General features: G+C 37.0%; 1 protein-coding gene across 2 annotated transcripts; it reads right to left on the bottom strand.

The window, feature by feature from the left end:
* Positions 1 to 23,193: 23,193 nt before the first annotated feature.
* ARHGAP5 (Rho GTPase activating protein 5) lies at positions 23,194 to 71,730 on the bottom strand. Of its 2 annotated transcripts, XM_052693396.1 has the most exons (8): positions 71,451 to 71,730; positions 64,659 to 64,766; positions 56,742 to 60,638; positions 47,294 to 47,441; positions 37,756 to 37,833; positions 36,305 to 36,436; positions 34,349 to 34,454; positions 23,194 to 27,291 (listed from the first exon to the last, which is right to left on the bottom strand). In XM_052693396.1, exons 3-8 carry the CDS (start codon positions 60,462 to 60,464, stop codon positions 26,961 to 26,963), a joined length of 4,518 nt encoding a protein of 1,505 aa, XP_052549356.1. In that variant the 5' UTR covers positions 60,465 to 60,638; positions 64,659 to 64,766; positions 71,451 to 71,730; the 3' UTR covers positions 23,194 to 26,960. The 2 variants fall into 2 exon arrangements, with proteins under 2 accessions (XP_052549356.1, XP_052549355.1); XM_052693395.1 differs by lacking the exon at positions 64,659 to 64,766.
* Positions 71,731 to 72,089: the final 359 nt, after the last annotated feature.

The following is a 72,089-nucleotide window of genomic DNA, read 5'->3' as shown; positions in this document are numbered from 1 at the left end:
CAGAGAACAGGCCACAAGTACAGGTGTCACACAGGATTTAACTTCTCTCAAATACATCCCACCCTGTAAAACAAACCTGACCAGCTGCCTGGTTGGCTATGTCAAAGATTAGAGGAGGGGGATGTGAAACTACAGCAAATGAGCCTTTATATTAGGACACAGCTGGTGAACAGAAAGATGTATAATTAAAATCACACCCTGGCTGTGCTGCACATTACTGACTTCTGATTAGGGCAACCATTTAAAAAGAGAAGCGTGAAGTAAGGAAGGTGGCAATCAGAATGACTCCAGGAAAGGAGAAGCATTTGCCACCTTTTCCCTACCAAAACTCACCTAATGTGCCAGCCCACATCATTGTGCAGCTCTTGGAAATCAGATGTCCAAAGGAAACCATTACAGGTTCTGTCATCCTCATCATCTACCTGCCACAAAGATGATTGTAAGTCAGGACTTGCCACAGACAGTACCTGTTTTACAATTGTAAGACTGTCACACAGAAATTCAGTGTATCCTCCCACTTCTATATGTATTGTTGTTCCAGATAAACAAACCAAGCTATCCACAACTGGTGGTTTTGTTGTGGTGGTTTTTTTTTTGTTTTTTTTTTTTTAAGACAACAGTGTATATAAGGATTCCTTACCTTAATAATAATCACTAGTTATAATGGTAATTAGGAACTTGAAGTGCTAATAAATAGCTGCCAGATGTGTTCTAATTTCCTAGCACTCACAGTAGATAATGCATATTGCTTATTGATACCCAGTACCATAACTGTGCTAATTTACTAGTATTTAAGGAAACCATAAAAAACTCAGTGTAATACACAAAAATGACTCGAATCTTATAGTCTCATTTTTCACAGGAAAAGCATCTGAAATCTGTTAAGAATTTGAACTTTAGTTGTGTCTTAATGAGACAGTCTTCATCCTTTTAGAAAGTAAGGCAGCAAATTCAAATGTTTCTAAAAATATAGATATTGCAATTTATTGTGGACAAACACTTTATTGGCACTCAGTTCAAAACAACAATACTAACAAAGCATGATAATTCCTTGATGGTACAGGATGGTTAATGATCTAATTAATATTAACAAGCAAAGAGTAATCAAGTGTTATAAAGTGTTATAAGCTTGTTTAAGAAAGTTGAATTATATAACACTTGCTTAAAAACAAATGCTATTGTGATTGGATTCTAATAGAATCACAGAATTGTAGGGCTTGGAAGGGACCTCCAGAGATCATCGAGTCCAACCCCGCTGCCAAAGCAGGTTCCCTACACCAGGTCACACAGTTAGGCATCCAGGAAGGTCTTGAACATCTCCAGAGAAGGAGATTCCACCACCTCCCTGGGCAGCCTGTTCCAGTGCTCCATCACCCACACCGCAAACAAGTTCTTGCACACATATATGCAGAACTTCCTATGCTGCAGTTTCCAGCCCTTGTTTCCCCTTGTCCTGTCTCCACACACTGCAGAAAAGAGTCTGGCCTTGTCACTTTGCCCCTGACACCTTAGATATTTATAGGCCTGGATCAGGTCCCCTCTCAGTCTTCTTTTCTCAAGACTAAAATAGATTCAGTTCACTCAGCCTTTCCTCATAGGAGAGATGCTCCAGGCCCTTCACCATCTTTGTGGCCCTCCGCTGGACTCTTTCCAAGAGATCCCTGTCTTTTTTATACTTGGGAGCCCAGAACTGGAAACAGTACTCCAGATGAGGCCTTACCAGGGCTGAGTAGAGGGGAAGGATCACTCCCCTCGACCTGCTGGCCACGCTCTTTTTAATGCACCCCAGAATGCCATTGATGCTCTTGGCCACAAGGGCACACTGCTGGCTCATGGCCAACCTGTTGTCCACCAGGACACCGAGGTCCCTCTCCACAGAGCTCCTTTCTCATCCCCCAACCTGTACCGGTGCATGCAATTATTCCTCCCTAGAGGCAACACTCTACACTTGCTTTTGTTAAACCCCATCCGGTTTCTTGCTGCCCAGCTCTCCAGCCTGTCCAGGTCTTGCTGAATGGCAGCACAGCCTTCAGGCGTGTCAGCCAATCCTCCCAACTTTGTATCATCAGCAAACTTGCTGAGGGTGGCCACTATCCCCTCATCAAGGTCATTGATGAAAATATTGAACAAGACCTGACCCAGCACAGACCCCTGAGGAACACCGCTGCTTACAGGTCTCCAATCGGACTCTGCACCGCCAACAACGACCCTCTGCGCTTTGCCAGTCAGCCAGTTCTCAACCCACCTCACTGTCCACTCATCTATCCCACACTTCCTCAGCTTTGTTATAAGGATGTCGTGGGAGAGAGTATCAAATGCCTTGCTGAAATCAAGGTAGACTACATCCACTGCTCTCCCCTCACCCACCCACCCAGTGACAACATTGTAGAAGGCTACCATGTTGGTCAAGCATGACCTCCCCCTGGTGAGACCATGCTAACTGCTCCTGATAACCTTCTTCCAGTTATCTGGAGATTGCATCAAGCACAAGCTGTTCCATCACCTTTCCAGGCACAGAGGCTGACTGGCCTAATAGGTAGGATCTAGTGTATCTAGACAGATTTTAGAGTGCAACTGAGTACAGAGAGTTAAGAAGTGACAAGTGAACTTCTCTCAACATCAAAACATTCTCAAGGAAAAACTTCAGTTTTGTAAAAATTTTAGGCAGTAAAAAACAAAACATCCTTATTATTTTAAAACATCCTGCAAAGCAAGGTAAAATAAGCTAATCTATTATTGAAGATTACAAAAGAAAATGTCCTCTAAAAAGCAGGCACACAGCAAAGCAGTAATCCTTAATGGGACATTGAATTGTTGTCCAGTCAAATAGGAAAAGAAAAAGGTGTTTGACAGCCTTTAATGACGTGCTAGATATAAAAGAAAGAAGAAAATAAAGCCCCAGTATAAGCCCGGAGGTGAATAGACAGCACTGAAATTCACTGAAAAAATAATTACCAGAAGTTGTATCATAACTGACAAGGATTGTAATTGTACTCACACCTCTGAAGATCTGTTTATCACTGGATGGCACAGTTGCCTTTACAGACTAACAAATAGTCACTTCTTTCAATAAGAGAAAGGAGACCGATCATAGAAAATGATTTTAAACTAAACAACCACGAGTTTATTCACAACACTGAATATAATTCACGAACTACCAGTATTTGAAATATTCTGATTTCACAGGGCACATATAGGACATACTTAGGTAAACTTACTGGACAAGGAATTTTATAGGCTTAAATAAATGTGACACTTGCTATTTTTCCATATCAAAGACGAGAGTGGTTCCCACATGCTGTGTATGAGTCAAGGAAAAGAAAAATCTTCTGTGGGATTAAGCATATCAAATCCAGCTACCTGAAGTGACTATTGCTAGGTTGGGAAGGAAAGAGAGGCCTGGGAAAAATGATGGCCAGTCTGTCAGTCTCCAATACTTTGTCAATATAGCTCAGAAAGCAAAATTGACAGGAACCTTGCCAGTAAATAACGTGGAGGCAAATTTTCATTTTCAGAGTGCTTCAAATTGAGGTTTTGTCTGAAAAACTCCTGTCAGTAAGATTTCATGTGATGGAATTTCCTTTTCTGCTCTTCTGTTTCCACCTTTGATCTGAATCTGTTATTGAGCCCCTCTGCCACATCCTCCATATTGTTCATCAAAATAGTTAAATCAGTTACCATTTTATTTTATTAAGATAATTCAGTTTCTTTTTTTTTTTTTTTCCTCCTCTCTGTAGAGAGTAATGGGAAGATATTTGCTTATCTCCTCCTGATTTTCTCTTTCAGACAGCTCCAGGCAATTTATCTTTTGTGTGCCATTCTGCTTTAAAGGACCTTGGAAAATGGAGTCCAGACCTCCTTGCATTATTTGAGGTGAATAATACAATGTTTGAATTTTGGAGAATTCCAGCATCAGTATCAAGTTACACACTGGGTCTAGTACATGATTGAGGACCAGCTAAAACCTGTTTATTGGAATGATCACTCTGGGTATTTAGCAGCAAGGATGAAGAATGGTACTCCATTCTACCTGGTACTCCAAATGAGCTTGTGATGATTGTAGTTGATTCTCAGATGACTTCCAGTACGTGGTCAGTGATTACTTTGCAATTTCCCTCAACTGCATCTCAGGGGAGGAAGACAATCTCTACTCATACAAAGAAAATGCTTTAATTTATGGATTCCTGAGGATTTCACAGGTATTGGTTCAAGACTATTGACAAACAGTGAATAATCCATACAACATTAAACATTAAAAATCTTCTATTAAAAAAAAAAATCCTGTTATAACACATTATTTCCATTCAATATTTTTTCAATCCTAAAAGATCTCTATCTAAATAAATGCTAACATTGTCTAGCTAGAATTAATGAGCACTTCGACAGATCATGTAAAACTATCATAAATTTTGAAATACAAACTGATACTTTAGTTCATATTTTAAAAGTTCTGGCATCTCTGAAAAAAGAAAAAAAAGAGACAAGAAAAAAAAAAACTGTTTAGTACTTCCATGTGAAGAGAAATTCAGAAAAATAATGAACTACTCCTGAAAATCATATAATGAAACCATACACCAAAAAAAAAAAAAAAAAGTTAACATAAAGTTAAAACTTTTTCAAGAAGTAAGCAGTAACCTTCCATTAACTTCTGATATTTTTCTTAGTTGTTACTGCTAAGAATTATTATGTGTACTCATAGACATGAGATAAATAACATTGACATTTCAGATGTCTGTTTAGATCTTATGATACAGCAAGTTGTAAAGCACAGCTCCAAAAATGCAGGAAATATTAGTACTCATGTTTCAGGATAACCACTTCCATGCATCTAAAAGGTCGAAACGACATTTCCTGCACAGTACAGGATTGCTCCATTGATTAAAACAGAGATTTCCCCTTTAAAAATCCTTTGTGACAACTACATTCTTACAGTACAGAAAATCTAGATTTTCCTTTGGAAAATTAGAAGCCTCATATTTCTGAGAAATCTAGTTTAGTTTTTTTTACTTACTTACTAAAAAGTTCTTTTAGTAAGTAAGTAAAGTAAGTAAGTAAAAAGTTATTTTTTTTACTACTGCAGATTTATTTTTTTTTCTAAGACTTACACAATCCTTTCTGGTTCAGAACAAATTTATCCAAAGATTCATTAATTTAATTAATTCAAATGTTTAAAAAAACACAAAGGTAGAAAAAAAAAGGAGGAAAATATTGTGGCCTAGACAAGACTATACTCACTCAGCTTTCATGTGTGAAATATATCTACAGCAGGAAAAAAAAGTTAATAAAATGGGGGCATTTCAATAGTCCCCCCAAAAATGTTGTGAGTGTTCAGCAATGGAGACGGAAAATTAAACAGCCACACTCAGCAGTGGGCAAAAACAAAAACAAAGCAAAACATGAGGACAAAAAGATGTAAAGCTCCATTTTGTGGTTACACGAGAAGAAGAAATTCGTGAGCCTTGCATATTCAAATGACAAGGACAGCAGCAAAAGTATTCAAGCTCTTTTTCTATTTCTTTGAAATACTGCATGTGTCCCTTTCATTTAAACATCCTGGGCCCTTGTTAAAATGCACACAGAAACATAGTAACTCAGCGTGAATCTAGGAGTCTTCCTTGATTAGCATTTCTGACTGACTTCGGAAGTTCAGCTGCAACATCCTGTTCAGAAATGCAAAAATCTTATCTGTATGCTGATGGAATGAACAGACACCATATGGATGATGCTCAGAATAAAAATTCAGGCAAGGGTGAGACAGGCTTCCAGCTCATGTTTTCTGGAGAACAGGGACAGGTTACAAATGACCAGCAGATTATGCAAGGTATGTGAGCATTCGAGAGGAAAGCTGCTTTTGTGGATTGATCACAGTGGCTTCTTCTGGCCAAATTAGATCTGATCATTAAGTTTCATGTGCTTTGCTTTTGAGTTTTTTGATGTTTAACTTTCTCCTTCAATGGCAATATTAGATGTGATTGAATTTGATCACACATCAGATGTGTGATTAGGAAAGTCAGCCATCCACGTTAACTAGCAAGCTCAGAAAGGGTAGATTTAGGTTAGATATAAGGAAAAACTCTTTTACAGTGAGGGTGGTGAACACTGGAAGAGGTTGCATAGTGATGTGGATGCCCCATCCCTGGCAACTTTCAAGGTGAAGTTGGATCTAGTAGCGTCCCTATTAATTGCAGGGAAATTATACTAGATCATCTTCAGAGGTTCCTTCCAACTCTAAGGATTCTATGATTCTAACATGTCATTCTGCCAAATTTTTCAGTATCATCATGGCAGACACCGTGAGACACTGTCCCAACATTAGTAGTAGTGGTGGTAGTAGTAGTAGTATAAGCAACTTTTCTGCAAAAAGTCTTGTTGATTTCAGTGGATAAGTCAATTTTATTCTCACGGACAGATCTGACTGCAATTTTTATTATAGCACAAATTGTTCTCCAGCTTCTGTTCACTATCATTACCCATCAACAAAAGATCTTTCTCTGAAAGCGGTTTCTGTTGCTGGCAATGCAATTCAATGCTTACATCAGAAAGAAAGAGGTTCCCACAAGCACCTGTGTTATACTGTGGAACAGATCAGATCAGAAAGAATTTTAAAAGTGGTGAAAAATGGTCAGTTTCTCCAATAGTTTTCTCTTTTGGAAACAAACATCTCCCCTGCCTTGTTACAGATGTGCAAGCAGTCTTGTAAACAAAGTAGAAACAGGATGCAGGATTGACTGTTTTGAGGTAATTTTCTAAATCTTTTTCAGGAAAAAAGTAATCTACTGGAATATTTAACTTACCACATGTTCTTTCTAAAATGTGTTGCCAGGTTTTCAGCCTTTTAAAAAAATATATATGTATATATATAAGTGAAGGAGGATTCACCAAGTTCTTCTGAAACTCACTTGAGTCATACCCATGTATTGAATGATGTTTCATGTGACATTTCAAGCTTAGAGGTTTTGCATTTCAATTGTAAGTGAGAAGATGCAGTAGCAAGAAAGTGAGAGTGATACCACCGGATTTGGACAGAATGAAAATAAGGCTTACAGCTGAAGTATAAGACAGGGGGCAAAGGTGGTCAAGGTTCTTATTGAGCTCAGTGCTCCTGGATCACGCTATACACAATATACCTGCAAGGCCACAGCACAGTTACCTGAAAGATTCCTTTCCTTATATTGACATAAAAGGCAAATGGAGGAAAAATTACAGTTATATGGCAAGTGAGTTCAGAAGGATTACCTGAATGTGAAGAAATTGCTCACAACATCAATTTTCATTTTTCTTCTAAACATTTGTTTCTCATTACATTAGAAGCACATAATCTCATTTCTTTCACTAAGTTTCAGTTGTTTGTTGCAGCATTTGCATTCTGCAAATTTTTATCATCCAATAGTGAAACAAATTAAGAATTCATTCTCTGACAAAGAAAAGTTTAAGCCGTCTCAGGAGCCTAAGCCTGACTTCAAGCCATAATCATGCAAACAAAAGTCTAGCCCAAGGGCAAGGATCACGTGTTCAGAGGACATTTTGCTTATCATTTTCTTGAAACCACTCATTTACGATCTACAGTCCAAAGAAAGCAGATGCACCAAGTGTCAAAGGCTTTACTCAGGCAGAAGATAAGAGGTGATTCGGCTGCAATGACAGAGCTGCCTGTGATGCACTCCTAGCATTCACTGCTTTGGGAGCACTGCACTTCTCTGTGCCCCTCCAGCCACACAACTGGAGAGCAGGGCAGACAGAAAAGCCAAGCCCCAAGAAAGAGCCTGAGAGAAGCTGCAATTAAAATGGGCCTGGCCAAATGCCAGCCCTGAATACCTCTAGATACAATGGGTCCTAAACCTAAGTTAGGCCAACTGCCAGACTTGGGGATGCATGCACAACCATAATCTCCCAAGAACAGACAGAGGAAGCAAAGTGCAATTAAGTATTCTCAGTTCAACAGTCAGCCACAGCAACACTTGACTAACATTTCTGTATACAACACGGATAACAAAAAATAAAAGATTTTTATCCTATCACTTTTGGGAAAAAGGAGAAAATCTGAAATCCAGGAAGGGAAATAATAAAGCAGAGCTAGGTAAAAAACATGTATCATAAAAGGAGGATTTTAAAGCTATTATTATTATTATTATTATTATTATTATTATTTTTCTTTTTTTGCCATGGACACGTAACCACACATGAATTGCATTGCTTTACCTTCAGTACTGAGGACAGTTGCAAAAATGTTGGCAAACAGACAACATGAAACAACTTGAGTAAGAAAACCATCCAGCAATATACTTTGGCTGCAATTTATGTTTGTTGCATTCTCAGCTTATACAAGACAGACTTCCAGTAATCCCCCTTCGACATTACCACCATGCTCCAACTTATTCCCCTCATTAGGCTCAGTTATTCACCATCTGTCTGTGCAAAAAAAAAAAAAAAAAGTCAGTCTGAATATTTTTTCTTCATCGTGACGCGGAAGCAATAATGAAACACATTACACAAACATCAAGCTGGATTAGGATACTTAGCAGCCCAAACGAAAAAGAGCTGGAGCCCAAACTCCAGCCACCGGAGTCCAAGTCCTGCCACAGCCTGGTGCTGGGAGCCAACAGCAGGAGCTGCCAGCAAGAGGGAAAACACTAACACACAGCCAGACCTGGCTGGGGACTGGAGTCAGAGGAAAAGAGAGGTTTAATTATGAATAATGCCACTGCAAGAAAACAAATCCTGCAAACATACACACAGGCAAAAACCAAAGCCAGAGATTATGCAGAACTGAGATCTTTCTCTCTTTTACATTCAGCAGAGTTAAGATGCAATCTCAAGTTTTGAGTATTTTGAGTATATTTTACAGGAAGACTTTAATAAATAAACCTAAGGATATGGAATCTTACCACTTAATAGCTGATAAATTAATCATTATGCAAAGTTGTTCAGCTACAAATCACTAACCCCCTTAGGAAGTCATAGACACTAAAGAAAGCAAAAAATACTCAAAGATTTCCATGTACTCTTTCTTCCCATCCTGCTAAAGAGAGAATCACAAGGTATTCATTGTCTGTATTTTTCTTATGTGATTGGCAGGAGTGAAGAAAGTCTCCCAAAGGAGAACATAAATAATTTAAATGACACACACGGTGGTTGCCAGTACCCAGCAAAATTGATCCCGGCTGTAATTCAGCTTCGCTCTTTAGCACTCCTTCTCCAAAGCAGAAAAACCAAAAGTATATAAGAAAATAAAGAAAGAATAAAAAAATACCAGCAGACCTCTGTAGCAGCAGTTAAATATGTCTTGCCATAGGATTAAAATCTAAACCTTATTTTCAGAAAGGTCATAAAGGAAGTTATGCACCAAATTGGTCTGGGATCTTTGGATGGAAACGTGTATATTCAAAATCATCATTAACACAACTTGCATGTCATTGCTTTGAACACAGCCAGGCAAAATATGTCTAAAAGATGTTATAGGAGTATTTTAAATCAGGGCACCAATCCAGAGCATATTAAAGTATATAACTGCCTTCTTGTCTCTAGAGCTTCTAATATGATGAATGCCTGAACTCCTGTCAGCCTGAGTTATGATACAGTGATTGTTCAGCTGAGCACCACCAGCTCATTGTAAACCTGAGGCAAAAGGATACTACTCTTCAGTGCAAATTAAGCCTCAGTTTTCCTGCATTTTTACATGGAGTGTTTTTTCCTTAAAAAAAACAAAACATTTGAGTTAAAGTTTTTATTTCATCACGGCAAAGTTGAACAATCTTTGTAGACACTGTACACTACAGATTACTGTAGATATGTGAGAGTAAATTATTCAAGATGGCACAGTTTTTATACTATTAGGAAGTTAAGGGATTCTTTTTCCTGTAAACATTTTAGACAACTAAATATCTACACAGATAACTTTGAAAACTGAAATAAATTTATTTACTCTGTGAAAAACACGGCTTGCTATTGAAGCTGAAGGAAAGTCTATTTTATTTATTTTTGCCTTTGAACATCATCATTGTACTATTTGAAATATCTCTATGCTGAGGGAGGGGAGAAAACACACAGCTTTGTCTGTCAAAATCAAGGCACAGAGCACATGATTAAACTTTTCAAAACTTTTGTCAGAGGTAGATATGTTGTCTATGCAGGGGAAAAAAAAAAAAACTACTCCTGCTTAAATTTCTTCTATGGCATTTTACCTTTAAAGTCTTCCTAATTTACAAAGATATAGTCATTTCAAACAACACTAAATGTTTTGTGACTCATTTTACACACGGAATCAGTTATTTAAAAACAAAATCACTTTTGATATTAAGAAATTTTTGTATGGTTTCTTAGCACTAAACGGGTATCAAGAAACATATACTTTTCCAATGAAAAAATACTGCAGCTCATAGTACAGTCCACTGCAGCAGGTCTTACGAAGTTAGATTTAAATGTTGTTCCTGAACTTGAATTTTCTGTCCATAAAGAAAGTAATGGGGCAGTCCGTAGCCATGTTATCTACAGGAGGAGAAAACAACCTTTCAGATTACTCCAAAGTATGCAGCTGCCTCTCAATCACCCACTGCTAATGGTCCTGCTCCCTAGGGTTATTCGGGGAAAAGTGCCTTCTCACTGTGATACACCCGCATCACTCCATTAGAAATCATCTTCACTGGTTCTGCAGCTCAGCGAGACTAAGCTTATCCAAATCTTAATTGTCACATTATTATTTCTGTCATGCATACTGCCTCAGAGTTCACTTGTTGCTCAAGCTCTTCCCATAAACGCATGTGTGTGCAAAAGAAAAGGGATCAAAGGAGTGACACTCACCTTCTTTAAATGCAGTATGGAACCAAACATGGGCCTGGTATGTGCGTGTGGCAGAAGCTTACAGTTATGTACCCAACATTGCAAAAAGTCAAATCTAGCACTAATAGAAATCACCAAGTACTTCAGCAGGAATTGCAACACAGAAAACTCTACAGAATGTGCATCATCTGTAAACCTTATAAAACAAATACTAGATGAAACAAAAGTGATTTTTATAGAACACATAGAACCTGCTTTACAAGTATAAAGAATGTGTGTTCTTTATCTGCATAAGAAGGTAATTAAAATTCAAAACATTAAAGTGAATACTAAGAATAACAAGAACTTTAATGGGTCCCCATGGAGCACAGACTAAGATGGTTTATTTGGCTAAACTCCCCTTCATAAATATAGCTGCAGTGGAACGGTGCACACAAGAACAATAAAGCAGAGCAATTATCTTAAAAAGAGAACCACATAAAGGTTAACAAAGTAAAAAAGTATGAATAAAGGTAAACCCAACGTACCAAATATAAATGAGAAATGAAGGCCATTGTATCAGCATGGTGAGGAAGGCAGCTAACCAAGTACTGCTGTCTCTGCCTCTACCTTTATCTCATGCTTCCTCCCTGTTTCATTTCACAAAACCAAGACAAAAGCAATAAAGTAACTTTTCAAAAAACATAAGATATGTACCACAACGTTGTACTGAAATGACAGCATGTACAACTAGCTTTTTCCAGATGACAACTAGACAGTAGAAAGAAGTTTCCCTAAAGTCCATCTCTCCCATCACAGTAAACAGACCAGAGCTGGCTGCTGGCTGGACAATGGGTTGGCTTCAAAGCAAGCAGTCCCACCTAAGAGGAGTACCTTTTCACAATTTATTTAACGGATGGTTTTCCAAAACTGTTGCAAAAGGACATAAAAGCAGTCAGTCACTGCAACCCCTGCTTTAACACAAGGATTTGATTAATCATCCAGAAAGAATTACCTTGGGAAAAGATGAGGTCTATATCTTCACATGGATTTTCAAACGTGTATGAAATATCTCCCAAAGGGTTGTACCACAAGATGTGTTTAAAGCATATGGATATGAGTGACAGCTCTCTGTAAAATGCCACATTTTAACCTAAAGCATAAGCTCCTGAATTGTAAACAGCTCAGATATGTGGATGGAGCAGGTCAGGAAACAGGGCGAACTTACTACAAAAGCTTTTCCACTGTCTTTCTTGGTTATTTTCAGAGACTTGAAAATACCCTTTGTTAATCAGGTTGGCTTTAGAAGAACCTATTTTTAGTCTAGTACAACACAAAGCCACTAACTGGGATTTAAACATCCATTGTAATTTGAGGAAAAATTTGATAATTAAAAGTGCATCTACAAAAATCACAATCATGGTATGAGAGACATGGAAGAGTGAGGGATTGTGTCTACCAGGAACTGGGTCTCGAGCCTGCTCTGGGACACTGGTATCTACAAAAAGCATTGCCCATAAAACACAATCAAGAGACCATGTGGTGGTTTTACTTTTCATTCTGTGGCTAAATGGTTGCAACGCTCCTTTAAGACAGAGGAGATGTGATCAGATCCAGTCCCCTCTTGAAACATTCTGAATTACTTCGTATTACCTCCAGTGAGGATGTGGGCTACTTGAATTACTATTTTCATAACAAGGCTTTGTATCTTTGTTTCTATTAATATTTATGTACATAGCAGAGGAACAGGAGGGAAGAGTGGAAGTAACTTGGTATTTTTTTAAATATTAGATATTTTAACCTGTTGCAAATCAAAACAGTCAAATCTTTTCAACATACAGTAAAAGCGCACACATACAGACAGAGCAGTAATAACAGTGTCAGCACCACCAAAACAAAATTCAATAATATTAATATAAATTATCCCTGGTGAATTGCACTTAGGCAACACTGGAAATCTTCTAAATGGAAACAGTGTGCTCAGGCATCAGTTTGTTTTCTTTATAAACATCTTTTTACAGTATTTACTATCTTCTGCCTGTCTCCTTAAACTTCTGAATCTCAGCAGGTTCCTGAAGTGTAGGAACCCTAAGAATAAGAAAACAAAAGGCTTTTCTACTCAAGAGATTAGCCTCTAGCACACACAACCATTTCTCTCACTATAATAGAATTCACAACTGGTTAAAAGAGCTGTAATGTACAGAGATGAGGTGTGTCCATCATGCAGACTGGATGCATTAAGTCTTTATATTTCTGATTGTATAAAATTTGCTGTGCTCCAAAGTTCAAGTGAACTTGAATGTATTTCTCACAGCAATTTTTTTTTTTTTAGCAAGAAGGTCAAGCATCACACTGTATGAACTATAGAAAATAAAACCTCTTCTAAGAGTAACTTGTGGTGAAGATCATTAGTTTTTATGCACTCTAATAAACAGCGACAGTCAGTGTTCACATGAGTTGTTACTCAACATAGCATACAAAAAAGCCAGATATTTTAGTGAAGCATTTGCCTCTTATAAGTACTCATTTTCTCACTGTGAACAGACTCAAGCAAAGGCTTTTTTTTTTTTTTTTTTAGACTATAAATTAGAGGACCTGATTTAGAGACATGAAAATAATTAATTCTCTGGTTTTCCATCCAGCTTGATTCATATATGCACACCTAAGACAAACTACAGGGTAGAACTTGGGAGAGGATAAATCTGGATGATTTTCTGTGCACAATTTCAAGAAAACAGTATAGAAATGATACCACACTGAGAACTCAATGAACAGCACTGTCTTCTTTGTCTGAGAAATTATGCTATGCCTACTTATGTTAATGGAAAGAAAATTTATTTACCCATCCATCCATAAAACTGAATGAATTAAACTCTACATTCTAGGCAGTCTAGAGTAGCTAAATGGAACCTCACAAAAGCAAGAATCTCATTAAAAATGAAAATGTAACCGGTGAAATATGAGACTCAAAGAAATGAACACTCCACCAAAATGATTCATAAATTTCTATCTAATCAGTGTTTTACTGGGTTTGTTGGTGGTAGAAGGGGAAATCAGCACAACAGGGCTCTGCACACCAGGCTGAACAAAAATTGGCCTTACTGGAAAACAGTGTTGATCAACAGCAGTTCTGAGATGATTTGACATGTAACTATCTTCTGTGAAAATGAACATAACAGATTAAGAGAACACTATAAATATCCCCTATTTAAATTTTCATAAACTATTCAATATAGTTATTCTGCAGCCTCTAACTGAGGGATGGTCTAGCTGTGCAAGTTTCAAAAATGAAATCTGAACAACCATAAACAAAGATGACGGCACATTGCATAACACCAAACTGAAACTTTTATCACCACATCGTATCCCAGAGTCATATTTAGCCTCATTCTCTTTAACAGCTACACTGATTGATTAAAACAGCATGCAAAGAAGTGATCAGTGTGTTGGTCAAATTCTGAGGCGATAATACATCTGCTGAACACCACCATTAGCTGAGAGAAGAGATTCAGAAAGGTTACAGTATTGGCAGAATAGAGATGCTTAGCCTGACAAAAATAGAAGCTAATCCATCTGCAAGAGGAAAAAACACAGTGATAAAACATGAGTGAGCATTCAGGGGAGTGATGCAGTAAGGGGTGCAGCGGTAGACAGTGAGGGAAGGAACAGCAGAGGCCAACTCCCAGGTGTTTACCAGGGGGCTTGAGCCATGATATCAAATGTTCAAGCCAGGCATCCTGTCCTTCTTCCTGCACAACAACTATGCACTGGGGCTGCATGACCTACTGGCCTCTGGCAGCCTATTGTGAACATGCCTGCTGCCTTACCACTGCACATTTCTCTGCTGCAGCACTGACTCAGGTGTATCTTGTCCCCCAGCAAATACTTTGTGGCTGGAGGCCAGTAGCCAATAGAAACCATTACTTCAAAAGCGTGCTGTTTGAGTTCCAGAGAGAGAAGGAATTTGCATGGCACTACTCAACAGCTTCTCTGTGCAAAAGGTTTTCAAGAGTTCTCCTTAGTTTGCTGTCTGAGCTGCAAATTAGCATTGCTGAGTGGAAGAACCACACAGCACTTATTCCCTTCCCAAAACCAGAACCCAAAAAAGGGAAACAAAGGAGGTAGGCATTCAGATACTGAAGAGATAACATGAGAATCACTCCAATGTATACTTCAGACTGAAGAGGCTGAAGCTGTTGGTAGGGAATGCTGTGCAAAAGATTTATATAAATGAGAATTTGCAAACATAACAGCCTGTTCCATGCCCACCTCCCTCCAACGCAGAATCTCTCCCCCTGCCCTGCTACTGTCACCAAAGAGCAGAGCTCAGTGCTGCCCTCTGCTCCCCGTAAGGAACTGCAGGCCTCCAAGAGGCCTCCTCTCATCTTCTTTGCTCTGTGCTCAACAAACCAAGGAGCCTTAGCTGCTCTTCATTTGTGGACTTCCTTTGGGCACTCTCTAATAGCTGTGTATACTTATATATATATCTTCACATACTGTGGCTCTCAAGGCTGCATACGGTGCTTGAGGTGAGGCTGCACAGCACAGAGCAGGACACTTGCAGAGCATGACCTCGCCCACTGCCAGTGCTGGGCCTGATGCACCTCTGAGTACGGTTTGGGGCCCTTTCGGTTTTGAAAAGGAACACTCTTAGGGTAGATTTTTACTTGCCCAGGTGTTTGCCTTCTTTTGTCTTCATCATTATTGCAGAGACACTCATCCACTGAGCCGTGAAGCCCAGCTGTGAAGCTCAGCTGAAGTACCAGCTTACCTGTGGCCCACAGCTCTGGCTATTGGCGGGAAGCCCCAGGCTACGGCAAGCCCCTACCCTGTTATCAGAGAGCATGTGAACACACTACAGCCCAACACAGATCTGCTGCTGAGAATAAAATAACTATTTGCTGGCCAAATGGATAATATTCTATCCTGCAAAGCACTGAAACAATCATGACAGAAGGGGGAGCCATTAAGAGTTTAGTTTATCCAAACTACACAGACAGCAAGGCTTTTGCAAGTCAGAAGTCAGCTGCTGTGATAAAGCATGCTTATTTGGGTGGCTATTCAAAGTGGTGTGATAAAAAGCCAGTGATGAGTGCACCAGTGAATCTTCTTTTCCACCCTTACCTCAGAAATAGTCTTTGATACACGATCAGCACTCTAGCAAACCCTTTCTTGTTTCATGGACATACCTTAATAATGTTTCAGATGAATACTGATGGCATAATTGAGGTGGAGAAGAAACTCATCTTGTGTTAGTATCTCAAGAATAGACATACCTGCTAGATGGGGAAAAATTATAAATTTAATATAAATATACTTTATATAAATATAAAAAATTATATACAGATATTTTATTGTACTTTATATATACGCACTATACTATATATTATATACTATATGTATTATCAATTTCAGCAGTGGTTTCACAAACAATAGGTCGTGTGGTTACCCCAGACTTCTGTAAATAAAGTCCTCACATTCACATAATGCATTTCTAGAATGACATACAATGCATTGTACAGCATGTATGCATAACTCTGTATCACCAAGAGCATTAGAGAAATATGGTTCCTAACAGAATTTCTTTAAAAAAAGTGTTCTATCACACTATTACCTTTCACAGATGTACTGTAAGTTAATTGCTTTGTCATTTAAGAAACTGCTGCTTCTGTATTTTGGAGTGCAGTGTCAACAGTAAAGGCTGAAGGCAGGGATATTGATACTGCAGCACAAAACCAGCATAACCTGATTAATGGCCTCTGTTGCTAAGAATTGCAATGAGAAGTCACATAGCAGTGCTATGGATTTAGCTTCTTATGAATGTAAAGGAAGTGAGAAAATGAGAGGACAGCTGCATTCAAAAACACAAATCATAGACTTTGCTTTCAAAATTAAACGGGGGGGGAGGGAGGAAGAAGAGGGCTTAGTTGTTTTTTTGTTGTTGTTCTTGATTTTATCTAGCCTAGGAACTGACGAAGGGAGCCATAAATTTAATAGCCAACAAACTTTATAAAAACATGGCATTAAATCTTCAATTAGCATGAGATCTCTATTATGGAATTCAGTGCCAAAGATATTTGCATTATTTATGCAATACCACATTATCTCTTCGCAAACAAAGCTAAAAATGCTGCAAGAAAATTCTTATTCTAAAATTGAAAGAAGTGAAGAGTTATAATGTATTAACTAGATATGCTGAGGTACAGGAAATGCTTTCACATTTTGACTACAGCAAAGTAATACAGAAGTGAAGGCATCTAGCTTACATCACCTACTATATTTCTCTCAAATGTAAGTATTCTTTAAAGAAAAATCATTAATTCTAAAAACTTCAATGAGTGATTTTAATATTTTTAAAACAAGCCAGCTGTGATGATTGAAAACAGAACAGCTGAATTAAGTATATGTGCTACATCACATCTTCTGTTCCAGACCACTTAATTCAGCAGCCCATTTGAAAGTCTGCCTTTGCTTTTATCCAAGGATGACTGTCTCTTTTATGATTTCTGTCATCCTTCTCCATGACAGTGCTGGATCACAGAGTTGCAGCATGACTGAACAGCTATCTCAGGAGTGACAAATAATGAAAACTCCTGCCTCTTGACTTCTTGGAAAGGCAGAACTTCAGCAGCCCCACGGCAACACGTTCTCCCTGACACTCAGGCACATTCTGAGAAGGCACTTGCAGCCAAACAGCTCTCAGTTCAGAGCAGACAGAAACAAACTGAACAAGGCAAGAGAAGAACCCAGGCCTCACGAGTCTCAGCTAAAGACAATCCCTCTCCCTTTGCACAATACTATTTTAAAAGCATATGCTGACAACAAAATTTAGGGTTTGTAGAAAATAAACTCGGGGCTAAATAGCTGTATACATTGTTTGCAAGATGCAAGAGATACTATACTGCTGTGCTCAGAACTATGCGCAGTTTGGACCACCAACACAAAGTTATATAGCTCTTAAGAGGCCTCAAAAAGTAGCAAAAATACTACAGGCTTATAAATATACCCTGTAAAAAAGCTTACAGGAATGTGTTGTTTAGAAAAAGAAAAAAAAACAAACATGGAATGCAGTGGAAGTAGCAGTCTTTCAGCATCTAAAGGTCACCACAAAGCTGACAGTGATAAATACTCACTGCGTCCACTTGAATGAAGAAGAAATGAGTTTATCCTGCAGTAAAGAATATTTAGCTTGGCTACGGGAGTTTTTGAAACTACTCAGTACAATTTTAGTAGTTTAAAAACATCTTTAGTATGCCTTTAAGTGAAATATATTTACACAATGCCATAAAAAAACCCTCAGAAAATGGGAACACCAGTAGGAAACTAAAAACAGGGGGGTATCCCTTTCAACGTGGATACTTCATTGATATTTCCGGAGGAATACTTAGCTAATTCTAAACTTTTCTTTGAATACTGAATTCTCATTATTTGTTTTCTATTGAGAAAAAGGTAAAATGTTTGCAATTCAACAACAAAAATGTGCATTAGGATTTTTCTTTTTTTTTTAATTAAACTTTGGAAATTGCAGATTTGGCTAAATCAAGTATATTTCTGAGAATCTTTGTCTGGGTAGGCAACTTACTTCTCTAACATGAAAACAGAGAAGACCAGCTATTTCTTTTAAAGCTCTTGGTTCTTACACTGAAAAGGCCAGATTGGTGCAAACTGTCTTCAGCACCAACTCGCTCCTCACCAAGCTTTACTTGGTGGCAACTATGACCACTGCAGTGTTAGAAAAAGTTGAAACATCCTCATAATAAAAAAATGCATTCAGAAGATACTGCAGACACTCTAGAGAGAAAATATACCCACCATAAATATTTCCTCCAATTCAGTTTAAAATTTCAGCTCTCTTGAAATTCCCACTCCTCAGCTTCCCACTGATGAGCTAAACCAGTTGCATGGCCAGTTAGGTCACACTCAGCACACCCTCTAGTAGTCCTTCACTTCATTTAATAGCCATATCAGTTAACTCCAAGAAAGCACTTACTTCTCCATCCCCTGTCTCTCAGGTTAATTCAGCACAAAGAGCCATTTACCCTCTAAACGAGTTCTGAACACACTTTTTTTTTTTTTTTTCCAACTGTCATTCAGTGCAAGAACTGCACAGAACCAAATAACTGAAAAACTAGTTAAGCTAGTTAAGTTTCTTCAACTAGTATCTCAGAAGTGGAAGGAGGCAAATTCAGGCTCCTGGAGTCTACAAGTAATTTTTTTCTTTACATTTCTGAAGATCTGCCAGCCTAGGGCTCTGGGCACCCATCCCAAAGTTAATTATGAATAACTGCATGTAGACATTCCCCTCAGCCCACTCCTTCTCAGCAAATTTAGGGAGGAAAAAAATAGGTTTTGTAGCAAGCCCAGCAGTTTGCAAACCTACGCTCTTGTAGTGCAAAGGAGGAGAAGATATAACACCAAGCACACTCAAATGAAAATGCCCTGCAGCAGAACCTCTTCACTCACATGGAGGAAACTCCAGATCCCCAGATCTGCAGCTGCCCTGTTCTCTGGGGAGGGGGTTGGGGAATAAAGAAAAAAAAAAAAAAGGAGTATCTCAGGAAACCAAACTCAATCTACTTGTAGAGTAGTAGCTTACAAACACCCAGGAAAGTGTTTAGAGTGAAATACTAGAAGTGGGGCAGTGGTCAAAATTCAAATAGAGCTGCAAGACCCTGCTCTGCAGCATATGAGAAGCACTTTGTCTCAGAGAAAAACAGAAGAAACTGGATCCTCCCCATACTTTGAATACTAGGACAGGGATTTAGGTATCTGCAGTCTCCTAGGGTGTCTCTAATGCTCGTTTCCCCTCTGGGTCAGAGCTCAGCTTTGACAAACACATCGCATGCACACCAGTTCTCCTGCCTCTTAGAGGGGAAAAAAAAGCCCCACAAAACATTAGCTTCCTTGAAAGAGGAAAAACAGCTATGATTGAGAGGATAATTTGTTCTACAAATCACTTACTATTCCTTGTACAGTCTTCCAAATGATTCCAGCAGGATTCATGTCTTCATACACTACTTCCATGTCCTCATTCAATGATTGAGGTATTTAATGCACTGTGTCAATACCATGCTATGAAAATACATCTCTGGTAGATAACAGCACAGCCCTCCCATTTCTCTTACAAACTGCCTTCTTTGAATAGAAGAGAAAAAAAAATAATGTTTGGCAGTGTCACATACAAGCTAAAGGAGAACTGAGTTTGATTTCTACTTCTCTGGAAGCATCTCAGCCCAGGGAAGCTTTACATTGTGGCACATACATCTGGCCAGCTCCAAACAGGTGTAAAGGTGCGTTAGAACCACAGATCATAGCAGCATTACCAATCAACATTATTTTCTATTGAAAAAATATCAACAGAAGACTCTCATGGCAGTACGGTTCAGGAACGGGGATGCCAATGAACAAAGAAAAATTGCTATTTTAGTTCCCATTTCAGTTGTTTAGATTTTTGCTGATGGTCACCTGCTAATCAGTGACTTCCCATCAGATGCCGGGAACTCGGTGCCCCAAACTCTGCAACATAAACTGGCCCTTGAGCTTAATGAGAGTATAGGCAAGAGTTTTTCCATCTACTCCTCCCTTTACAATATCATTAAAGCTTGAAAGCACCCTCAAAACAAACCTGTAGCACAAAAAAGACACCCAGTGAAGGCAAGCATCTTTACCTACCTGATAAGCTCAGAATTTGTAACATTTATCCTTTCCTCTTTAGGGGAATAGGATAGGGTCCCTATCTGTTTAAGCACTCGTTCTTTAAGGACCTTTTCTACCTCCTAGCATACAGAACCTCCAGACACAGCCAAGAGTCACACTACCCTAGGTCTTGCATAGCAAAAATCATTCAAAATCAGAGGAGTGCATTGAAACAAGTGGACAGAAGGGTACACAAGAGTACTGATAGACTTTTATGTGGGAACAAGGATGTTTTAGAGGAAACAAATACTATGATCATGTTACTAAAAAGGACTAACTTAATTAGTCTTAAGGTAAAAAAATACACGTATGACAAGAAGAAACAAAGTCACCTGTGATAAAGCTACTTTTCAGCTCTAGTACGGTTAAATAAAGGACATAAGATCAGGCTTATTTGTGTGACCACTGAGGATGACAAAGTTAAACTAGCTAGAGAATTACAGAGGATAACAAAATTAGACATAGAGCAGCCCAGACATGGACACAGTACTCCAGATGCGGCCTCATCAGGGCAGAGTAGAGGAGGACCACCTCCCTTGACCTGCTGGCCATGCTCTCTTTAATGCGACCCAGGATACAGTTGGCCTTCTTGGCCACAAGGGCACACTGCTGGCTCATGGCCAACCTGTTGTCCCCCAGAAAACGCAGGTCTTTCTCTGCAGAGCTCCTCTTTAGCAGGTCAGCACCTCTACTGATACATGGAGTTATTTCTTCCAGGTAGGATCCTACGTTTGCCCTTGTTGAACACCACCAGGTTTCCCTCTGTCCAACTCATGCCTGTTTACATTTGGTTTTCAAAACTTAATAGCAGAATTGTAACCAATAACTATCTGTAACAGACTGGCCATCTGTTACTATTTTAGAACTGCTGCTATCAACATCAACTTCATTACTAAGTTTTTTTTAAAAAAAGCATGTGTATACACATACATATTTCAGTAATGAACCACAGACATTTATGTCTTGATAATCTTTTTTGTTATGTTCTGTATTTAATATCTTCATCTAAGCATTTTAAGAAGCAGCTGTTCAAAACACAGGATATTTCAAGGGACTTTTCTTGATCTCTTCATCCCCCACTGTTGCATAGGGTCAATAGGACCAAGTGGACACTGCAAAGTCAGGTCACAGTGTCTAAAATTTAATAGCAGCTTGTATGGTGAAATGGTGAGCTGGTGAAGCATCTGTAAGATCTGTAAGAACAGGCAGACTGTGATACAGTGATGCAGGGGAAAACATAAACTGCAGCTACAGTACTTGGACCAGCTGGTCACATGAGCAGCTGGAGGTACTCTCCAATTAAGCCTGTCTGCCCCTGAAGCAGTGACAAGGCCCATCTTAGCAATGCTTCCCAACCATCTTGTTCACCCTTTGCTTGTCACAAGCCACCAATAAAGACAGGTAAAACACAGGTAAGATAAACCAGAACAAGCATTAACATGACAAGATTTGCAGAGATTTACATCTCAAAGATCTATGTGGAGCATCCTAGAGATCAAATACAGACTACTTTAAAATGTCATGCAGTCATAGCTGGAAATACCACCAGGAGATTGCCTTCCCTTCTCCTAATTCAAACGGTCTGAAACAACAGCCTTTCATTATCATACTCAGAGACTGAAAAAAGCAAAAGTTACTACACTGTAGGCTTTCAGGGAAAATATTTAATTCTCTGTATTTTCTAAATCACACCAAATGAAAGAGTAAGGGACAAATTATTATTAATGTTATCAGGTATATTAAACACTACTCCATGATATAAAAGCACCAGAATGTTGGCTGTGCACCAGTAACATTCAATTTAGCAACAGAAATACGAGGTACAAGTACATACGCATTGTACCTTAAAAGACGAGAAACACATGGGTTACAGCCATAACAAGCACCATCTACATACTTGGGGGAAAAAATAAGTCAATTAAAAAAAAAGTGGTTATTTTTCATTAGTCATGATGACAGATCAAATTAATTCTTTCTGATTCCACAGAAATTCTGTAAAATAGTTGAAGGGAAAAAAATGAAACAAATACTAACTTTACACATTGGTTCTGTAGGACAGCCACGCTTCAGAAAACCGTGGTCTGTCTCAGAGCCTGAACACAGCGTTACGCTTCAGATTCCACAGAGATGATGATCTTTGATACAGCAATCTGAGATTTTCACACTGAGGTACAGAAAAGATGCATCCAATTTCAGATTAAAACACACCTGTATCTCGAAGTGTTAAAATTAAACAAACAAACAAAAACAACAAAAAAACCCAGCCCTGAGCAGTGTTCAGACAGAAAGCTATAAAGCTGTCAGGAAGTTTTTGCAGTTACTTCCAAATTAGCCACATTAGTCAAGATGCTTTAAAGAAACAGAGTAAGCAAGCATATATGTTGCACATACAAAGGACTAAAAACAGTAACAAGTTTTCAATTAAAAGGTGGATTTATGCTATACAGCTAGGAAAATTGTGGCAAATAATATGAAATTCAGAGAATTTAAAGTTGACTTGACAATGCAGTTTTTTATTGGTTTACTGGTTTAAAAAAGGAAAAGAGCAATTGTAAAATAGTGTTTTCATTTTTCAACCATTCATCTAGCTTGGTAGAAATCTGAAAAACTGATTTCCATAATCACAGCCTTTCTTGCTGAGCAGATCAATCAAGAGAAAAATGTGAAAGATCACACGAGCCACAGAATAAAACATGCATTACGCAGCTAAACAGAACATCTTCCATCCTGTTTCTTTTGAGGGAGGTCTGCATGTATTCAGCATGAAAGAGGGGTACATTACCTACAGAAAGAGGCACAGCACATTAATCACTGGGTAAATAACTTGCAAAATTCTGCAGTTTAAAAGAAGAGACTCAAAAAGGCAAACTCCTTCCCCATCCCACCTCCCTCCCTCAAGGAATTCCTTAAACATTTGATGCATTCAGTTTTGCACAATTTAATGCTACATTTCATCTCTGTGTATGTGAAGGAGATAATTGGGTGATTTGCCTTCAAAAATTTAGTAGGCAACTAAACTGAACATTATACACAGTAAGCATCTTAGTATTTTATTCATTGCATCTTTTATACAGAATAAGCTTCACTGATATTAAATCCACTGCAGTATTCTGTAGATGTAGCAACAAAAGATTACATTATAAACAAAGAACAAAATTTGTACTTAAAAAAATTTTTTTTTTCTTTTTCAGTTGACAAACATGAACACATTACTGAGGAAAACTGAGATAAGCATGGAAGGTAAGGCCAAATTTTTCTTTTTGGTCTCCAATTGATAACTTGTCTGTATTTACCATAAATATTAGAAGCTAACTGCCAGCAACTAAAAATAAGCGTATCTATAATTTCCTAGCAACCAGTACTCAAATAATGGAGAAAACATACAATAAAAGAAGTTTCTTTTCACTCAGATTGACATCTGCAATCTATGTACACTATGTTAAAATTCCACAATATTCTGGAGGGCAAGGAATTTTAAAATAACCTGCTAAACATTACTTAGAATGGCACTTTTTAAACTCACGTGTCGTACTTCAAAACTGCTAAAATATTGAAAAACAATACACTGCAAAATGCCTATGCCAAAGTTACATAAAAAAGACAAAATACTCCATAAAGTGTCACTGAGATGCTCAACAAAAAATAATATACATTTGTATTTTTTTCCAAGATAGATATTACTGTAAAAATGCTCACATTAAAAAATATAATTATTATTGTTTGTATTTCCATTAAAACTAGAAGGGACTACACAGAGCCAAAGTATGAGGAATTTGTATATAATGACATGCTTCCTCATTTTATAGCACTAACAAAAATAACAGAGAAAGCTCTATTTAGTGTATTTAATCACGATGGTATTATTTTGTAGTATCTTCTCCAAACTTTGTTAAGACAGTGTATGTGCATGCAAGTCTGTGCACATGTCCTTGTGTACATAAACACACAAGCACATCAAAAATATCAGTGTATATATTATCCAGATACACGCACATCCACATTCCTGCATATGATACTTGTATAATGCAAATAATATGCAGGAACTCTGCCATGTGACAATCCAGAGTCACATGCCGTGCTCTTTTTTTTTTTTTTTTTTTTAATAATGGTTTATCAAGTAAGTGTAGGAGCACTTTCATATCTGGCCAAAAGTACATGTTAATTTTCAGGAAATTATGAAATAAGTGATTTATACGTAACTTCATATACAATAAAAATGATCAAGAATTTGGTGTGAAAGTCGATGGAAAGGAATGTAGACTACTCTAAAAATTAGTATTCAAAGATTAGATAAACAGTATGGCAAATACCTTGGAATTCGTAGAAAGTTTAAAATGCAAATCACATTACAAAGCCTGGAGATATTTTTATAGATTGAACTTTTAAATATGGATATGACTGGCACTTACTTTTAAGCTTACTTCTATTAGAAATAGACTTGTTTCCTGTACAGGTGATGCATTGTCTATACCATACATAGTAGAAAAATAAATTCTTTAGCAACTTAGAAATAGTTTATAAAACACTTGAAGTTGCATTTTCTCTGCTAAACATGCCAATGTTAGACTGACAACTATAAATAAAAGCAACAGATGTAATGTAGAACAAGTTAAGAATACTACACTTTACAGGACAGACTTTATTGTACTATTAATTCCTGTGTGCTTTGCAATAGGAATAAGGTTGACTTTTTTTTTTTTTTCTTAAAAAAGATAATTAATTGCAAGAATATAACACAATATCAAGATAATTTATAATATACATGTACTTGAAACAGCAGCCGAGTTTATGGTATCATAGTAATCTAGAATGATAATCCAAGTCATAATTAGAAGTACAATACCTAGGACATAAGTGGGAAAGGCAATTTTTATTTTATGCAAATGGAGCAAATCAAACTCTTAAGAACCTTAATACTCAAAATCAGCTATTTACTATAATACATACAAGACGATCTTAAATCTTGTCATAAGTGAAGATTACAGCAGTGACCATCATAAAGCTTCTTTTTTAAAACTACACAAAACATTCTAGCAGCTGAATGAGCCAAAACTGTTTTTTTCTTTGCAGATCTAAAAAGGTGTATTTTGAACATGAAAGAAAAAAAGCTGCTATGAAAAGTCTCACAAATAGTGATTAATTATGGTCTCCCCTTTGCTACAACTTGTAACCTTCTGAAATTTTTACCACTAACAAAATATTTAACCAGAAGTTTAAATTAAGCAGCACTCTTTTACAGCAAAATCGGTACCAATGTAATGGAAAATAAACGAGGAAAAAAAAAAAGAGAACATTTTTTTTTAAATGGTGCAAAACCAAAAAAAAATCAGTCACTCAAATTTTAAGTACAACATACCACAGGAAAAAAAAATGAATACAAGTTTATATGATTTTATATATACATACTCCAAAGAAGTTAATTGTCAGTACCCAAAGTATTTATTGCTATTTATTAGCAATGCATTTTTGTATATCTTTGAAGGGTCACATAAAAATAGATTTAAAGAATAGATTAAATTGAAGTCCCAGATTAAAACATTGTTTGGTTTAGAGAATTTTACTACAACAAAGTTCATGTTTATGTATGAAAAGTTATATAACCTTGTATGAAAATGTCATGAACTATTTTCTAAACACTAAATGTATTCCCAAGTGGGAAAAATTAAAATATCTAAAATATATTAGATTGAGTTTACAAGACCATCAATGATCTTTTAAACATGCAGCTGTTTACAGAATTAACAGTTTTACAAAATGTTTAGTTAAGGAATGGAACATAAAGAAATAAGTAGGCAACATCAAAATTTTTGTACAATATTTGAAACTCACTTTTACAACAAGCATGTCCTTGGTATTGTGCTGTAAGAAATAATAAGCAAGTTCACCCACCCTTAACAAACTGTCCACAGGTTTACTTACAAATAAAGATGGAAGGTGAGGCATTGTAAAATTCTCAACAGTGCATTTTGCATTCTTCCATAAACCATCCTAAGCCTACAGTCATGTAAGTAGCCGGAGATTATAAAATAAACTATAGCTGGGCTTTAGTCGTTTATACAGAATGCTTGAATGTGAATAAAATTGCCAAAAATAGCATGTTAAATAACAAAAACAGCCATAAAGCAGGCTGTAAGCACTGAATGTTTCATAAATGTAATTTTTTTAATCATTAAATTTCTATAGAAAAATTTTATTCACAATATATTGTGACAAACTGTCACAGGAATGATATAGTGATTGCAATAAAGTATCATGCAGCAGCAGCTTTGTACTTTATAGCTATTTTTGCTTTTAAAAATTAAACCTCTCCAGTCATGCTTACCACATAGTTTTTATCTGCAGCGTGTACAAATGAGGAACACAGTACGGGATATAACAAAAAAAATGTCCAACCAGCTGGATGAGAATTATTTTTCATAAATATGAAGTACATTACTGTATCCTGAAACATGCATGTCTATAGCTTTTCTTTACTGTCCAGTGCCAGGCTGCCTGCAATCATCTTCTATTTATATAATACCAAGAGGGTCTGCTGGTAATTGCGGCTGTATCAGCTGAGGCTGCAGTGGTGGTGGTAACTGCAGAGGTACCATTGGCTCCACCATCTGCACTGTGTTGGAAGGCGGTGGCTGACATGCCCCTGGGTTCGGTGCTTCTACAATCTCTCCATTGTAAAAGAAAAACTGACACTGCTGAATGAAAGTCTCTATAATCGACTGGTGGATTTTGGTGGTAGAAAGGAACTCTCTGTTTTCAAAATCAGGTCTCATCAGAGTAGGCCAGAAACAAATTGATAAGTTATCAGCAGTCATAAAGTTGGTTTTATATTGCTGACTAACCCTGAAATGAGAATGACAGGCACAGAATGAATTAAAAATGGTACGCAATCAACCAGAAGACTTTAAACACATGCCAACATTTTTAAGTGATAATAATAAACAGCCTTTAAATTCATCAACCAGACACAGAATTTCATGTATTAGAAAATCGATTAAAATGTCTAGACAAATGACAGAACTGGCTTCTTACTGCAGTACAGTCAGACACTGAACAACATTTATGGTACTCAAACAAAAACGGAACAGATTAGATCATATGTTAAAAACAAATGAAAAATATCAAGTGTTGATTAAAGCACATCTCTGTGGGCTTTTTCATATTAGCCAGCAAAAGCATTTGGCTCTGCTGTAAAAATGGGGTGCTTTAATGGCTGTGGATATTCAAATGTTCAGCACATAAGAACAACTACTAAATAAGAATAATTGTATAAAATTGTTTATTGTATACCACCTATACAGCAAAATTTATACTGTTTTTTAATAAATCACAACCTTGAGGAAGAAAATTTATTTTATCATTTCATACTATTTTGTTACCGTGTTATTTTTTCTCATGGTAGATGTGCAGTCAGAAGCGTCCTAAGGTTGTGCAAAAGAAGCAGAAGGAACAGGTATATATCCAGCTTTATGCTTCAACCCCTGTACTAACTTGGAAATTCTCTGCCATTAGAAACTCCGATTTTGGAAAGAGACTTTTTCCTTCTGCTTCTGTAATTCTCCTATCCTACTTCATTTGGAATTTAACACATATAAAACTATGAATTATCATGTCACACTGCTCCAAGATCCCTATTTTCCTTGGATGATCTAAGCAGATAACACTGCAACTCCAGCAATTACTGCAGTAATCTCCCAAAGCAATGCCTAATCAATGAGCTAGCTTTTATTTCTATGTTCATTTTCTTGTTGTAGGCACTTGCTGTATTTACAAGATGCTAAATTAGTATGATATAGGTTATCTAACATGCTAGCAGCAACTGCTGCAACTGTGACAAAACTCTGATCAGGAAAATTTTATGAATATCATATTTATTAACTGTGAGCGGCAAAGCAAAACAAGTCACCTGGAAATATTTTTTACATGTTATGATTGAGACTTTTAAGTATTAATATTAGCCCGTATGAATTTTGTTCTTCATATTCACATAAGTTTTTAAACAAGGCTGGATTTGAGTTTTTAAAAGTAAAACACTTAAATATACAAACTACTGAACTCTTAGAAAATGTGAAGCAATTAAAAGACAGTAGTCCATCTACTTAAGATTAACCAACATAATTTTAATTTAAAAAAAAATATATTCATTTCCTGTTAGAATGCTGATTTGCCAATATAAGACCTGGGGAACCATTCTGAAAAAAAAAAAAACCAAAATTAACCCAATTCTGTGCATCACCATCAAAAGGAGGCATTCTTTTCCTATTCTCTCTCACCATCACATACAGAGAAGTTCACGCTTCTCTCCTTCTATTTGCTATGTTTGGCACTTGTCACACTCCTCTGCGAGCCAATCTGTTTAGTGAAACAGCAGAACACTATCCTACCAAAACAGGTGGAGCTTTTTTCTTTGTTTTCTTGATTTTACCATTTTAATACAATAAATGCATTCAACCTCAGTTCCAGATTTCCAGAACTTAAATGGACCAACTGAATGGGAGGGGGTGGAAATCAGACAATAAAAGAACTGGCAGGTTGTTACTGTGTCTCTATGCCAATTAATCCATGGGTTTATCCACTAGACTAGTATCATAAACACTGGAATTATAAAACAAAAAAAAACAAACAAAAAATATTACTGTATGTCAAGACAGTCTATATAAACTAAAAGAGTGTAAAATAAAAACTTTTAAATAGGGTTCTATTCAATAGTGCCAAAGAAATCAGTTCCTGAGGGCATTACTAACAAATATGTCAAGAAAAAGAATTCAGCAAATAACATTTTGAGGGCAACCTGATTCTCTAGATTCCCTGGAATCAAGTCTAATTGTTTTATATCACACACACACAAGAAAAAAAAAAAAAAAGCCAATCAACTAATCAAAGTGACCACATAAATAAGTACAAAACCAAATAAAAGACCCAAATCCAAAAGCCTGGTAACAGTATATTACCCTGTTATAGGATGGAGAACAGCTAACTTCGGAAAGAACTGACACCATTTACAGAAGAGAAAATATAAGATCCCCAAAAGAAGATGCATTAAGCTAAAAGCCACACTGAGCCATAGAAACAAAGGAATTCCAGAGTTACAACACAGGTACGAGATTACTCTCATGAGCTATAGCTCCCAAATGAACATCTTGAAGGCTTTTTCTAACCTAAGTGATTCTACAAACTTTGTAAGCATTATTTTCATAGGAAGACGTTCAGGAAAAAAATGAGCCTAGCTTTGGAAATTCTATCTTTCTGCAAGGAATGGATTCTCTAAATGCATTTCTACAGGTCAGGACTGTATGAACAACAGGAATAAAACAACATCCGGCAAGTTTCATTTTTATCATTTCTTGCACCAAAACAAACGTGCAAAATACTTCAAACATCTTAAGAAGAGAATGCTTGTTTCATTTGCAGGCTATTGGAACGAAAGTAGACAACTCAAATAAAAGATATCTGTTTTTAGTATTGCCAGTTATTAAACACAATGAAGTTATAAAAATAATGTGATACTAATGATTAATAAGACTACCTGCCTTAAAAATAATGTGATACTAATGATTAATAAGACTACCTGCCTACTAGAACACAAATCCATCCATTCTCTCTAACCCAAAGAATATTTAAGTACCATATTCTGTGCAAGGAGCACAGAAACATATTCGTAAGCATGATGGCTTGACTGCTTTCAACATGAACTTTGTTCAGGCAGAAGACAGTAGTATAACAGGAGCTATGGAAACTTTGCAAAAGCTTCAGGTAAAAACTATCTGCAAGAAAGACATACCACTCCTAATGAAAACTTTGCTGCTTCAATAAAGTCATTAAACTCGAATGATATGCTGCAGAAGATATTCTCTTCAAAATTCTGTACATTCTCTGTTAAACATGAAATCAATCCATAGGATCATGACAGTGATCCAGGTGATCATTTCCTATAACTGAATCTATGAACACCGCCAACATATTTAGCACAACTTCAAAACAGAACTATGTTTTCTTCGTTCTTTTTTCTTATGAGTCATTGTATGTGAACTCCTATGACTGTTATTAAAAATGCTGAACTTAAAAATGCTAAACTCTTCTACATGCATTTTTCCACAAACTAGTTTTCCATCAACATTCTACTTGTACTTGTGCTTCCTTATTCTCCCTATATAGTATCACAATGTAATTAAAGACAAGTACATTTTTGTTTTAGTTTTCAATGTATTAAAAAAAAAAAAAAGATTCCCAATTGGGTTCTTTTTTTTTTTTTTTTTTTCAAGTTTTCTGATTTAAGCAGGGACTGAAACAGGTTCTTCAGTGTCACTGCAAATTCATTATTACAACAGTATTGGCAAGAAAGAAAAAACCTTTTACTGAATATATCATCTACAACCAAATGTCTCCTCAGAAAAATGCAATCTTATTCATAATATGATTCTATGATTCTATAATAAACCAGAATCAAGATATTCTGTTTTCAAAAAATATTCTTCATTCTAAAGTAACACTACAATTTTATGTAGTAGTAATTAGTGAGAGATCCATCAAAAACTCTGTGCTGATAAATCTAACACTTAAAATACTCAAGAATATGCAATTCCTATGATATAGTAGGAAGAACAAAGGTAACTGAGATACAGTTGTGCAGAAATAGAATGCAAAAAAAACTTCCGCAACTCATCAACTACTGTTCTGATGATCAGCACGAGCAGACTGCAAGAGTTTCTGATTACACTTCATAGATTCAAAACTTGTGAAAACCATAATAAGTCCTACAATTATTGCCAGAAGAAAATATTCTCACTCATTTATGATGTACAGTGTTAACTATAAAAGATTGACTTGCATTTTAGTATGTGTATTAGTAAGGGTACATAAATACTGCCTCTCTCAACTTGAATAAATTTTGTCCATGGGGTATTTGGACACTACTCCTGAATGAAGGTGATATTCATACTTTCCTAAAAGAGTAACATTTTAATTTCATTCAAGGAGAATAAAAAAGCCTAAAAGCTTTCATTTGACTCAGCACTTTTATTCAACTTTTTCTTCCTATATAAATTCTTCTGTGTACCTTTAAAAGGATGAGAATGGACTTCAGAGCAAAGGCCAACAAGCACTATTTCTGTTCTCCAGTAAGCTTTGTGAATGATGTATTTCATTTGTCTGTATACAAACATGCATTAGGAATCTACTTAGGATCATTAAAAATTGTATTTAGCTCTTTTACTTGCAGCAATCCAGGTACTTGACACTGCAGTTAGATTTTTGTTACTCTCCTCTGCGCTATGCAAATGGGTGGCCAGCTGAAGACTTCTGACAATTCTGAGATTGATACTCTTCTACTGAATTCAAGGAATCTAGTCCATTAAGAACTGCCAAAACGTTAAAAGTGATTTACATGAAGTTTGTGATGTTTCATTTTACCTCAGTACATTGTTAGCCTGCAATATAGAAATGCAAGAAATAGTTCTATCCACTCATATGATTCTATTCTAGGGCTAGAAAATTGAATTTTACTTGGCAAACTGCACTAAAAAAAAAAGAAAACTGATGCATTTCCCTGCAAAGGAAAATACAAACTATATTTGTGATTGAGAGAAGTGTAAAAGTAAGTGCTTAAGTATCAAAGCTTCCCATATATTTAATGAAAATAGAATCATTTATGTTGGAAAAGACCTTCAAGATCATCAAATACACCAATCTACCTAACACTACTAGTCTACTGCTAAATCATGTCCTTAAGTACCTCATCACAGATCTCTTACAACACCTCTAGGGATGCAGACTTCATCACTTCCCTGACCAGACCATTCCAATTCCTAACCACCTTTTCTGTGAAAACATTCTTACTGACATCCAATCTAAACCTCCTCTGGCCTAACTCGAGGCCTTTGCCTTGCATTCTACCTCTTATCACCTGAGAAGAAAAACCACGAACTTCCTTGGTGCAATCTCAGTCCATTCACCAGTTTCAGTGTTTTCTTCTGAACATGCTCCATGTCATTCTCACAGCAAGGGGCCCCAAACCAAACACAATAACTGAGGTACAGTCTGACCAGTGCCAAACACAGAAGGACGATCACTTCTCTGGTCCTGCTGACCAAACAATTTTCATGGCCATTGGTCGCTCTGACCACCTGGGCTCACTGATGGCTCATTTTCAGCTGATTGTTAAACTCACACCTCTAGGTCCTTTTCTGCCAGGCAAATTTTCAGCTTCTCTTCCCCATTGATATTGCTGCGTGGGGTTGTTATGACCCAGAATAAGAAGACTCCTTTCACACAGCAATGGAGAACGCATAAAAGAGAAATCTGATTTTGCTGACTAAACAGGGTGTTTAAAAAGTCTCATTTCAACCCCCTATACTAGAAGCCTCAAATTAGACCGTTAAAAACACCTGCAGAGCAATTTGAAGATCATGAAAAGCCTACAGTATATATAGAAAATTATTCAGCTGGCTGAAAAACACTACTGTTTTGAGGAAGTGACAGTATGTCACTTGACAGTATTTGTGGGCAACACACTGAACACAATGCAGGCAAACGTGGCCTACATTAGGACAAGTGATGGCAATAGGTCAAGGGAAGTTATCTCCCCCCTCTACTCTGACTGCACTTCTGGTATCTGGACTCAGCTCTGGCCTCTGCAATACAGGAAAGGTGGACATACTGGAAAGAGCCCACTGAACGGGGCACAAAGACAGAAGATCCCTCAAATGAGGAAAGATTGAGCAACTGGGACTACTTACTCTGGAAAAGCTCAGAGAGAATCTTATTTAAGTATCTGATAGGAAAGTGCAAAAAAGATGGACCAAGAATTCTGAGTGGCATGCAGTGACAGGACAAGATACAACAAGATAGAAACTGAAACACGTGAGATTCTGTCTGAACATAAAAAACACATTTTAAAACAAACAAAATAAGCTCCACTTTTTAAAAATGTATTTATTGTCAGGGTGATTGCACACTAGGAAGTTGCCTGGAGAGGTTGTGGAGTCTCCATTGTTAGAGATACTCAAAATCCAACTGCACATCATCCCAGGCAATCTGTTATTGCAGATCCTACCAAAGTAAGAGGGGTGCACTAAATCTTGAGAAGCCCCTTACAATCTCAACAATTCTGCTGTTCTGTCTTTAAAAAAAAGAAGAATTAATAAAAATATTTTTTTTAAAAAACAATGAGCTTATGTTTTATAGTCCAGTACTGTGAAACAAACATTTTTCTAGGAAAACTGTTATTTTAGCTGTGACGAAACGTTTATTATGTCTTTTAATAATGTTATTAGCCATCTTACTGAGTGGATTTCAGGGAATCCACTAGAGTATTGCTGAGTAAGAAATATGAGCAAGTTAAACTTTTTATGAGCAAATATTGTACACTTGGACAAATAAAAGGTCAATAAATTAAATTTAAGAACACAAAAAATTACATTTCTATGCAAGAGGCAAGATTTAGGAAGCAAATTCACTGCTACACACAGTTTTATTCTACATTTTAATTATTCAGCAGAGTTTGTGTGTGCTACATTTTAGAGGAATGAAGCTGATCTTGCTTTAACAGGCAGGGAATAGGCCAAATAACCTCCATGTTCCCTTAAATCTGAATTAGACTACAACATTAACAGGTGCTTCCTTAGAAAAGAGGTCTGCAACTCTTGTACATACTGGCTCTGTGAAGTTATCTTGTTTTGTACAACAATCATTTTTACATCTCTACAGTAGCTATGATGGTAGATATCTACGCATCACTTAAATCAGGTATCGTAATATATCAACATCTAATTCATAATTTTTAATTTCCATTTTCAACATTTATACTAACAGAGGAGAAATGCAGCATGACATTTTCAATTCTAATAGGTTGGGTTTTTTTATGTTAAAAATTAAACAGAATTTTAGTAGAAAAGTACTGAACCTGTTCAGATGTGTTATCACATATTTGAAGACATCATAGTTCACTGGGTGGAACTTCTTCACAATTTCTTTTAACTCATGTAGCCGTTCTGTCTTGTCCAGGATCTCTATAGAAATAAGTGACATTTTCTCATACATTTAGAAAGAAATACTGAATGAATGTTGCTAAGTCTTTTTCCAACTATAAGAAGCACAGATATCTACAGAGAAACAGAAGGCGAGAAAATACTCCATAAAATTCCTATTTACATGTATTATTACAAAGAATTACCTTTTCATAATAAAGTGGAAACTATCTAAATACAAAAAGTGCTTTCCTGTTTTAAGATAGAATTACTTATTTCTATTTAACAGTCTTCTTAACAGATCATCTTGATCAATTTGTTGGCTTGTATACGGCTAACAACGAAACAGGGAAATCTGTAAGATTTTTCATTGCTTGCAAAATGTTCTTAACACAAGATTTATACATATTATAATCTCAAAGTTTTGGGGGATGAAAGACATTTTCATGAGCTTATAAAATCTTAAGCTTACTAGTCAAATAATAAAAAATTATTGTAAGCCTGGTGCAGCTACTTTAACACAAATTTTTACAGGTTCAATGGATATTTTTTATATTTTAAGAGGAAGTAAGCAATAGGAAAAGGACTAAGAAAAAAAACCAACAGATTATAGAAATGTATAACGAATTAGTGCTACTTGTGACATCAAATTACATACAGCAAGCAGCTGACACTGGCTTAAAATTTGAAATAAACTTGCAGTTGGGCTCAGTTACCTCAGGATCTGTCAATATAAACGGAATTCCAGAATACAGTTTTACAGTGGAAAAGTTGGGGACAATGACCCTCTTGCAATAAAATTGCTAACACCGGTGTGAGAATTAGATGAAATCCATACGATACAAACAATTATTCAAGCATTAAAGAACTCTAGTTTCCACTCTCAAAATCATTTTTCTTAAGCTGTTGTTACACATATTCACATTTTTGCCATATTCTACTGTGTAGAAAGGTTTGTTTCAATAGAAAGACTTCAATTCTTATTAAGCCTAGTATGCTACAGCAATACATAATTTATTAGTAATACCTAATCAAAAGCCTGTCCCACTTGTCCCACTCAGCTTGGAAAATCATAAATTGTTAAGAAAAAAACACACTATACAAGGGATTTGCCTGAAAATTAAAGTGAAAATATCAAAAAACATGTCTATAGATGTCATTCAAAAATACAAAATTTCTAGTGTAATATACACTAACCAAGCCTAGGTTGAAGCCTTAGGCTTTCAGCAATATTGACAAATTTTCAATTTAAAAAAAAAAAACATAACAAAAAATGTGTAGTACTTTCCTAAAACAGTTTGCTGCCAGTCCAATTGCCCAAATTAATCCCAAGAAAGATATTCTTTAAAAGGGGAACAATGTAGTCACATTTTCAAGTTTGAAACATTTTCAATGAAACAATTAATGAAATCAATGAAACATTTTAATGAAACAATTAACTTTTTCATCCTGCACACAGTTCAAAAATAATTTGAAAAAAAATGTCAGATTCATCATAACACTCCACAGAGATGCAACTTCTAAAGCCTATTCTGAATATAAGACTTTATGAAATCAAGGTATGCTTTCTTCTACCCCTGTAAACAACTATGATACATTTCCAAGTGCTAATATTGCAGTGCTAATAACAGGAAAAAAAAAGAGATTCCTCCAATTAAATTTCCTACATAGAGAAGTAATAGACTACAATTTATTTACAATAACTAATGCAATCATATAATTCTGTTGTCATCATATAATTGTTAATTTTAAAGAACATTTTATAAAATGGCACACCTAAGCAATTAAAAAAATAAGCGCAGCAAGTCTTTTTAACTTACAGTGAATTAAAAACTCCTATAACGATAAACATTGTGAAAAAATACAATCAAGACAACATTCTTTTTACTTACTTGATGCTTCTAACAAATCTTGATGCAAAGAGTAAGGAATTAATGGATCTGGCAGATCTGCAAAAAACGCTTTAAGAGCCCCAGCCACAGCATTTACTGTCACTTCCATAGACTCTAGACTGATACTATGATCTGTAGGACAAAATTAAAAGCAGTTTACAGTTATGATTCTTCAAAATATTTTTATGAAATAATTTATTTATTTAAAACACTGAAAGTGAAAACCTTGCCTAGCAAAAACAGAGTGAACCAGCGCGTAAACTGCCATTGCTCTGACATACATGAAATAAAATCTGACAATATTAAGAAAGCAGTAGACCAAAAAATAAAACTGTCTGACTCTCCATGCAGACTTAAATGCTTCTCTATTTGACACCAACCAGGTTCTGATGATTAATTCTGCCCACAAATGAGTTTTGAAATCCACATCCAAATTTTGTTGAAAACTGGCACAGGGTACATCAATATGCAGAACTTGTGTGAAGCTGTCTTACGTGGCCATGAGGCCTTTTAAGTAAGGACAAGACCACATGCCAGTGATTGTACATGGCCATATAACCTACTGCTAGAATCCAAAATAACAGAAGCTTTATATATTATATTTAGAGATTTTAATTTATTTAACACAGATAAAAGTCATACTAGATGATTTTAAAATTCTTCCAAAGTTCACCCACTCAAAACATCATCTTATACAATGACAGAACAAAATCTAGCATTATATTCAGATGAAATTCAGATAAGGCATTAAAAAATGTACCTTTATTCGCTTTATCATGTAGGAGGAATTTTACTATTTCACAGACTCACTTTCATTACTAATACCAACGAGGACTTTTAACATGGTTGGGTGGTGTTTTTTTTTTTTCATTTATAAAGATCAGTTGATGTAATAAATTTAATGAGAAAGCAGGAAGAAAAATAATGCTGGCCCTCTCAACAATCCAAATGAACACTTATCTGCTAATCATATTTAGATACATTACAGCACATGACAAAGGTGGTACTACAGATTCATTACTAAGATTTAATTGTTAATTCACATTAATCAAGAGAGTTTTAATAAAATAATTGTCAAGAAGTTCTGCGTTTTTGGGAGGAGAAGTGTATGCTCAATGTTGAGGACTTCATGCGCTACTATGCTAATATAAGGAGCATTTAGTACTGCATTTAAACACACTTATTCAACTAGAAAACCACCTCAAAATTTCACAGGAAGCACTCAAAATTATTTTAACCAGCTACAAGGTTCTATCCCACCCTTGGTTTACACACAGCTTTGTTAGTTACATATAGCCGAGACTACATCAGTACAACCTACCAACGAGTAAAGCACTCAGTGCTATGGAGATCAGTTTGAATGTAAAACTCATTTACACTGACAGTACTATCTTATACATCAATGGAGAAATCAAGTTCTTTTGGCTTTAAATAATGAAATCTGTCATTACCTTGATCAAACTGTTTCTGAATGTTGTCTTGATCTGTTTTATTTCCACTAACACGGTACAGGCCTTCAGTACATAATCCTTAGAAGGAGGAAAAAAATACATTCAAAAATAGCTTATGTACTACAGAGCAACACAGAGTCAGCCATAAGTACTTAATGAGTAACCACATGCAATGCCTAAAAAGTAACATTAACAATTACAGTGATACAGAACTTTCAAACTGAAATACCAGTTGCATTTTTGTGTTCAGTACTCCATTAATGTTAGTCAGGAGAGGAAAGATTGTTAGGAAGTAGAGGATCTCCAGGATTCTCATTATTACCTTGTCTTACTACATGTTACAGAGTCATCATAATTGCAGCAGGCATTCCAGGTAAATAACATTACAATAAGAATTCACATTTCTATTATGAACACACAAACACACATACACACTCATACTTGCTCTCTCCACTCCATTGATAATGCAGCATTCTATCATAATGCAATCTGTTTTATCCACAGCTACTCACTAAACAGAAGGATCTGACCTGCTAATGGTGGTTACCCATCATCTTTTTCTTTGTTAATTTGGAAACCATTAAGGAAGACAACCAGTACATAGTGCTGTAGTTCTCCACCTTTACGGATGCAAAAATCTCCATATGGTACATCTCCATAGCAGTACATAGTTTAACAAAAAAGAATCAAGTTCTAAAGCTCTATGAAATTTCCTGACTCTCTACCGTTGCAGACGAGTACATGAATGCATTTTACAATATCAGGTCAATACAGCAACATTTCTGTCACATAAACTCTGAATGTTCACATTACTGAGAAACACTAGGAATCCTGCTAACACGGTCAAAATACAGAATGCACTTAACTGCTTCAAACCACTGATTATTACTCTCCTAATTCCATTTTTCCCTCTTAATTTCCTTCACAACTCCCATATCTCCTTACTAGCTCCATCAAAGCTACCTTAGTAAGCTTTGACTATTTTTTTCTTCACTAAACCTTTAATTTAGCTTTCCAACTTCATAGCCAACAGTTTTCTCTTCTAAACATTTACCTAAACAGAAAAAACAGAAAATGCTCAAAAAACAAGAGCATTGTTCTGTGATGTCATCAAAAAGCAAAAAGGAGATATAAATTGGTAGCAAAGGGCAGAAGGTGGGATTCAATAATTTTCACAGCTGGAGGGATTTAAAATTTGTCTTCAAAATAATGTTCTGAATGTTATCCTATGGAAATACCTTGTATTCCTCTTATGAAATTTGTAAGTAAAGATAACAAAAAAAATCACTGGTAGATAACAAGCTAGGACCGTTTAATACGGGAGCATTCTCAGTTGCAGCTCTTCCAGCCTCAGGCTATTTTGTGTCTTATCCAACTACTATTCAGTTTCTTTCTGTAGAAAGGGAATTGAATCTGCTGCAATAGCATTTTCTGAGAAGTCCAATTCAGTCACTGTTTAGCAGCAGTGTTTAAATCTTCAATACTTGAACTGGGCTGCTGCGGAGACAGAGATGCTCTGTCGTAGTATTTAGCAGTTATTCTTTCCATTTTGCCACACAGCAGACACCTCTTTGTTCAGACCAGTACAGCTCTGAGATGCCAAAAAAGATAATGTACAGAACTTTAGAAACATTTCAAGAGATACCTACTGAAATTAAGCATCTTCCAAGAATATTAGCTTACTGTTGCAATTCTGGAGTAAGCTAACTAAATTAGTTGTTGAAATTCCTCACATAAATACTTCCTCTTGCTAGAGAACTGAGCCCATGGGAACTTAATGAGGTCCAACAAGGCCAAGTGCAAGGTCTTGCTTTTGGTCCTGGGCAATCCCAGGTATTTATACAAGCTGGGGGAAGATCTCCTTGAGGGCAGCCCTGCAGAGAAGAACCTGGAGGTCCTGGTGGACAAGAAGCTGGACATGAGCCAGCAGTGTGCGCTTGCAGCCCGGAAGGCCAACTATAACCTGGGCTGCATTAAAAAATGGGTGATCAGCAGGGACAGAGATGTGATTGTCTCCCTCTACTCGGCTCTCGTGAGGCCCCATCTGCAGTACTGCGTCCAGGCCTAGGGCCCCCAGTACAGGAAGGACATGGAGCTCTTAGAGCGGGTCCAGAAAAGGGCCACTAAGATGCTCTGGAGCACTCTGAAGACTATGAAGAAAGTTTGAGGGAATTGGAATTGTTTAGCTTGGAGAAGAGAAGGCTCCAAGGAGACCTCATCGTGGCCTTTCAGTACTTAAAGGGAGTGTATAAACAGGAGAGGGAATGACTGTTTACAAGGGCGGATAGTAACAAGACAAAGGAGAATGGCTTTAAACTAAGATAGGACAGATTTAGGTTAGATGTTAGGAGGAAGTTTTTCACTCAGAGGTTGGTGACACACTGGCACAGGTTGCCCAAGGAGGTTGTGGATGCCCCATTCATGGAGGCATTCAAGGCAAGGCTGGATGTGGCTCTGGGCAACCCAGTCTAGTGATTGGTGACCCTGCACATAGCAGGAGGATTGAAACTAGATGATCTTTGAGGATCTTTTCAATCCAGGCCATTCTATGATTCTATGATATACATGCTTGTAATGTCTGACGCATGTAGGTCTTCAAGTACAACACTGTAGTTCATCAGTTTTAGATTTTAACCACCAAAACTCTCAGTTCCTCTAAATAACATATTAACTTCAGAACAAGGTCTCCTAGGGCAACATCTACTTCCCATGCCATGAAGTAGTATATGGCTGAAGAGAGGTAAGAGCAAAGGAAGAAGAAAACAGCTGTTTTTCTGTGATATATCCTCCCATCTATGGTGGCTTGCACATATTTTTGCTTAAGGAATTGTAATCACCATTTGAGGATTTATCCTCCATTAATTCATCTAAATCTCTTAGTCATTTACATATGGACACAACCTGTGGCAGTTTTGTAACTCAGTAGTACACATTGTGAAAACACACTGGTTTTACTGCTCAGGATCTGAAGTTTTTCAGGAAATCTTTTTTTCTTTTTTACTGTGTTAAAAATCAGGGAGTTCTCTACTCTTTGTCAGCACCACTCATGTTCTTTGTTTATTTCCCTTTCTCAGAAATTTTCTAAGCTAATTAGCTTAGCTCTTCTTCATGCAAAAGTTAACATCATTGCTCTGTGGTGTCTCTTTTCCAAATTCTATTTTACTTTAAGACTGATTGATCGCAATTGCAACCAATGCAACACATGGAATTACACAATAGTATGTTTTTATTCCCCATTCACTCTCTCTCTTTTTAATTCTTTTAATTCTTCCTCCTTGTTTGATACCAAGTACTGAGAGTTGATGTTTTTAGACAGCTTCTACGATGATTTTAAAGACTTTGCTTGAGTGACAACAGCTATACCAATATTTAGCTTGCCTAAGAGTCACACAGTATCTGCCAACTTGGCAACTGTAGCCAGGTTTTCAGTATCACTGTACTGTGTACACCTCTGAACACATGCCATTTAATCACAGCAAGTCCTCTTCTCCGCAGTTTAATTCTTTCCCCTACAGTGACCAACTGAATTTTTTAGGAATCATTTGCAACTATAGCAGCCAAGATAATCACTCTTACAGTCATCTTTGTAAATTCTGTGATCTGAATCATGCCATAATTTTATTCCACAATTGACCTAGCGTAACTATGCTCAACCCCCTATGCTATACAGACTACACAGGGCTAAAGGAATCTCCACCTGACTGACCCAGAATCTGTATGTATGCCAACAGCTACAAAGCAATGACTACAAATTATATCCTAGTAAGAAAAATCTAGCAATAAACTGTTTTAAATACATTTAAAATTCATTTAAAGTATTCCTCATCTGTACACGTTAGCACTGTTATTAAAAGACTCCCGATATTCAATTCACAAATTCAAAAACAGAACCAAAAATAATTGTTTATGTGTTTTTTGTAATAATGTACGAGACACTGAAATATTCAATAGAAAGTAAGCAGTATAAAGAAATTTTGCTCTACTTGCTCTACTCATATGTGCAGAGTCCTGCTCCCTGCCTTGCACCTGTACTGGTACATATTTGAACCTTCATTTACCAGATGTACTACTAAACGGCAGCACCCAGTCCACTTTTGCCAAGTCAGTGAACTGCATTGATTCAGGGAAAGATCTAAAAAGCACCCACAACAGAATTAGCAGAAGCATGCAGCACGAGAGGATCTTCAGAACTTATAGGCTATTATGTTACTTTTCATTAAACAACACTTAGAATATTGAGTCCACGCACTAGGGTAAAGGGAATGGCCTTTATCCCATTTTATTTCTCCTTTCAATAGAGTACACCTCTAAAAGCCTCTAGCTCTCCAAGCCATTTGAATAAAAGAGATAAATCATCTTGAATTTATGGATTTTGTAGCCACTAGATTCCAATGATATGCCAGCTTTCTATCTCATGTGGCTCCACTGACTCATTCTTTCATACAGCTCTTTGCCTATTTATTCACTGTCCTCATTCTCAGAAGACAAATATTGCATTGTCTGCTTTTAGTATAAAAATCTGGCCTAGTGGCAAATTAAGTGCAAAAAATCTGGGTATAATTCATGGAAGACAATATTCCTTTACTCATTCTACCTCCAAGACTCCAAGAATTAAACAAAAAAAGTATAAATATAAAAAGCTATAATTATTTTCCAAATACACAATTTCTGACTTCAACTGTAGTTCACCGAAGAGATCATTCAAGACAGTAAGAGATGTGGCTCAATCAAATCGACTCGCACTACTTTGTTCCAATCAATGTCTCACATATACTGAGTAACTTAATAAATTATTACAATATGCACTAACCTCTTTCCTTTATGGCTTCATGTATAGTTAACACCATAGCAACATTATTGGTTTTTTATTAAGTATTGAATTTAAAATTAATAACCTTGTCAATTAAGCACATACCAATATTCTACAATGATTTTTTTATAATTGAAAACCCGAAGAAAATACACACAGTACATTGCTGTTACTATTATTAGAGCTGCATAAAGTCAAGCAGTACATGTATTAAATTGCAAATTGTGTTAGTTTTCATAATATTGATTTCATTTCTCCTTACTAGTAAACAGACTGAAATGTAACTTTTATCAAACTTTTCACTTATCATTTAACAATACATACCAAAAAAAAAATTCACAACACTTTAAAGCAATACCTAAATATTAAAAAAAAAAAACACTGATATACTTTGTATGTTAGCATGAAATTTTAGTACAAATGATTGTAAGTCCAGGAAAGTTACAAATAATCAATTGAAGTGTATGGATAACACATAAACAGTCCTTGTAAATAAACTGGAGGCATGTAAAACAGCATAAAAACGTAAGTACACCATTATAGCAGAAGACCCAAGCTATGAGCCTGCCATAATCACAATAAACACAAAGTTTTACATTTGAATCTTAGAACACAGCCAGCATTCAACATCATTTTATGTGCTTTTGCAATATAAAACTCAATTATACCACCAAGAATGAGCCAATAAACACTATTTTTGTTGACATCACCTTCACAAATCTGTGTTCTTCTCTTTCAAATAAAAGTGACTACTTCTGAATCTGGGCAGCTCTGCAGAAGTCTGTGTATGTATGTATATACAGTACTATATCTACTATACAAATATTACAGAATATCCTCCTTACTCTCTACATGACAATTGTTACAGGGAAATGCATTCTCTCTATTACAACAATTGAGATTTAAAAATTATCTCAACTTTACCACCTATACTAAGAAAAAATACAATATACTAAAAAACAACTGTCTACATTGGACAGAATCTAAAACAATAATAACAAAATTATTTTTTCTCCTACATTTTATCAGGTCTACAGAAAAACAGTCACAACAACTTTCTTAAAAATCTAAACAACTTAGTTTCGATATTAACTATGCTTCTTTGCTGTGTACATAAATCTAGTCTGCAGAAAACTAATATATTTTAAAATTTTATTTTAAGTGATGAAACAAAATGACTTTCTATTCACTCAAATCCAGGGAAAGCAACAAAATGAACCAGAAGTATTGTATCCTCAAAACCTTCTTTCAGAAGCCCTCAACTGAAAATAACTGCTGATGTCAGAAAGTCTATTTACATAGCTGCCCTCAAAAGCAAGTTACATAGTGATTTAATAAGAACCTGACAGAGGTAATAGAACACAAACACTAGCAGCTTGTAAGTAATGTTATGTCACCAACAATATAAAAGTGCTTACATAGTCTGTAAAAGGTTACAGGTAACCTTTTACCTTCAGATAAAAAGGTTACAGTTAATACTCTAGCATTAACTACTTCACTCCCTCAGTTTCTACTTTAAATGCTACAAAGGCAAGTTTCAAAAAAAATTCAAGTCCCAGAAATTTTTTTTTTTTTTTTTTTTTAATTTTCAGCTCTGGGATTTACTTCAGTTTTTTCCAAACTGTTCCTCTTCTATTGATGCACACTTTTTTCCTTTCTTTTCTTTTTTAAACACTGTGAGAACATTTTAGAACAGCACAATAAGACAGAAAAATTTTAGCACATTTTCTGCATGCTCTCAATTCTTTAATGTCTACGCTGGGATCTTCAAGAACATTTGCTCTTATCTGAGCATCCAAAGTAAAACAGAGAAAGCTATGTTCTACACAGTATTTTTTGCCTCAGGGACAGTTTAGAAAAGTATGTAGAAAGTGCCATCTTGTATCATTTCATGAGGCAGAGGGTACATTATAAATTGGGAGGGTACATTATAAATATATATATATATATATTTAATATATATATATATAAAGAGGGAGGGAGGGTACATTATAAATTGAAGCTGGCCATTCAATTTGAGGTTAACTCTATCTTCATTAGAAAAAAAAAAATAGAATTCAGCCACAACGCAAATTAAATTTGATAATACAAAGAGAAGGAACTGAACACAATGAAGTATCTTAAATGGAAAAGCTAAGCAGTTATGCCCTCTGTAAAAGAAACATACTGACTAGTTTCTTTCAAGTGGAGATAGAACACAGCTCTTGATTAAAAAGAAAGATGATCATCATCAGTACAGGTGCATCTGAAGGGCTGGTTAGTACTAATAGTACTGGCTGAGAGACAGCTGAATCACTGCAGGACTCCCCAGGGCCAAGCAGCCAATACAGTAACTTTACCAATTGGAAATGGTTTCATTCCCAACTCTAGACTGAAGGCAATAGGTCTTAACCTGCCTTCTGTGGACTGATCATCTCCAAAACCGTATTTGTGGAACCTTCTATATACCAGACAGACACGCATCATCAACTCTGGGACCACATCAGCAGGGGACTTGAGCAACACAAGTGAAATTTCAATTTCTCCTTAATACCCCTTGAAGGCAAAAATAGATTCTATCCACAGAGAAGGTTGTGCAAGAACTACAACACATGGTCTGAACCTCATCAGGTACCTACTGGATATTAACCTAACATAAAAATAACATACACTAAAAATGAAATTCCAACAGCCAAGTATGAATGTTGAAAAAATAACCAAATCTAATTACAGAAAACCTGTAGAAGAAAAACTGTTAAAGATCAAAAATAGAGGTTTTGATCCATTTTCACGAAATGATTAACAGAAACATCACACTTTTGAGAAGCCCCACTTATTTTGAACCCAACAGCAGCTTAACTAAACATCTTATCCTACAAAGAAAGATCACTGGAGAAAAAAACAAGTGTTAAATTGACTGAGTGCTTGAGTCTGATGATTATGCGTAGAAAAGATAACTAATCACATTTCCATCCTACTGCAGTTCTTTCTCCTCCTACAAGCTAGTAAAAAGAATACTTCCAGAGAAATAATAGATTTTCTTTTAAAAGTCTACCACAAAATCAAGGTATCAGACAACATTACTTCAAAGAAATTTTCATTAGGCCTGGATTTACTCTGTTGTTGTTGTTGATTGACAGTATTCTTACAAAGCTAATCATGCTCAAATATTATTTCTAAATTCAACAGATTTTTTTTAAGAAGTCTTTTCTCACTGGTGAAACGTCTGTCTGAACAGCACAGTATATAGATAATATCTCTAAGAAGCCATTTTTAAATAACACAAATTCAGAACGACTCACTCATAAAATTATGCTTTTGTTGACTATACAACAGCAATCACAAAAAAAATATTAAATGATCATCTACCATTCTATTACCCCTTGCTCTTCTTTCTCTCTCCCCATTTTTTCCTGGGTGAGGTGGGCAAAGTGAAAGCAAAAGGGAGGAAATTCTGCTCTTATCTGCAGGCAAAGGATCAATCAGAGATAAATGCTAACGACAGACCACTTCTCTGAGTCCCAAAACATCAGTGCCTGAGGTTCCAACTTTTTGTTGCCTTTTTTTGTTTGGTTGGTTTTTGTTTGTTTGTTTTATTTGTATAACACACTATACAAGACTTCAGAGGCAGCTATTTGACTTATGGCCTATAATAGATTATCTGGAAATGCTGACTACTCTTCAACATGGCAGCAAAATTGAATTTTAATTTCAAGAACACCCTTTGGTCTTATTCTTGTTAAAATACCTATTGTCATCTGAAGAGTCAAAAAAACTGTAATTACAAAACTTAGACAACACTGACAAAGGTGCCACTTTACTCTCTACACTCAACATCAAACAACAGGCATGGCCAAAGGACAGTCCTGCTTCAACCACATAAACCACTTTCAAACATGCATTTAATGCAACTTCAGAAAAAGGAAGAGCTGCACACAAAGGAAAAACTTGTTTTCTACACCTTTAAAAGCTAAACAACAGAAAAACCACAAAATCCAACCAAAGATCACACCCAAACCTTAAAACAACTCTCCTGTCTCAAATGAAGTCTTCTTTTGGATCAGTAAGATCATTTTATTTCCCTCATGACCATGAAGTAAATAGGCTGAAAGCAAGGCAGGGTTCAAAACACACAACTAGAAAGCCAGGTAGAAAACAATACTGTGAAATTGCACCTTAGTGAAAACACAGGTTAATATTGTACAACTGGGAAATCTGGAAATTAAAAAAATCAAGTATTAAATAAATTTGGTACTTTTAAAACAGAAATATACAGTGTTCAGAAAAGAGATTTTTCTCCATAAGAAGTTAAAACGCAAGTCTAGGATTACTAGCAAAAAAAAAAAAAGTTGACTTATTAAATCATATGGAATATCTGAAAGTGGATTTCAGAGTTTCTTATTATATTACATAAAATACAGTGGCATCAATCAGAAATGCAAGACTGGAATGCCACTGGGTTAAAAGTCATTTGAAATTTAAAAATGAAGTCTTTTTTTCCAATTACAGGAAACAAAGGTTACACTTCAAGTGTTGGTATATAACAATTGAAATATTAGTGTAAATAAAGAAAAAAGAAAATTACAAGTTAAACATACAATTCAGAGAACACAACCTATTTTTATAATGTGCTTATCCCATAATAAAATTATTTATTTCAGGCAAAAAATTCTAAAGATTGTTTTAAATGAGAGGCACTGCTTAATCTGCACGTGGGAGAGTTTTCCTGAAATAATTTTCCTAACTTACCTGTATCTTCAATGAATTGCACACATTTTTCAACAAACAGAGGTATGGGTTTCTCAGATGTAACCAGGTCTTGTAGGGGCATTCCAAAGTAATTACTTTCCCAGTTTCTACGGATTGGAGGATTGAATGTCTTAACTTTCTTTTTTTGCTACAATAAAACAGAGTTATTTAAGTAATAATTATTTAAGTAATATTCAAGTAACATTATAACTAACTCAAGCAGAGAATCACACAGCTATCAGACGTAAAAATACCTCTACAGCAAACTAAGCACAAAAGTACTTTTAAAGTAGCATACACTACATAAGCAGCACTCCAACTATTTCTAAAATATTTAGTCATCTTTGCATCATACATAATAACTTCCAGCATGACTCACAGAAGAATCTACATGAAGTACAAATTGGTCACAGCAGTGCAATGTTTCCTATCACCAGAGAACGTCCTCTGTATGCCTTTCAAAGGTAGTAAATAATCTTTATATTGCAACCATTCTACAGGTGTAATGTCACAGAACATGTAACAATAAATCGCAGAGTAAGATTTGCAGGCACTAGCATAAACACGACAGTTGCAGTGAGGTACTACTAAAGGCAAACATATTTTGTGAAAAGGAGGTTTGCTCTCAACCAAATGCATTACAAATATGAACAAGAGAATCAAGATTTGTTGCCTGTTTTCTCCACAGCCCCCTCCATCCTCCTGCTGAAGGAAATTTTCACAATTTAACTAATAAATCCACTTTTAATGATCCAAATTATTATACGATATCAGATACCATGTTTCATTTCTGAGTGTTAAGATATTCAGAGATGGTAATATAAACGTGGCTGTGCTATATGGGGACTGAAATATCATCATCATCATCATCATCATCTCTAGCATTCTATTTTAGAAGTTTATGCACAGTAAAAACAGCAGTAAAAGCAGCTATGCTTTCATTTAAAAGCTGTGACTTGAGTATTTTCTTTTTCTTCAATTAACATGGAATACTAATCAAGATTTAAATTTAATAAGAAAGTTTCCAGTACGTTATAACTTACAGTAAGATTGTATCTTATGTAACCAGTGACATAATATACACCACCATTTTGCTTCTAGGTTTAAAACTTATAAAATTCTCAAATTTCCCCCATTTTGGAAAACCACTGGACTTTCATACCATCAAATGAACATGAAATTAAGATTTTGTAAGGCATCAGTAAAGTTACAGTAGCAATTTTATCAGCTTGTTCCCATTACGTACCAATTTCTTCTCTACGCTGTCAAATATATGGATTAAAGTATCTTTCATCATTTCCCTGTCTTTTGATGCAGTGAACAGGCAAAAATCTCCAAATGAATTCATTCTGCAAATAGCACATTCTACATAATGTCTATAGTAATACAGCTGCAAATTAATAACTCAACTTTAAAATAATAAACATCAGTTATTTCCTGATTTGAGATGTTCATACTTCCCACAGGTTGTACATCTAGTTTCCTTAAGCGAGGAACTTCTCAATAGAAACAGGTTATTGGGCCAACGGCTTCATTTTTGTTGAACTGTCCAAGTGACTTCAGAAAAAGAAGAGGTCTTATTTCCACAATTTTCTAGCTTTATTTCTATCTTCATTAAAAGCTCATTTTAATCCCTTTTCTCAACTCTGAGGAAAAAGCAGTCAGCTTTTCTGATCCATCAATCTTATCATGGGACTTTTATATCAGCCAGTCACTAGCATGTATTTTTCTGTGTAAAATCAATTTCTAAAAGCTTTCAAATGTGAGAACATTAGAACAAAAATAAAGATTAAACTATTCAGTTAGTTAAACCTTAGAAAACTTGAATCATTTCTAACATTTTTAGATTTTGGTAGTGAGATTATGATTCTGTCATTCACTTTTAGTTCAGCAGATATTTCAGCCAAATACATCCCCCACCACAGTACAGCAGTCACCTCATTCTGAAAGCAGTGAGCACTATGGTAGGTATGGTCAGACTGTTTTGCACGCTTCTCCTAAATCACAATAAAAAAGAACAACCAGGTATCAAGTCAGAGAAGATGAGCACCAAGAGAAAACTGTTAAGCTAACGCTAGCAAAAAAACCTCAAAACAGTTGTTTTATATGCCATTGTTTAATGTTGATAATTAAAACACCACATAAGCCCAACACCATAAAGCTGACATCCTCTGTTTTTGTGTAAATTTGATTTTTTATAATTTGTTTATATATGAGTTTTACACCATCTCCATCATGAGTTGCTATCACTTGCTGCTTGCCAACGGCCTACCAAGACAGCACGACAGCACGGTTCACTCCCTGAAAGAGGTTAATGCCAAACCCCAAGCAGATCCTTTTATTTCTGCAAGAAAGTATTCCAACTCCAGGAATTCCAAACTTTCCTTAGGTTGCTGACACCAAAACTGTTTAAGGACAATACTGCTTTAATTGCAGTAGTTTAATTACAGAAACAAGCATGTTCCAAAAGATTACTTGAAGTCCTCCCAACAGAAGACAAGCTGAACATGAAAATATTTATTCTAGCACTACACAGCATCCAATTCTCAATGTCCAGGTTAGAATTATTGTTATAAAAAAGCATTAAAAAAAAAATCAAAACATAAGTTTAAAATATAGGCAGGATTAATCCTCTTGACAGTAGGTTCCAGAGAACTAGCTCAGTATTCTCATCTTCTAGTGTAACTAGTCTGAGGTATCAGCTAATTGTGAATCTTGAAAGTATAATGAAGCAATCTGCCCAAACCTATCCATCAAACTCCTTTTGTTTAAGGGCTGCATTCAGTCCTCTATGCCCGAGTGGGACTTTTTTTTTTTTTCTTCCCTTCTCACCTCCTTCCCACCAGAATCCCATCATTTGTTAATCCAAGTGGAAATTCAGCCACTTTTCCTCTACCTCCCACACACTACACTACTACTTTCAATGCAAAGGAAATTTTCTGCCTGCTTCATTTGCCGTAATGCCCTGAAGTCATAGAGGGCAGAGTCAGTATTTTCAAAACTATTAGAATAGTTCATGAAACCAGGCACCACAAGCAGCATCTTACAGGCTTAAAGTATTAACAACAGAAATAATAATAATTTATAGCAAGCTCTTCAGAAACTATACAACACATGAATAATGCAGATGACAGTCTTTTACATGTCCTTTCTCCTTCTCATGCCTTTTGCCATTTTTTGAGTTAAAGCTTGTAACACTGAGTTTTAAGCTACAGAAGCTCTAAAAGACACACGGCTCCAAACATGCATTTTAACAGTGGTGCATCTGAACAGATTAAAACTGGAAGTACAGACTTGGATCTTTCTTCTCAAGGAGCAAAAAATAAAATCAATATTTCATTACACATTCCAGTCTGAAGTAGACTGTAGTTTGCTATACCAACCACTGAATTTACACAAATATAGTTGAGAAGATCAACTTAAATTTTTGCTTTGTCACAAGTTTACCATAGTCTTACTAAAACTGAGATCAAGATATATGGGCTATTTTCTGACTCTTTTCAGTAACAGTTTCAACACAAAATTCCATATAGTTTTGAAATTATTATAATGAGAACTAACAAGTTTAAACATGGTAAATAGATGTCAAACCTGTGTATCACCAGAGTAGGATATGTAAGAACTCATCTAGCTGTAACTGGAATTTTCTTGTTGAAATACCACGTTTTCAGATGAATAGAATAAGGCATCTTTCAATCAGCACACGGTGAAACAGAAGGTAACACACAACCCTCTTTGTTCAACACTCCTTGTAAACAAGCTTACAACACAGTGCTTTAAAGTGCTATTTTTCAAATCTGATTGATCAATATAGTTGGCAACTCTAGATACACAAAAAAATAAAATAAAATAAAATAAAATGGAACAAAACATTAACTGACCCTGGATAATAAGAACATTGACTAGTGGTCAAAGAAAACGTGGTTCATTTCCTATTGTTTACAAGATCTCTGTAGTTAGGATTTGGTTTCAGAAGAGCTTCAATTAATTTGATCCATAGGATAAAGTGAGATCTACTCATTCTAGTTTTGTTCCTACATTTACAAAATAACTATCTCATGAAAATCAATATTTGCAAATATTCATTGCAAGGTAACAAGGCAAAAAGTCTGCAGAATCTCAAGATGAGAATTTGTCTTTCCATTCACAGAAATTTACTCAGGATATATGCTGTTCCTAATATACTGTGGAAGAGAAAAAAACAAACCCAAAGACAAAGACACCTCATGAGAGGAAAAAAGAATACAGCCTAAATTAGGTATCAAATTTCAGAGGATTCACAAAGGTAGGTGTGCTAAACAAGATGGGTGAATTTTTAAGATTCATTCACTTCACAGTAACGATAAATATAGTAAGGGCATTAACTGCAACACACAGCTATAGGATTCCATACCAGAAAGGCTTCCTGCCTGAAGCTAGGAGTACTAAATTGAGACTAGAGTCCATCTAATTAATTTAAATGATTTAATTGACAAATAAATAGTCACAATATGTAATAATTAATATTGATAATTTAATAAATTTTAAAAATATACAGAGGTTTGGGCCTTACATATTTATGGTATCAACGTATAAACATCCTAACTACTGCAGTTTGGGATTATAGTGTGTATGAAGTTCCTTCTGTTTGAGAAGTAGGAAGTCTTCCTGTAGCATCTAGAAATGCTCACTTCACTTTCAGGTCTTGACATTTTCTACTTTTTCTCTGTGTTGTTCCATTCCTGCAAACTCATCAAGTTGAACTGAACGCAATTACATTATTATATGGCCTGCAAGACTGCTGCTTCTCAAGAGATTGGTGTGGATCAACACACAGTACCACACCCCAATATTAGAGCATGTTAATTGAGGTAAGCATACACTTGAGTTCCTACTTGTGTTATTTGAAAGAGATGAATGAGCACAGATGCATCTCAGCTGGAGAGGTCTCACTAGGCAAGGTAAAAAACAACCAAGGCAAAGCTGCATAAAAAACTGTGTGCACTTGAAAGTTTGCTTTCAAGCACAGCATTACCTCACGCATTAGGTGCAGACACAACTCCACATCAACCTGGCCAAAAGGTCCTTTGACTCTGAAAACCAGTCTATTTTCATTTTTTTCTTCTTTCCCTTTCTTCATTTTATCTCTCAAGCAGAGAAAGGTTAACAGACTGCTTGTTAGTAATATATACAAGGCTACAGAACAATTATTTTCAGAATGTTTAGAGTCATGGTAATATGTAATAAAATTACATACGTAATATAATAGGATGAAGGTGATTTTACCTTAAATTAATTTACAATAGACTGATCCAACCTTCTCCATTGAAAATACATTCACTTTTCTCGAGACAAAGAAAACACAGTTATCGGGTAGTTTTACCACCCTGGACTCTAGTAAGGCATTCAATAGTGATATGAAATTATTGTGACAAATACAATAACGGAAACAGAACAATATTAAGTAAGATGAAGATCATAGTCTAACAGAAAAATCATGCACTGGAAAACTACTATCTGTACTATATATAGGAATACAGTAGTTGGAAATTACCAAGGACAAGAATGGGCCTACAGGTACTACAGTAACAGTAAATGCAACGAAAAAAGTGGGTGCAACTCAAAAAATACAAAAGCTGTGTTGCAATACTGAACATAGTTTGAGTCATCCTTATTCAAAAACATAAGCTCATAGGAATTACCAAAACTTCATCTTCTAAAACTCAGGTCAAGAAGTAAGAAGCAGCCACCTCTTGCTTACTTGGTTTGGAGGCAGCAGATCAGACAATGAAAAAAAAAAAAAAAAAAAAAAAAAAAAAAAAAAATCAGAAAGGTTACCACAAGAAAAGGTGAAAACTAGAAATTGCAAAAGGGCTCCTTACCAGCGGAATGATAACAAAAGTTCTGGAGTTCTAGAGAAAAGTGACAATGAGGGGAAAGAAAGTCTTCAGATGGATTATTTCCACAGTAACTGAAAACAAAGCTCAGCTCCTAGAGTTCTGACTACTGGCATACAGAAATGAGACTGAGAACACAAACGCTTAACAGCATTAGGTGCAGCATCAATGGACAAAAAATTCAGACTAAAGTACACTCAGCTTTACACTCAGCTTCACTCTGTCTTAAAATCTTTAATTTCCTTTGGTAGCAAGCAGTGTTAAAGGATATTGCAAGTAACATTATCTGCTTGCCACAGATTTGTCATCGTTATACTTTCCAAAGTAAAACATTCTAATTTATGTTTCCAAAAAGCAATAAGTATAGCAATATCAAATATTTATTTCTGTCCTTGATAACATCTCAGGTTCAGAATAAATGTTTTAAGTTTGGTACAAATGCAACAAGTGCCAGATTCTGCACTTGGGACACAGCAACCCTGGCTGTATAAGTCAGACTGGGACTAGTTGTACAGACTGGGGATGAGAGGCAGCCCTGCGGAAAAGGTCTGGGGACTGACTGACAGTAATTCAATCTGAACCATCAGTGTGCTGTGGCAGTGCAAAGGGCCAACCATACCCTGCAATGCACCAGACCCAGCGCTGCCACCGGGTGAGGGATTGCCCCACACTGCTCCACACTGTGAGCCCTTACCTCACAGCTTGTAGGTGCCACAACATAAGAAGGACATAAAACTATTAGAAAGCCCAAGGGAGGGCTACAAAGATGATCAAGGGTCTAAACGGCAAAACCGATGAGAAGCAGCTGAGGTCCCTTGGTTTGTTCAGTGCAGAGTAGAGGACGCTCAAAGGAGGCTTCATGGTGGCCTACAGCTCCTCAGAGGAAGTGGAGGGGCTGCACTGAGCTCTGCTCTCTGTGACAGTGACAGGGCCTGAGGGAACAGCGTGGAGCTCCATCAGAAGAGGGTCAAAGTGAGTGTTAAGAAAAGGCTCTGCACCACAGGGCAGCCAGGGATGGAACAGGACCCCCAGGGCAAGTGGACACAGCCCAAAGCTGCCAGAGTTCAAGGAGCATTTGGACAATACTTTCAAACATAGCGCTTGGATTTTGGATGGTCCTAAGCAGAGTCAATACTTGGTTTCATAATTACTGCATCCCCTCACCAACTCAGGCTGTTCTGTGGTAAAAGGTTTCACAATAGAACTAAGGCTGGAAAAACATCAGTTTTCCCTATTGTTTGCCAAAACTCCTTTCCTCTTTCCTATCCCTGCAGATGTAATCTTTGACAATGAGGACCTTAGACTTAACAGGTTGGGTTTTTGTTCTGAATTGAAACAAATTCATTTTGTTTAACAAATATTTATATTTTAGTCTAACTACAGTTATAGCAAAAATAGCTACGCTTTAACTTATGTTACCATTACATACAGCTGAACAGTGCAGAAGAAGTATCAGTAAGAGATTTCAGAAATATTCAGGAAGTAGAACAAAACTATAAAACATCTTTTTCACATTCATGAGGCCAATTTTTTTCAAAAAAAAGCAAGTAATCTGTAAAGAGTTGACATTAATAACCCTTTTATGATCTACAAAACAAGAAGTAAAGGAAAATATTATCTGAATAATTCTTCCAGTACTGCTGGCTGTTCATGTAATACAACGCACAAAAAACACCGTTAAGTTGCAAAATAAATAAAACTGCACCTCTTGCAGAAAAAAAAAAAAAAGGGGGGGGGGGAAGAAACTACTCACAAAGAAAAACATAGGAGTATATCACTTACAAACTGAAGTGACTTACCCACATGAAGTGGAACTACTTTTCAACATAATGCAAATCAACACAACATACAAAAAAAAAACCACCACTACTTATTAAAAGAACTAGGCATTCAACATTCTTAGACTTTCTGAATATTTATGAGCAACTTACATTGCAAGATAAATTTGCTTTCTCCATCATTCCAATTATTTCTATTTCCGCTATTAAACATGGGAGCAACAGCCCTGGACCATAAATTTCAATTTCAGAAAAAAAGCAAGAGGTAGGCTACAGAAAACTTGAAACTACTCTTGTAGTAGCCTTATCCACTGCAAAGAAAGTTACAACAATCTGAAACTTCTGACTACATGTGCTCCTGAACAGGTTAAAACAAATAGCAGAGGCTTTGGTAAAGACAGCAGGGGAGCTGCTGACACAATGAGAGGAAGAGAAGATTGTATGACATCCAGTCTACACAGCTTCAAGATAAATATCCACCTTGAAAGAACTTTCTCTCAACACAGCTAAGACAGGAGTATGAACGCTGTATTTCAATTTCTATGGAGCAAGATAACTTCAATCAGAAGTATATAACTGTTGTTTTTTTTTTTAATTTTTTTTCCCCCTAAAAAAAGGTATCTTCAAAGTATTCTTAACCACATGAGTTTATAATCACAAGATAACAATATTTATGCTCATTAGGAAGCCTTAAGAAAATACAGTACCCTTTAAATCAGTCATGTAATTCAAATCACAGCTGCATACTAAGAGCAAATTCAGAACTTACATGATCAGCAAAATTTAACTCCACATCCTATTCAAACTAAACTTCTTTTTCTGCATGTTATTCCAGTAGTCAGATATAACCTAATAGGAACATTTTTTATATGTTAATACTTAAAATGTTCCTATCAAAGACAGTATTAAGAACAACTTAATCTGTGACAAGAAAGAACATATTTAACTGATATGTAATGTTAAACAGAAACTACTTGCAAGGCCCTAACTGCTTACCTAAAATTATAACCTAACCTATAACGAGTATAAATACAGTACCTATAATCACAACACAACCTGAAAATAAACTTTAAAAAGTAAAAGAAAAAGTAAACAACAAAGTTCAAAATAGAATAAGCATTTTTCAAGGAGAATATCAATTATTTAGAAGCTTGCACTAGGTGGGCATTTTGTTCCCTTTATTTTAATAGAAAATTATACAGGTTGATTACTTGTTTGCATACACTAGGAAAACTCAGTGATCAGTAAAACCACTATAAAAAGTTCCTTTTTTGTGCTTTTAAAAAGAGTTCCACATTCCCAGCAAGCAACTGAGAGTGAAAAAGAAACCACTCCTTTCATTCACCAGTCCTTAACTTCATTCCAACAGCCAGAACTGCAAGAACTGAAAGAACCAGTTCTACCCCTGCATTCATAAAGTAGGTTTTGTTGGGTTTTTTTTGTTTGTTTTTGTTTTGTTTTAAGCAGATATTGTGATTAACAAGGAAGGATTTGTAGACTAAATTCTGCCTCCATTTACGTGTATAGAAGGAAGTGAAACTGCACAGGTACATATAGATATGAAAAGAACTAAAACTTGTCAAACAACCGATTAGGCAGACAACACATCTCATTCCTCAAGTCTGCTGGAAAAATGTTGGACAAAATGAAACAATACTAGTTAAAAATTTTTACAGCATATTTTTCAAATGAATACTCTTGCATATTTTGATTTCTCCCTCCTTATAATACACCAGATACATAAAAAAGCCAATAATGTATACATGTGGCTCACATCACAAATAATTGACTTACCTTCTTATCTTCTTTCACTTTTTGAGTTTTCTTTTTTATTTTTTTATCATCCAATTCTTGATCTGATGTAATAGCAGGGTTATCTATGCCACCCTTCCACGTTTCAACAGGTGAAAGAAGTGGGTCTTCTTCACTACCACGATGTCTGCCTTTTCTTTTAGCTTTAGAGGTGGTAAAAGCTTCATCATCACTCGCATCTGAATGCGTTCTCCTATAGTAAGACTTAGCTTTGCTGAACAATGTCTTAGACTTGTATTTGTACTTTGAAGGTCTTCTTTCCCCATGACTTTTAGACATTCTGTCAGAAAAACCATTCTCTTCATCACCCTGGGCATTTATAGGCATTGAGTTTCGAACTTTAATAATACGATTCTGACTATCATCCGGAACTGCGTAGATATCATCTGCAAAGCCTTTATGTTTGAAAATAGTGTCAATAGGTTCAGCATAATTGTCAGATTGGTCTACATCTTCCGGGGGTGCTACAGGCACTCGAGAAGGTTGTTTCCTTGGGTTTTTACCAATACCTGCCTCTATTGTTTTCAGAAGGTTAGGATCCAGTTTTTTCACATTTGTTCGTGGAACAAGGGGTTTCGGTTTTATTGGAGGAGGCACTTTATGGTTGCGTTCATGGTCGTGACAGTTGAGAGGTGTACTGTGGACAGGATACTCATTTCCTTCCAAGTCCAATCGGTATTTTGAACGGTCACTAGGGGTCGGGAGTAACCTTACATCATCACCAATTGGACTGTATGGGGGCGGTCCCTCAGCATCATCCTCTGAATCTGGATAATTATAATCAAGGGAACCTCCTCTAGGAGACCTTGAAAAAACATCTTCACTTGTATGCGTTGTTTCCCTTGTGCTGTCTGACATATAGGAACTTTCAATCATGTTTTTCTTCTCTAACACATCACTGAAGAATAATGTGAAGACCTCTGTTTGACGATGATATTGAGATAACGAATATAAAGCTGTAAACTTCGCAGTAATCTCTGTTGCTATGTGTTCTCCTTCAGTCATGAGCTCCTTGATTGCTTCATTCTCAAAAAAGTCTGCCTGGCTATCCGTAACAGCCACCAATTGGACAGGAATCGTATCCTGAACTTCAGAAAGAAATGCCCGAAGCATCCCCATGGATGCCTTCCGCTTCGCAGAGTAAACCAGTATATATCCATGAACAAGTTCATCTTTCCTCACACCAATTGAAGAATGGTATGATAATATAGTTATTTGTATCCTACGCCTCTTTTCACCTATAATTTTATCAAGCATCACAGAATTGCTTTGGCCAGCCTGAGCAGCACTACAGGAATGAGAGTCAAGGAAAGGTGAAAGAATGAGATCTACACTGAATGGATCACCACACATAGCACACATGACAATTCTTAGGTCAGCTTCTGACAGATCTTTAATGGTGGGAACGGGACTCACAACATCAAAGTGGTGTTTAACTGCTTCCAGTACTCCCCTTAGAGCTTGTTTTATTTGGGTCTCATTAAATTTGCGTGGATATGTACCAGCAGGCACATCTACAAAAGGACATTGTAATTTGTTGGCCAACTGCTGTCCCTGATGTCTCAGAATAGGCAGGTTCTTGCTAACACTGTCCCTCTGATTAGCCAGTATTAATGTAAATGGAAGATTGGCCATATATTTGTCTCTCCTTATCTGAGATGCTTCAGCTCTTATTTTTGCAATGCAATCCCCAATAAAATTCAGTGATTCAATAGAGTTAAACACACAAAAACAACCATGTGGTTTGAAGGTAGAGGTCCACAACTGAGTCAACAGATATGGGGATTTCGCATCAACTGGCCTAAGATCTAGCTCATATATTTTTCCATCTAATGCATATTCATCATCAGTGGACTGTGTCCGAATTTCATTTGCTAACTCTTGTGCAAGGCCATCTTTGCCCAAAATGAAAAGATTAACTTTATCTATGTTGGCACTATCGTGGTATAAATTTGAACGACCATGGTCTAATTGCAGGAGACTGTTGGCAAGTAACTGTTCTACTTTAATGTCCATGCAATTTTGGCCACTGAGACAAGTTTCTTTAGTTGGATGATAAACAAATCCTATGTGTTTGAGAAGAAGAGATTCTCTATCAGGTGCAAGTTTCTGCAAAGCTTTGTATCTAGGCTCTTCACTCAAAACTGCATGAATTTCACTCATCTTATCGGAACTTGGTGTTGCATTAAGATCCAGGTCATAAAATAGCTCTGAATGTTCAAAAAGCATTTCCTGAAACTCCTCTTTGGCTTTTTCAACAATCTCCCTCTGATGCCTACCATACACTTCCTTACTATCTGCATCAGTGATGTATTTGAATGCCTCATCCTCCATAACAAAACATATAACTTCTTCCCATGGCTGTCCGGGTGAAATGAACTGGATTTTCTCAAGAGTTTTTTTGAATTTCTCCTTCATTTCAATCCTCCTCTTTTCAGATATAAGATGCTGCACATGATTTTGATAAACTTTTTCTGCCTCTAGCGTAGTGAGAAGGTCAAATGGAATCCTTCTGTCATTCACTTTATCTATATGGTCAGTTTCATCCCAGGGTGTTTTTTCAAGCACTACAAAACAGGAATGGAAGTCAGGCCTTTTCTCCATTAATTTCAATGCTTCTGACCAGCTCAAATGTTCAATCTCATCTAGATTTGACAGAAGAGTATTAAGAGCTCTCGGCAACGCATTAATGTATTCTTCTTTTCTTTTTCTAATATGTTCCTGTTTAAGCTGCTCTATGTGTTTTGAAAATGTATTTTTGGCCTTTTTTGTTCCTTCCAAATTTATGTACTCTTCATAATCAGGGTGGTTTTTCAGTTTATTACTAACTGTCTTCCAAGTAGCATGATAGTCTCTCACAGTTTGGACAAGTTTTTCAAACTTGTCTGTTGCTGTAACAACTAGCTGTCTTTGAGTTTTGTAGGCATCCAAGTAGGGGATTATTTTAGGTTTACCGCGAGTTTTATCCATCATTTGTACCAGGGCAGTAAAACAGGTTTCAACATTGACATTGAATCTTGCTGATGTTTCCACTACCACGAGGTTCTTCTTGTTAGAAGCAAATGCCTGAACCTCTCGTAGATAATGATCCACACATTCATCACATTTTGTTGCTGCTATTATTATGGGTTTCTTAGATTTTGATAACTGAATATAGAGATTATTCACAAATTTAAGTTGATCATCAAACTTCCTATTACATCCTTGGCTGACATCAATGCACAGTAAAAATCCATCAATACTCAATTTCCCTTCAGGCATTTGTTTTTGCTCAAAGTCTTGCTCCAAGCCCAGCTGATCTGTGCAAATGTACATTAATTTTTCTGCTGACTGCAGTTTGGAGGCAGCTGCACGTTTTATGTATGGTTGTAAGTTCGTACTCCGATGAGGCAAGAAAGTCTGATCGTCAATGAACTCAGTCTGTTCAATTACATGAATTCTGCAGTCAATTCCATCCTCCCCACTTTGTGTTACGTCACCCCAGTACAAAAAGTGATCATTGTTAACAACTCTTCCTCCAAAGTCAATTGTGCTAAGCACAGAGGTATGCTCAGGATAATATTCATCTGCTTTTGAACGAACGAATCTATTGCACAAACACGACTTCCCAACTCCACAATTACCTTTATCCTTTTCAGTTCCAGACAGTCCAACAACACTAACAGCATAAGACGGGGGACGTGGCTCTTTGTTTTTTGCCATCATAACTTTCCACTCATCATTTGGCAATTAGTAAGGTAACTGTATGTGGTTTTCATTCTGGAAATGTTCCTACAAGTTTAAATTGTATATCCACGGTTACACAAACGGCTTTCAACTGCTCTTGCTTCTGCTTGTCTTTGAGAGCTCAGAAACTCAGAATGAAGAAGAATCATCTTCCTAAAGGAAAAAAAAAAAAAAAAAGGAAGAAAATTAGGTATTTCTATAATTCTCAAGGGAAAAGAGATTTTAAAAGCAATATTGCTTGTTTACCCTGAAATTATTTTCTCTGTACATGAATGCTTCACAACTACTTTAAATGAGATCTTGAGCTCCTAATTTATTCTTATTAATCTTATTTATATCAAAGATTTAAAAATGAACAGGTTTTAGACACAGTTCAGTAACAGTTCATCATCTATTTGAATATGCGATCAGAATACAGCTGAAAAGAACAAGTGAGTGCTTTCTTGCACAACTTACAGGTACAAAGCAGCATTTTCTGCTTTATCAGAATTTTCCTTATTACTTGAGATAAGGCACAAGTCAAGTCTTATGGTGGCTGGCTCCCACTATGGACAAATACATTACAGTAACAAATCCAGAGAAATATTCACACGCATATACTTTCACTTATGCTCGCGTTTTCTCTAAATGGCAGGCTTACTTGCATGAATAATATTAACATTGTGTACATTTGTGAATTTGACTTTTAGTTTTCAGTAAAGACACTTTCTGAAGCTGTAAAATTGAGAAGTTGACAATGCATCTCAGTTACCACCTATCTGCAAAAGTAAACTATTTGCATGCTAACAGTAAACGGCCTTTAAGGAGAAACTTCTAAATTCTACTGAAAAAAAATGTGAACACTAGTATACAGACACTGACACAAAGATAAGACTTAATTCTGAGGTTTTAAAAAACATAATGTATATCCTTCAATCTCCTGGAAATTAAAAAAAAAAAACACCACAGAATAACTTCAAATAGAAACTCAATAAACACAAAGTTCCACAGAATTATTACAAGGATCCACCTTGTATAATGAATAACACTATCAGTTATTAATCAGCAGATGTTTCTTATGTACATACTTCAAATTGAGAGATATTTATTATTTTAGAAACAACTGCACTATGCAGAAAACAGAACAAACAAAAGAAGACTGAATGGCCAGACTCAGCAGGTTGTCATCATGAACATGAAGCCTAGTTGGGGCCACAAACTGGAAGAGCACCCCAGGAGTTCATACTGTGCCTAGTACAGCTCTACATCTTCCATAATGTTTTCAATGATGGGGCACAGAGTACTCTCAGCAAGTTTGCAGACCATACAAAACTGGGAGGAAAGGCTGATACATCACAAGTTTACATTGTCTTACAAAGGAACCCCATGCAGTTCAACAAGGAGAAGTGCAAATTCCAGCATTTAGAGAAAAACAACTGCATATATAAATATATGCTTGAAGCCACCCATATGGAAAGTAGCTTCACAAATGCGGACCTGAGGATCCTGGTGGGCAGCAAGTTATAAGTCATACTGTGGTCTTGCAGCAAAAAAAGCTAACAGTATTTTAGGCTGCATTAGGAAGAGATCACAAGCATATCAAAAGAGTTCGTCTTTCCCATCTATTTCAGCACTGGTGAAGCCACACCTGCAGTACAACAAAATATACCATACAATAAGATGCAAACACACTATAGAACACCGAGTGAAAGGCAACCACACTCACTGGGGGATTAAAACATCTCTCATTCTCTCACATAAGCAAAGGCTAAAGTTGTTTAACCTTGAGGGATCTCATAAATATATATAAGTTTTGGAGGGAACGTATAAAGAAGGCAGAGACAGATTCTTTCCAGTAATAGTGAATGAGAGGAGAAGCGGCAACAGGCACAAACTGAAACACAGCAGATTCCATATGAACATTTAAAATTTTTTTTTATTTAAAGAAAAAAAAATGCAAGTGACTCAGCACTGAAATAGGTTGCCCAGAGAGACTGTGGAACTTTCCCCACTTGTGTATATTCAAAAGCCACTTGTACACAGACCTGGGCCACCCCCTCTACGTGGCCCCACTTGAGCAGCAACTGAATCAGATGGACTGAGAGGTCCCTGCTAACTTCAACCATCTTGTGAAAATACGTTCATAACATTAGTTGTGGTAGAAAAATGTTAACAATGGATTTTCTAATCAAGAGAATGGAAAAATAAAAGTAATCACATGACACTATATAGAATACACAGATTACTTATTTGCTTTTGTATTTCTAGAGTATGTTCCTTCAAACACTGTAAATTACCTAAATACATAAATAAACCATATAAGAATAGATATGATGAGTACCAGCACTAAAATCTTCATCTCAGTATCTCAGTTTTATTTATTATGTTGTCATTCTTAGCAAAAAAATTGTTGAGAATGCTGCTGCAGTAACTCCCTCTGGTATGAAAAAGAAGAAATAAGTAAGCTTTTGATTTTTTTTTTTTTTGGGGGGGGCTGCATGCAGCCATGAATTTGACTCGATCCTTCTGGGTCTTTTTCAACTTATGATATTCAGTATACTGCAAATCCAAGATCTGTCACACAATATGCTCCCAAAATCTGCCTCAAAAACTAATTCACAAATGTTAGAACATATGAAGTATTATTAAAACCATTAAGAAGTTTATTAAAAAAGTATTTGTATCACATTAAAATAAAAGACAAAAGTTTCAAAACCTCTAGCATACTGGCCATACAGAATTAATGCTTCATCAGAGTCTTCCACTTAGAAATAGAAATCTGAAGGTCTGATCAGAAGCACAGTATCTACAGTATCTATAATCACCTTCATAATACAGCTCATTGACCACAATATAGAATGCATTTTTTAAAAAATTAATAAAAGCTTTCAGTTATAAAAACAGTGAAGTACCTCTTTAAGGAAGAATAAACTATGACTTACATGTGAAAAACGAAAGGGAAATAAAGTCAGTAATTTTTATGCTTAGCTTTTAAATTGCAAGTAAAACTTTTATGCAGCTTTTTAGGAATTTGTTTTGTTTTTTTAAAAAAATAACTCAACACTGCTGTTTTCTTCAACACAAAATTTAGAGCTAGAAAAAAAATGGCTCTGCAAACACAATCACTTAATGAAAGTAAATCCGTCACAAACAGAGTTTATACTAGCACACATAAACCAACCCAGTGTTTTCTTTCTAAAGCAAACCTTACCATTGTAGCATCATTCAAACCACCAGAAAAAGAAGTTTAGTCACCACTTCCACTATAAAAATGTTTTCTATTTAACACAGCACAATACACATTTGATGTGAACTAAACAGAGATCTTCCTTCGCAAGATTGTTTCATTTAATCAGGAAGACGCTGTCAATTTGCAACTAGATTACAAAACTCAATCAATACTTTCAGATTACCTGCACCTCCGCATAGCAAATGTTCTTCCTCCTCCAGCAATAAATGTTTCATCTAATCAATACATTTTTAAGAGACTAAGTACTAAGAGTAAGGTGAAACAGAACACTTACAAGGAAAAACAAAGAAACTAGTCTCTCACAAAATTCTTGACATTGAAGACTTTCAAAACAGCGCGAGTTGGATCACTTAAGATATCTAAAAAACAGTTTTTGTTTTCATTTCCATTTTACACTGATTGTACACTGCAAATTCACAGAATGAAATTTATTTTCATTAAGCAATAAACATGGTAGAAGCTTATTTAATATGCAATCATCATTACGTTGCTGCCTAAATGGAAGATTTTTATTAGTAGTACATTAATATTTCAAATGTCCAGTATAGTTCTATGCAGTTTTAAAACTTACACAGTAAGTAAGGTACTTTCATTATCTTATTTGAATCTGCCTATTTCTAGTATAACAAACTGAAAACGTTCCAAGTTCCATACTAAATTTTGTTACAGACTCAAAGGAGGGGTTGTTTTCTGCAAGTTATTTCGTCTTTGAATTGAAAATAGAGCACTTCTTTGTGTAAACAGAAGATTTTGAAGAACTGAAGTGTATGACATCACTGCAGGAAGAATCTCTGACCTGACAATTGTGCCATAAGACCATCTCTCTACAAACTTTCAGATTTCGTGGCACAATTACGAAGAAAATAAGGTGTATCACCTTGTATTTACTCATCCACCTGCCCCCCTTAAATAAAAGATTACGAAGACCTAAAGCCTGAACTTACTGTAAGAAAAACAAGGTGCAAAGCAAAATGATTATCCTGCTGTGATCTTTCTGCAGTGATGTCACCACATTTAAACAGCGACCTTCAGTAAGTCCTTCCCTAAGGGATCTGAAAACAAAGGTAAGATTTATCAACAATTTCAAAATTATGAAAGAAGGAGCAGCAATCAGAAAAGGCGTAACTCTTAAACTGTGTGTGAAAATTGTTTCCCCCATTTTAAATCTACAAAATTAATTCACAACTCAGAGCCCAAGCTGGATCTTCCCCTTAATTTAAACCCTCTAAACACAGCTATTAATACTTGGAACAGACAGAAGACATAATTCTTCCTAAGTAACTGTGATTTCAGAAGTGCAAGGTGGTATTTCAACAACATTTGGGTTGCAAAAGCCTCTAAGTGAGTACGTTACCTCAGAAAATATATAAAGTAGGTAATATTAAAAAAAAAAAATCCAAATTACTTGCAGAAGTATTTGCAACTCTGAAAGACCTGGAATATAATTTTGGAAGATGAACTTGAAACAACCAATTAAGTAGAAAATACATAAAATGAATGCCTAGATAAATATATGAATCCTTTTACTAAAAACAGTACAATCTACATAAAAAATCCTCTCACCTGTAATAAACCCTGGTAAATGTTGATTTTATAGGAGCAACTAACTACAGTACATTTATCAAAAACTGATCTCTTCCATGGATCTTCGATTTGCAACCACACAAAACCAGACTTTAAATGCCAGGTCAGCGTTACATATATTAAGACACAGAAAAGGAACGAACGATGTATTTCAACTAGTTCATGGTGCAAGCCACTGTTAACTAAGGCAAAGTTCTGATGAAGATGCAGCACCATGCTGTAAACGTGCTAAGCATAACACCCAAAAAGTATGTTTTTCTTCTATGTCATTTACATTCTCGGTAATTCTATTTTGGTTTGGAAATAATACAGGTAGTTGAAAAAGCTTCATCTTTACTAAGTCTTCTTTTTTATTTAAAAAAAAAGTTTAGCAAGTGATAAGCAATGCATCAATAGCAGAGCAATACTGCAATTCTCAACTTGTGGTACCAAACCCTAAAAGATCAGTGAGAGCCACAGATGCCACTTATTCACAAATATACGCATCTTAAAGTCTAAACAATAGCATGGGAGACTACATTATCAGCAACTAATAAATACCAATATAGTATCACTTGTCTTTATTTAGTAATCGCAGCTGCGCAGGAAGTTGCAGGTGGGTCCACAGCCAAGAAAATCAATGCGTACAGAGTGCTCTGGAATACCTCCTGAAATTATTTTCTGAACCTAAAAATGTTCCCAGTTTACAGACTTAACAAGGCTGAAGCATAAATGCTGTATGAAAGATTCTCCAGAACTGCTCATGACCACAGCAAACTAAGCAGCTGGAAATGCCAACAGGTAAGGAAAGCTCTCCCGTGGTCCTTTGCTCACTCTAACACTGACTAGAGGCAACAGTTAAGGACCACTATTTTTCTAGGATTGATTTCAATTATCATAGCCTTGTGAGAATGTTCATAAATGAGCCTCTCAAGCACACTTCTAAAAAAGGGCCATCTCAGTCAATCTGCTTTGTAGGGTATGTGAATGCACCAAGTTACTCTGACATCTACAGTGGTCACCAATACAAACATTATCCTGCAAGCCGTTTCAGAGGCATTTACCTTTTGCATGCACACCACTTCCAAATATCAAGGACCATGATCTCAAGGAAGCCATAGGTTTGAATTCAGAATACTGCTGACTAAGCTTTCATATAGCTTCAGTCCTCACTTCACGCTTTGAGAACCAAAATTTAGCATCAGAAAATACTTGGATATCTGAATTCTAACATCTGTCAGCACATCACTAATTGGACCCTAAGTGTAACAGAACAATTCAAACACTGTCATTTAATGAAAAAAAAACAAAACAACCAAACATAAACATAGCTCACAGTAGTATTGTTGCTCATTCAATTACTACCAAAAGGTATCTTCTTTACTCTAACAAGCATAAAAAAAACCTGTTCTCCTCAAATCAAGGTCCTTTTAACAAACTAAACTAGATTCAGACTCTGCCAGTATCATCTCACTAAGAATCTTGATTCACCAGTCATTCAGTGTGCCCTGTTATTCTTACTAACATGCCAATAGTCACACCCTCCCAAGTACTGACAACCTGAACTTGAAATTTTATTTATAAATAAGGGTAAATTCAATACTCTCCAGTAAAATTTTCCAGGTAGTCGCCAACATTAGGAAATAATGGTTCAGACAGAACATCAGGAAATTACTTAACCAACCAACAATGAGCAGCAAGGGATGATGCCCTGAAACACCTACAGCAATGACAGTCAAACTCAAAAGGAATACAGTCTTAGATGCAGGGTGGTTGGTCCTGATACACAAATGGAGGACAATAAGGGACTGTCCCAATGCATTCATCTCAGATTTGGTTCCTATGATATCCAGCTATCATCCTTAAGGAAGTGAGACACCAAAGACTTCTTTGCATAGGAAAGTAAAGTAATCAGTTTATAGAAGGACAGAGGGAAAAACTGGCTGCCCTAAATGAATGCAAAACTGGGCTTAAAACACAGAAATTTACTAAATCTCTGCGAGAAATAAGAGTAATTTGAAAATCTCTGTTGCACTGCCCAGAATTAAAGCAAGGCCTAAATTTTATTTCTAAATTCAAAAGAGACCATCACCCCTCAGCTGGAAACCTGTACTCCAGGGGAATTATTGTCATTGCTGCTGTTGGCAAAAATCACAAAAAAAAAAAAAAATCACAAAAAAAAAAAAAAAAAAAAAAAAAAAAAAAGAAAGAAAGAAACTACACAAATTAGATCAAGGAACAACATAGGTAAACTGCAGAGATTCCAATTACCATCACTGTACAAGTCTGAACTCAGGCCTCTCAAACGACTTATCTACAGATTTCTGAATACTCAAGAGCATTCAATACACGTTCAAAGCTTTGATTTTAGCAGCAAAGTAAACAGTGCAAGCTTGTGGGAAAAATAAATTCATAATCCTTCCTTCGCAGGAAAAGCTCCTACTGAAGACATGCCTACTGCTCACAGGAGTTTCTTAGTGCAAGACTACCCCATCAGACTATTGACAAAGTCATTCAAGAAAACACAAAAGCACTAAGGGAGCAATCTTACAAAAGGGACCCAGGACTGAACTAACAGAAAAAGAAGAAAGAAAATGAAGCAGATGAGGGAGAGTAAGGAGAGACATAGGGCTAAAATGCATTTGCTGCAACTTAAACAAATTTCACTGATCCACCTATCTGGATCATTTCATTTTAATTGGACTGATGAGGAACTGCAGTAGAGTCTGGGTACTGACAGGAGAAGCTTGGAGACTTGATTCAAAGAGCAATTTGTACAACCCAGATGTGCAATTTCTAGCTATGTAATGTGAGAACACTTAAACTGTTCACAAAGTAAACAAATGAAAAGCCATGCCTAAGTGGCAAATAATATTTTGCAGAATCATTAGCTAATTTAACTGAGTTAATGCCACAGTGTAAAAGTATCCACATTTCTGAAACTTGCACAGAAGTTTTAGTTTCACCTTTCTAAATGCAAACATCCTTCAGTTATGCTAGCACGTCTAGTGATATGGTACTGCAAAACCAAGGAAACTGCTCTGATGTACCACAAAATGCGTATAACCACAACGAAATAACCACAGATTCTTTCAGATTCTGATGGGTGTTAGGCAAAAAAAAAAAAAAGCACAACTAATATTCAAAGTAACTTCACTGCAATTCCTTCAATTTCCCTACCAAAAATTCCAAACTCATTTTTCTTTAGTTTAAATATTCCATTAAAATGCACAAACATATGGAAGAGATGACAGGGCTCAAACAATCTTTGAAATTAATGCCCTTACACAAGTACCTCCTAAAAACAACGAAGAAACAACAACATTCCAACCTCAGTTACACTGACCTCTAGGCTAAGAGCTCTCAGGGAAAAAAAAAAAAAAAAAAAGACGATTAAGAACATTGTGCCTCTTTTAAGTTGGTAATAACATACACAAGGAAGAAGAAATCCTGGCAACGCTAACAGACAGCTCTCGATATCACCGGGACGGCAGGTCACCAAGCTCTACTCTCTGCAGGTCTGGCAGCACACCTGCAGGCCAGGAGGCGGCCGGCGGCTCGCATGTCCCCGACGCAGGTGCTCCCACCCGGCGGGGCGCGGGCCCGCATCGCCGTGCCGACGAAGCCCCCTGGCGGCCACTGGGCCGCAGCCACAACCGCTCCGCCAGGGCAGAACCGTGCCCTGAACCGGGCGGTCGGAACCTCGACATGGAACTCTCCATCGCTCCGCGCTAAGAGCTCAACACAGGCTATATCCCTCAGGTACGCTACTGACGGATGCGATGCTGCCGCTCCACCAACCACCACAGCCGTGACAGCAGCCCTGAACACCTGTCCGCACAAACTCGTGTTCCCCGAGGAAAGGTCGGCCAGCACGATGCCCGGAGCGTGTCTGATCTGAAGGACACTTCCTGTGTCAGCCTACTGACAATAACAGCACGGAGAGCTTTGGAGTTGTATGCATAAATATTGTCATAAGATGCCAGTACGTAGGATGTGTCTGCTGTTAAGGACAGACCTACGGAAGCCTGAAGATACTGCCTGACTCATTTTAGTACCTTCAGTAAACCCAAGTGGACTTAGCTCTGTACCATCTCCTGGATAACAACTCCCAGAGTGAAAGCTTACACAGCACAACCTAGCAGTATGGTCAGTGCATTTCTTTCCTACTCACTTTGCACATGAAAAAGTACCTACAGCTTTAGGAAAGCATATTCTAACCTCAAAAACTGCAACATTATCGTTAGCGCTAAATATAGGATTTTAAAACAATTCGGCCTGAGCATAAAGTATTTAATTGGATTACATTACACATGTGATACCTCACCTAAAATACAGCCCAACACCAGAGAGCAGAGACCATTTGGTCGCAATTATTTACCTTTTTTTTTTTTTTTCTTTTTTTTAAATACACAATGCTGGCAGCCACTTCCCATGGGGATACTTTCAAAAAACACGCAGACTATTTAAGTTCAGCATGCCCCGGATTTAAAAACAACTTGATATGAAACACACCAAGATAGTGATCATGTAACAAATGCCTAAAAAGATTTCTGCTACTTTAAGTGCTATAAACTCTATCAAAAAAACCTCTCCCATTGTGTAGTTGCACCACACTTTCTGAGCTCTAGTAACAGAGTTCCAGTAGAGCACTATAAATAGACTACAGCACATCTTAAAAATAATTTTCAAATAAGAACAGACAGTCCTAAAAGCATACCTGGATGAACATTAGCAATATACTAGTGTTAAATACTACAAGTTTTACATAAAATGTTTTTCTCCCTGAGAAAATATCCAACTATGCTCAGTGATGTCACTGCTGACAGCAGCTGTCACACTGAAGAGCCCTCGGAAGGTATGGCAGCACAACAGGAAAACGCCAGCCTGTAATTCCTCATTAATCTATGGAGTAAGTACCATGAGTACCAGTACTGTAACTGGCCTCAGTGCACAGGTTTAAAATGGACGTCCAACTGATCAGCACACACTGGGCTCTCTCCCTCTCTCTGTTTTTACACTGTAGAATAGTTTTTAAAATTTCTGTCACAGATTTTTATTAAGGAAAAAAAAAAAAAAAATCTTCCCATTATCCACATGACACTAAACTAAAGAATACACACATACCCCCACAGGCCTATTTTGGTCTAGATTTAAAACACTTCCCTCCTACTTATTAAGGAAATACTCCATGCTGGTAGCAGAGGCAATACAGGAGAGTGCAAAAGGAACCCACTGAGCAAAGGGTAGGCCGCATTCTGGGGGAAGGTGACCTGTATTTCTCCTCATCTCAAAGGAAGGGTCTTTATGTTTAAGTAAAAGTAGTACTGTGTACTTCTTGTGTCCTGTATTCTCAACACCACAGCTCACTATCTGCGTGGCTCTGGTGCTTTCCTTGGGTGGAGAGAGTCTAAAGGTTATGCTGGTTTAAGCGATTCAAAATGCTCAAGAGCTGCAACACTGCAACTCTGCAACTGGCAACCCTATTTCAAAGGCTTAAAATCCACCTGGTGGAAAAACAGAAACGCACAGACACCATCAGGAGAGTGAAGTTTGCTTCAATTTAGTATCACGCAACACTTGAAGGTGAAAGGAAGGAGGAGAATTGACAACTGTTCAAATTTTTGGTGGAGGACTGAAAGAACAGGAGGATGAGTATAAGGGGGCGGTGAGGAGGGAAAGAAGTGTGGAGAAAAGGTAACATAAAAGAGAAGGGAAAAAAAAGACCAGTGGGAATGGAAGGAAGGGAGGAAGCCGGAGGAGTTGGGGGGAGGGGGGGCGAGGAGGGGAGAGACGGGAACGAGGAAGGAAAGCAGAGGAGCAGGGGAGCTCCCCTTCCTGCCGCCCTCCCTCTCTCCCTCCCTCCCCGGAGAGCCGTGACCAGCTGGCAGCTCGCACGGCAGCCTCAGACCCTCCCATCGCTCAGGCCTTCATCACCTGCCTGGGACCGGGCTCCCTGCCCTTCCCGCCTCCCCTCCCCACCGCGGTGCAGAGGGGCCGCCAGGGGCCGGGGGCCGCCCGCCCTCTCCCGGCTTTGGCCCCAACCCTCCGGACCGGCTGCGGCCGGCGGCAACCGCACCGCCCGCCCGAGCTGCGGTCACCTCCCCCGCTCCGTCCCGCCCGCCCCGCTGCGGGCCGCCGGGGATCCCGGGGGAGCGGATTCCTGCCCTCACCTCGCGCTGCCGGGATCCGGCTCCTCCGCGGCGGCGGGAGCGGCTGCATTCCCGGGACGCTCGCTCCGCGCCGGCGCCCCCGGCGGCTTCTTCTCCCCGCGGGGCTCTCTCCTCTCTCCGGCCCGCGGCTCCCGAGCGCTGCCGGCCGCCGCAGTCCCGTCCCGCCTCTCCGCTCCCTCCTCAGCGCTCTCGGCTCAGTAATGGCGGCCGCCGAGCTTCCCCGGCTCTCGCTTGGCTGACGGAGTCTCTCTCTCCCCCTAACTTTACCTCAGCAGCTTCCCTCCCCTCCCCCCTCCCTCCCGCCCGCCGCCGCGGCTCAGCGCGCGCCCGCCGGGCCAGCTGCGCGTGCGCGGGGAAGCGCCTCTTCCTGCTGCCGCTGGATTCCCTGAGAAGCCTGGGAGAGCGCGCGCCGCCCGCCGGCTTCGCGAACTCGCGCGCTCCCGTGCTCCGCCCCGCCTCCCCCTTCCCCTGCCCCCTTCCCCGGCTCGAGCGGGTGCGCGCGCCTGGAGCCGCGCTCGTGCCCCGGTGGCCGCATGGGTAGCGCGGAGAGTAGAGAGGGGTTGGGGGCCCGGGTTCTAGTCCCGCTGCAGACAGCGGTGCAGGCCGAGGCGCCGCGGCGGGCACGTACGTGTGAGCCGC

This window comes from Tympanuchus pallidicinctus, unplaced genomic scaffold (assembly GCF_026119805.1).
Source record: "Tympanuchus pallidicinctus isolate F22 unplaced genomic scaffold, pur_lepc_1.0 scaffold3, whole genome shotgun sequence".
Lineage (NCBI taxonomy): Eukaryota > Metazoa > Chordata > Aves > Galliformes > Phasianidae > Tympanuchus > Tympanuchus pallidicinctus.
Note: the sequence above shows the minus strand (reverse complement) of the source record. Positions and strands in the feature narration are given on the sequence as shown.

Bases quoted from the DNA above. Each gene is read 5' to 3' on its own strand.
- ARHGAP5 (XM_052693396.1), bottom strand. From the start codon at position 60,464: ATGATGGCAAAAAACAAAGAGCCACGTCCCCCGTCTTATGCTGTTAGT. The intron at 37,834-47,293 runs GTAAGTTAGGAA...CCTCCTTCTAAG, and splicing joins GCAATTCATTGAAGATACAG to GATTATGTACTGAAGGCCTG. The intron at 36,437-37,755 runs GTAATGACAGAT...TTTGTCCTACAG, and splicing joins TCAGAAACAGTTTGATCAAG to ATCATAGTATCAGTCTAGAG.